The sequence below is a fragment of the Mustela lutreola genome, chromosome 6, assembly GCF_030435805.1.
Source record: "Mustela lutreola isolate mMusLut2 chromosome 6, mMusLut2.pri, whole genome shotgun sequence".
NCBI classification, from domain to species: domain Eukaryota; kingdom Metazoa; phylum Chordata; class Mammalia; order Carnivora; family Mustelidae; genus Mustela; species Mustela lutreola.
The window spans coordinates 96228362-96300450 of NC_081295.1; the positions used below are offsets into that span (position 1 = coordinate 96228362).

The following is a 72089-nucleotide window of genomic DNA, read 5'->3' on the forward strand; positions in this document are numbered from 1 at the left end:
TCTAATGACCTAAAGGATGGTTCATAATTCTTTGGAATTGGAGTCAGGATTTGCCTATGGGTAGAAATAACATTAGCTGTTACCATCATCAGCATCATTTTTACTATGTCTTCCAGAGAGTAATAAGCATATTTACATATTCATCACTTTGATGTTTTTTTCCCCTCATTTAAAATAAACATATCTGTAAAAAAAATATCTTCTACATTAGCAGTGCCTTAACATAAATAGTTTTATTAGATCCTTTTTTTTTTTTTTTTTTTTTTTTTTTTGTAAAGGAAAAGTTTTTGAATAGTATGATGTGGATAGGAATTTAAAGATGCTAGTGGAGGGTGGCGGGGACCCATGGCATAACCTTGTCTGTGGGTAGATAACCTAGAGCTATTTAACTACCTCCTCAGCTCTCGCCTCCATTGTATGAATCCTCACTCCCTGAAGTGGAAATCAGAGGAAGAAATCATCCCTGTTTCTTTTGTTGCTTTAACTCTTGTTCAGAAAGAATGTCTCTTCAAAGCTCTCCTTAACTTCCTATACTATGATCATATTAATATAACACTGACATTTTCATTAAGTTGCAGGGAAAGGATTTTGATGTCTTCATAGTACCCTACAGACATCATACTAGTGTGCTTCCAAAGCCAGAAAAACTAGTGCTGACAGAAGGATCACTGGAAAACAAATCCCATGATTTTCCTTTCCTCATTTTGAGATTATGCCGGTATAACCAGTCTCAAAATCATTGCACATCAAAAACAGCCCACAAAAGAATAACCAAAATAGGTGAAGAGATATAGCAGATTCTACACAGTGAATACCCAAGGATCATGAGTGAGTTTTTTTTTTTTTTTTTTTTAAGATAAAAGACAGATTCTGACAATTCAATCTACCCAAAATAAGATCTTACCTCTCCATGTTTGTCATTTTTGAGCAGTACCTGAGCAGATAAGCTTAGATACTGAGAATATCTCTAATACATTATTCTAATGGTCTTCTCTCAGACTCTTGCCCCATTAAAAGGCATCTTCCACACAGCTGTTGTGCTAAACACAAATCTTTTCAGATTATTTCCATAGTGAAAACCCTTTATGATTCTGTCTTTATCTTTAGGATGAAGTCCAAATTCCTTAACTTGCCTCTAAACATAATCTGGCTCCTGCCTGCCTTCCCAGTTTCCTGCCTTAACACTCATTCTTTTTCAATAATAGTAATATAATAACAACATTATTAACATTTATAAAATAAATGCTACATGTCAAGACTGTCTAATGTGGTGAAAATCATGTAACATAAAATTTACCTTACTTACCATTTTTAAGTGTGCAGTTCTGCGGCTCAAAGTTCATTCATACTGCTGTACAACTATTACTACCATCCATCTCCAGAACTTTTCATCCTCCCCAACTGAAATTCTATAACCATTCAGTTCCTTAATTTCCCATTCCCTCTCCTCAGACCATGGCAACCACCATTCTACTTTTCTGTCTCTATGAATTTGACTATGCTAGGAATCTCATATAAATGAAATATTTTGTGACTGGCTGATTTCACTTAGCATGTTGTCTTCAAGTTTTACCTATGTTGTGCATGTATCAGAATTTCCTTCTTTTTAAAGGCTGATTAATATTCTAAGTATATACCACATTTCACCTATCCATTCATCTATCAAAGGAAACTTGGGTTGCTTCTATCTCTTGGCTATTGTGAATAAAGCTGCTATGAACATGGGTGCACAAATATCTATGTGAGATCCCACTTTCAGCTCTTTTGGATATATACCTAGGAGTGGAATTATTGGGCCATTTGGTAACTATTCAGTTTTTTTGAGGAATCGTATCATTTTCCCCAATGGTAGCAGCATTGTACATTCCTCCCAGCAACGTACAAGGGCTCTATGATAATTTTAAGTAATAGGTACCTATAATAGGTAGTCCACTTGACTGGCCATGGGATGTCTTGATTACATATTATTTTGGTGTGTGTATGTTCTGGTGTTTCTGGATGAGATTAGCATTTGAATCAGTGGATTTAGTAAATTGCCCGCTCCAGTGATGTGAGCATCACCCTATCTGTTGAGGGTCTCAGGGAAGTGAAAGGCAGAGGAGAGAGGAATCCACCCCTCCTATTTCCTGCCTCACTCATTGATCTGGGACATGTCATATCATCTTTTATAGGCCTTAGGGTATGATTTACACTACAGGCTCTCTTGATTCTCAGACCTTCAGAGTTGGATTGAGTTATACCACTAGCTTTTCCAGACATCATAGCCCTTCTACACTCCCAGCTTACACCATTATTCTGGAGAAAGCTATATTAATAACCTACACACTTTCATTTTAGGGACTATTCATAAACATTCAGTCTCCTGGGTCTTGGGATAAGCCCAGAAATAACAAAGTCATATGTTCATGCCCAGGAAGAAGGTAAAGTCATATTTAAAGAAATATTCTACCATTTCATCCTTATCTGATTTAATATTCTTATTGAAGTGATTGTAGTAGAATTTGGTTGAAGATTACAACCATAATATATTTCTCTACGTAAATACTCTTCCTTATTTTTTCTAAGATAGGTGTAATTATTTTGTTCTTTTATGGATTTTGTTTTTGGTGTTCAAGTCAATATAATACTAACTTGAAGAATGGGACTAGTTAGATTTTTTTTAGGTAAGGTTTAATTTTTAAAATAGAAAGAAATAGTTTTATAAGAAATACTTCAAATAAATACCATGACTTTTTAAAATCATACCTTTGTCTAGAGTTTCTGATAAAGTATTAAACATGTAGAGCTTTTAAGGGTATATATATAAATATTTTTTTTTAAATTTTTAAAGTGAAACTGTATATACACAATTAGAACATCACAAAATTTTTATAAATCAGGTATTTTAATGTAAAGCTTTCAAGACAGCACAAATCAAGTGTTGAATTAAACTGAAGACATGGTTTTACTCTCTGATCATCATTGAAAGACTATTTTAGAAAAAAGCTAACACAGAAACAGGATATTACATAGATTGCTGCTTCTTTTCTAAACACTTCTCAATATCATTAAGCACTTGAACGGCAGCCTTTGGAATTCGAGTCCCAGGACCAAATACATTGGAAACTCCAACTTCAAACAGAAATTCATAATCCTGTTGAAAGAATTTGTTTAATTAATAGAAGAGACAATATTTTTAAGTTCAAGGAAATGACACCAGGACAATGAAAGCTGTCCTTTCTTCTTTGTCGCCAATGCCCCCAGCTTTCTCAACTGGTATACCATTTGCATTTGGAGCTGAAAAATTCTTGCTTCCCCAGGACTGCTAATAATAACCCATCTATCACACATTTTCCAAATTACCCCAGTGTGTGACATGTAGTACGAAGCAGTATGACCCACTGACCAAGAACTTCTAAGACCAAAACCATGTAATTTTCTCTTGCCTAAATTTTCACTACTTGTGACTATTTGTGTTAAATTTAGTATCACATTATAGGCTTGAGTTTACTAGGCTATTTATGACCTCTAAGATGTTTTGTCTGCGGTTGGTGAATGGTGATACTTTGAGGGGAGGGGTGTTGTGTTAAATTTTTTTATTTGAATATAGTTGACACAAGGTTACATGGTTTCAGGTTACAACACAGTGATTCAAGTTTATATATTATGCTGTGTGTATGCATAAGTGTTGACTGCAATTATAAAGGATACTCATATTAACACACATGTGTGTCATTACAGAAAATAATCTTTAGTCTTTAAACTCATAGGGAAAAAGGTATGGAAGACATCAAGGATGTTTTGAGTAATTCAAATATCCAGAGGGTTAATACAACTTTTGTGAAATATATTTCTTAAAAATGTGAGCTTACTTAGATAACAGGCCTGTGTTTTTTCTCAACTCATATTTCAATTCTGATATTTTGTGAAGCCTAATTATTTTGGCTCTTAAATTTAACATCACATCTAAGAGCTTATATATTACAGACTCTAAAACTGCAATACAGATAAAAGTTTCCAAGACAGACAATAAAGAATAAACACCCTTTATATAGTAAACTATATTTGCAAAAATAATAGGCAAGTATGTTAACAAAAGCAGTTTTGTGTTGACTATAACACCTTAAGTACTGTGTTGTTAGAAAGAATAAATAATATATAGTTTGCTTGCTAGATCTGCATGATTATCAACCTCACAATTTCATATATATATATATATATATAGTCTAATCTCATAAGTGGTAAATAAGTCACTATTTTATATTCTGACCAGTATGCAGGAAAAAATTATAGATCTTGACATAAGATCACACTTCACTGATAGACTCCTGCTCTCGTGGAGGGGTCTTTGTAGCATCTATCAATTATTTACTTAGAACAATCTCATACACACTTCTATTTTTTCCCATTCTCAATAAAAAAAGAAAACTTGATATAATTAAAAACTGGATTGGAGAGGGTGGTTGGCTTATGGACATTAGGGAGGGTATGTGCTATGGTGAGTGCTGTTAAGTGTGTAAGCCTGACGATTCAAAGACCTGTACCCCTGGGGCAAATATACATTATATGTTAATTTAAAAAAAACTGGATTGGAAGCAAACCAAATTTATATTTTAACTAATTATTTTAACTGACAGGTAAGATAATACGTGGAAGGTATCCTCCCACCCCATTAATAAATTAACTGACATCACTGATTGTTACCTAGCATTTATTTCTCCTTTTCTAAGATGATCCATATTTTTGTTCAAGAATCCAACTGTTCCCCAATCAGGGGAAATTCAAATTATTGAATTTCCAGAACAAGCTGATTCCATTTATTTCTGATTTAGGATATTTTTGGCTCTAAGAAAACTATGCCCCAATAAAATTAGCTTTAATGAAAAAGAGGTTTTACAAGACCATGTAATTGAAACAACTCTGAGTTAAGACACCATCCACGGATGGAAACAAGAACTGAACAAGGTAGTTACTCTGAAACAACAAAAACAAGTGATGCTGACTGGTTATCAAAGAACTCACTTCACTACCATGACAAACAGTGGACACTGTCTGTGTCTAGGGGTTGATAGATGCAACATGTTCACCATTCTTCTCTAGTCTAGCTGTGAGATTTTATTACTTTTATCCTGTTCCTTTTCCATCATTCTTTACTGACTATGAATAAAGTAGATCTCTATCTAGGTTATTAGTTTGCAAGGAGGTAATTCCCTCACAGAAGCTTTGTAAATTGTTAAATCACACAAAGTGAATTACAATATAGCTTGAATAGAAAACAACACTGCCCACTTTTTAAGTAAGATTTACTTAATCAAATCACCAGGAAATAATTGAGATCAACATCTAAACCAAATTTTTTCTTTAGTAAATGTATACAGTAAGTGGGAACTACATATAAACTAACATTACTCAGGATTCCCATCATAGTACTAGAAAAATATAGGAAATGAACAATACCTGTGGTGGTATCACCCCTCCACACATGACAAGAATATCTGGCCGTCCCAGGGAGTTGAGCTCTTTGATGAGCTCAGGAACTAGGGTTTTATGACCAGCAGCAAGTGTGCTCACACCCACAGCGTGCACATCTGCATCCACAGCCTGCTGGGCCACTTCACGGGGAGTCTAAGCAATCAGAAAGTGAAGAAACAAATCATCATATTTTCCAAAGAGTATTTTAAAACTGTTATCTACTTAACTGGCATTCCATGGTTTTTCTCATTAAAAATCTTGAAGTGAGTATAACTTCATTATTTCATCATTCTCAAATCATAAATCTCAACTCATCCTTGATAAAAAAGACACCATTACTGTCTTTGCTTCTAGCCCTAGAATTTATCGATTAGATTTAAGTTACACCAAATATAGCTCCCCCAAAAAACCTTTAGGATAAGGAATTATCCTTAGGCAAAATATATTATCTCTTCACATTACAGTTTTTGTAAAATACATCTGTTGTCTTATCAACATTTATTGAGTGGTTGAGCAGTACAAGACAACATATCATAGTATCTATGACGAATTAAAAGACTAAACATAAAATTCAATGTGAAAAGTGAATTTTAGGTTTTAAAATAAAATGGGTGGAAAAGAGCGACGTTAGTAAGAGAGTACACTAGGAAGCTCAGGACCTCAGTCTCCCATGAAGACATTGAATTGACAGCAACGTATGAATCAAAATAACATGAGACTCTAGAAACCAGTTAAGGGGCTAGCTACAAAACCCTGGCAAATACATAAATAAGAGAAGGGATGGTACCAAGAAGGCTGTTCTTCATTATTAAATGGATTTAACCAGTATGCTATACAGAATTATAAAGGATATTTTCAAGTATTCAATTATGAATTGAGTTACCCAAGATCATATTCATTTTCTGCAATGAGTGACATTTGCTTTGATAATTGTCATGTATTTAAATAACTTCATATAAAGGAGATCTACAAGCTTCTCATTGTAAATATAATGCAAATTGAGAAATTTGGGGAGGATAAAGTTATCTCAGAAACTGCTGAACAATTATAAGCTCAAAAAAACTATTATCTGAAAATTTCCTAGTTCGGCAATACTTTAGGGCTCATTTCAGTGTGAAAACAAAAGATCCTACGCATCTTGGGAATGAAGCCAAGTTCAAGAAGATCTCTAAGTAAATCACACAGCATACTGCTAAAAAAAAATCAGTCTGTGAAAAATATAACTGATGAAATTAAAACATTTAAGAAAATGTGCATATTCTTGGTATTGATGCATTAACAGATTTAATTGACTTATGCCTGACTGGTCATTCATATCATCCTTGTTACCAAAATTCATTAGATTAAAATTCCATTTAAACAATTCAATTCCATGCTTTATGTTTACACACAAAAAATTGTATTTTATGTTATCAAATACTGAGCATTCTAAAACTTCAAATCTAATTTTTCCTAAATCAAGACACAGAACTGAAGGAAAGTACCTTCATCTACAGGTAAGTGTTTTTTTTTTTTTTAATGACAAAGTATTATGTTAACAAAGTTGGTGATATTAAAAGGTATACTATATGTTTATAGACGGCATGTAAAGGAGAAATGAACTTGCAGTTCATTGAAAAATTCTTTTAAGTGCCAAAGAATGACATCAATTGTTTTTAATTACTTTCATTTTATAAAAAAAATATTTCCTGAAAGCTAATTACTAAATATCAGGAATGTATTATATTTGGTCATTATTTAAAACAAACAAAGGGGCACCTGAGAGGCCCAGTCAGTTAAATGTTGGACTCTTGATTTCAGCTCAGATCATGATCTCAGGGTCCTGGGATCAAGGCCCGCATCAGGCTCCCCGCTTAGCAGGACACCTGCTTGGCTCTCTCTCCACCTGTCCCTCCCTCCTTTCTCTTTCTCCCCCTCTTGAAAACAAACAAACAAAAATCTAAAGTAAAAGCATAGTAGAATATAAGTAAAAAACTAGAATGGGAAAGTATTCAACTCAAAGGATGAAAGCAATCTAAATATATGTATTTATTTAATCTAAAATATATTTGAGGTTCTTAACAAAACCTAGCTTAAATGTATTTATGAATCTACCTACCAACACAGTTCAAAGATGTTATCTCCAGAAGTTCAGGCTAGTGCTTCATAGTGAAAACTTCTTCTAGACTTTCTATAGTAATATTTAAAAATTCATCATTGAACACTACATCAAAAACTAATGATTTTTTTTTTTTATGTTTGCTAACATAAATAAATAAATAAATAAATAAATTCAAAAAGGGAAAATCTTACAGATTCTACAGAGTATGGGCCTCTTCAGAAAGGCTTACGTCTTTGCTGGTAAAAACGCAATGAATACTCTTCAGGCTTCACCTTAGTCGACCCATCCGCAGTGTGGAGCAACAGTACTTCCTTTTCCCTGAAACTCTCCTTCTTCCTCAGTTTTTAGCTCACTCCACACCCCATTCCCTTTCCCTCCTCTGCTATGTCCTCCCCTTTTCCCTTTTGGTGTTCAAGTTCTTATCTTGTGATATACATTTCTGATGGGAAGTTACACCAGTTTTCATGGTTTTAAGTACCATTTACACATTGTAAGTCTCAAAATCTTATTTATAATGGAGACCTCTCTTCTATGCTCCAGACATGCATATCCAACCTATATGGTCATCTTTATCTGAATGTTCCATAAGCTGGTTCTCTCCTGCCTGCCTCCTTATCTGTAAATAGCCCCTTCTTTAAATTTTCTTCACAATCCTAGCTAACTTCCACTAAGACCCTGATACTGCCTTGGTTAAGGCCTGCCTTGCTTCTCACTCCGATTTACTGAATATCTTAACTGGACTCCTTGCATTTAGTCACGGCTCCTCTCAATCCACTTCAGAAAGTGATTTTCCTGGAAAGTGAGCTTTCTAAAGTATACATTTGATTGTCACTCTGCCTAAACACCTTTGGGATATGTTCTAACTTCTTAGAATGGCACATATAAGGCTATTCATCATAATCTACATACCATCCCATGCTCTGTATTCTAATTGCACTGAACTTCTTACAGTCACTTGAAGGCATCATGTCTTCATGACTCTGTACCACTGTACCTCTGTCCCTCTGCCCAAGCCAACCTTTCTTAGCATGCCCTTCCCTGCCTTGCTTTCCAGGCTTCCAGAAGGCACAGCTCAACCATAAGTTCCTAGAATATTTGGACAAGTTCCTTGTTCAAACCTTAATTACATTATTATTCTGCTGTGATTACTGGTAAGTAAATCTCTTTCTGTTAGGAGTCTGCAAGACTTCAGGGAGCTGAAGACAAAAATTATATCTTACTCAACTGAGAACATAGCATTTGGTAGATGATCAAGAAGTATATAGTAGATAAAGCTTTTAATATGAAACTTATTACAATGTACTCAACCAAAGATATAAAGGGAATGATTATTATACTACTCTATAGAGAATTTCAGTTTCATTTACTTCCAACAAATTATTACTCTGCTGGACTAAATATTCTGTGATTAAGTAAAATACTACTAGAGAGTAATAAGAAGAGAAAATCTAATTATGAACTGACCCTCTCACTCTAATGCTTGATTTCTCTTTCAAAACACTTCCCACCAATCCATTGTGGGTTATGTTTCCCTCAAATTATTAGTCAAATCTCAAAAGAATAAGATTTTTCAAAGTAACCTTCAGTCTCAGACACCTAACAATTTTAGTTACTAATTTTTACAAAGTCAAGTCTGAGATACAAGTACATTAACATAAATTACATTACTTTCCTATTTCTGTCATAATTAACTGGATTATATGCATTCAAAAATAAATCTGGGAATCTGCTGAACTCATTTTCTTCTTTAACAACTTAAAAAACATCATCATGGTTTATCATCTTATCATTATTTTTTTCTAAATATGTGATTTATGACATTCTTTTGAAATTCTCCCAGCAATTTTCAGTACCTGAAAAAGAGGACCTATGTCCACATCAAAACCAAGATCAGCAAATCCTGTAGCGATAACTTTTGCACCTCTGTCATGTCCATCTTGTCCCATTTTAGCCACAAGAAGACGAGGTCTGCGACCTTCACGATCCTTGAATTTATTTATCCTAAGAACATTTCAAAATACAGCAGTTATTAAAAGTAATAATAAAATAAATTTATATATTGTTAATTGTCCAAAGATAAGATATAAGAACTATAATTTATTCACAGCAAATCCTTCAAGTTTATTTAAAAATTTTTTTTTGAATCTGTTTACTCATATTTTGTGAAGATCTCTATTTTAAATTGAGAATTCCATTAAAGCTTGGGTATGCTTAACACATTTCCCTTAGAGGAAAATCTGCAAGATGGCACAACCAATAAGCCCGTAACACCTGAGAACATCACAGTGAAGCAAGATGAGGAAACGACAACTTTTCACCTTCGTAAGCCAGTCTCCAGAGTATAATATGCATAAATATTTAAATATAACCTAACAGGTAGCTTTCAGAGATTTTTATACAAATGTGACTCACTGGTTGCTTTGAACTGTCTGTATCTCACCTACTCATCACAAGTATGAACTTCTCCAAGCTGACTGCAATGTGGTACTTTCAAATGACATATAATCAAAATATCTGTCTGCTTAAATCAATAAATTCATACCCCATATGAAAAAGTACTACATTTGTTTTTATTAAAAGAAAAAAAGTTTCATTTTGATGACTTTCACCTTAGATGTTTTGATATTTATCTCATAACTAGTGATACAAAAAGAGGGAAACTACAAAGGTTGAGAAAAAAATCAGGAAGCTACATTTACACCTTGGAACTATGACCAATTTCTATTAATTTATATTTCCTAATCATGTTTGACAGTACTATTTACTGACAGTTCAGAGAGTTTGATTTTAATTTATGCATAGATGGCAACCAAATACTTATTTTCAAATAGGAAATTATTTTATAATTATTTAAACAATTAAACAGTTTGAATGAACTTAGGAAAATATGAAAGTATACTATAATAAGGAGACTGAAATATAACCACCAGGGGATATGAAGCAGTATCAATGCTAGTTAAAAAAAACATTTGATTTAAACGAGAAACTCCTAATGGGAACTATGATGAAAATTTAAAATATTATATTAGTAAAACTACAGACTAATAGGAAAGTCAGTTCAAATATTTTCCAAATGGTATGTGACAAAAATAGGTCCAAATTTGATTTATAAGGATTATGTTAACAGAAAAGACATTCTGGTGAAAGAAATCTCACATATTACCTCTTGACAGCATATGATATCTCTTTACTTTCTCCAAATTCCTGGCGATAGGCTCCACTCACCATACGATCATTAGCTTTATGTTCACCAAACACCTTTTTCATAGCATCTGTGATTTCTCCAACTGTACATCTAAAATATTAAAATAATAAAATAGAGGTTTTATTAACATCATCATTTGAGATAAAAATATTTACTTAAGCCCCCATGTTGCATCACCACTTCCTCATATTAGGGAGATCATATGATAGTTGTCTTTCTCTGCTTGACTTATTTCACTAAGCATGATACGCTCTAGTTCCATCCATGTTGTCGCAAATGGGAAGATTTCATTTCTTTTGATGGCTGCATAGTATTCCATTGTGTATATATACCACATCTTCTTGATCCATTCATCTGTTGATGGACATCTAGGTTCTTTCCATAGTTTGGCTATTGGGGGGAGAGGGTTTGGGAGAAGGGGGTGGGATTATGGACATTGGGGAGGGTATGTGCTTTGGTGAGTGCTGTGAAGTGTGTAAACCTGGTGATTCACAGACCTGTACCCCTGGGGATAAAAATATATGTTTTTAAAAAAAAAACCCTGAAAAAAAATATTTACTTAAATATTCAATATAATTAGACATACATTATTACCTAAGTAAAATATATGCTACCAAAAATCTTACGGTATTCATCTTTCTCTGACCGACTTATTTTACTTGGAGTATTTTTTTACTGCATTGATGAAAGCATCTTTCCTCAGAATACCAATGAAAAATGATTCAGGATGCCTTTATACACAATACTCTTTTTAACATTTGTTAACTAAAAAATAACGGAATGACTTAAAAAACTATAAGTAGATAAGCATGAATAATTTATCACCTAACAATACAAATAGGCAGAGGGAGCAAGATTCCCACTGATACTTTTTTCTTTCTTTTTTCTTTGAGAGAGAGCGAGCGAGCAAGCAAGCAAGGCCTAGGGCAGGGGGAGAGAGAGAATCTTATTTTTTTTTTTTTAAAGATTTATTTATTGGGGCGCCTGGGTGGCTCAGTGGGTTAAGCCGCTGCCTTCGGCTCGGGTCATGATCTCAGGGTCCTGGGATCGAGTCCCGCATCGGGCTCTCTGCTCAGCAGGGAGCCTGCTTCCTCCTCTCTCTCTCTCTGCCTGCCTCTCTGCCTACTTGTAATCTCTGTCAAATAAATAAATAAATCTTTAAAAAAAAAAAAAAAAAAAAAAAAAAAAAAAAAAAAGATTTATTTATTTATTTGACACACAGAAATCACAAGATCACAAGGAGGCAGAGAGGCAGGCAGAGAGAGGAGGAAGCAGGCTCCCCGCTGAATAGAGAGCCCGATGTGGGGCTCGATCCCAGGACCCTGGGATCATGACCTGAGCCAAAGGCAGAGGCTTTAACCCACTGAGCCACCCAGGCGCCCCGGGAGAGAGAGAATCTTAAGCAGGCTCCACATCCAGTGTGGAGCCCAATGCAGAGTCTAATCTCACAACCCTGACATCATGGCCTGAATTGAAATCAAGAGTCAGATGCTTAACTGCCCAGAGGTCCCCTCCTGCTGATACATTTTGATAGAAAGTAAGTCTTTTAGCATATTCCATCCATTGTTTACTAATTCATTCAACAATTACTGAGTGCCTAATATGGGAAAAACATGGTAAGTGCTAGACATATGATGATAAATAAGACTTGGAGGGGGAGATACTGCTCTTACAGAGCTTATCATCTAGTCAGGGGACACAAACAATACACATGCACACAAATGAATGAATAAGAATTTCATGTGATAATAAGCACTATGAACACACTGGAACAGGTGAAATGGGATCTCTGGGAAAGCTAAAGATACTGAAGACATGAATATTTAACTTTACAACTAAGACCTAAATGATGAGAAGGAGAAACTCAAGGGAGCATAAGGGGGAAAACCGTTTGAAAAAGAAAGTACTAAATGCAGAGGTTCTGAGAGTTAGAAAAACATGCTCTTTGTTCTAAAACTAGAACAAGGACACTGGGGACACAGCCTAATGAAGGAAGTAGAATAAGGTGAGGCCAAGGAAATATGCCAGATTCGTATCTTACACAATCTTGGAGGCCATGGTAAGATTGGGTTTTAATTTAAAAGGCATGGGAGACCATTAGAGGACTGTAAGCAGGTAAGTTTTTTTTTTTATTTCTTATAAGAAATAAAAACTGTAAAACAAATAAACAAATCCAACCCACATACTATTTATTCTACCCCTTAAGCACTTAAAACAACATATTAAAAAGAAAAGGTTATTGTATTAAGCAATAAATAACAAAAGCAAAAATAATTCACTTAGTGACATTATGTATTGGGAGAAAATTTTCTGTGGCTTATTTGCTTTTCTGCATGTCCTATGAGACAAAGCACTGATTGCCCTTTATTTTTGACTGTCTTTTCAAAGTTAACTACACAGTGAATAGCTTTGGAAGACAGAGAAGCCTTGTCAACCTCTGAACAAAGAGTAGGTTTGTTTACTGTCAAAAATAAAGATGTTTCCCTATATTTGAAAGTACATTAAACTTCTCAATCTACAAATAAGTGACATGGGTTCATTACAATAGCTTAAAATGTCCCAAGCCATAGGGAAATTAAAGTATTAATATACTTTATTAATACACTAATATAATATATAATGTAATAATAATATAAATATTAATAATAAATAAATATAAAATATATTTAAATATATAATATATAAGTACATAAATATATAAAAATAAACATATAAATACATACAATATATTTAAATATATACAATAAAAAATAATAAATATAAAATAATATAATATAATAATAATATGCTAATAAAGTTTTAACATACTCTCCACCCACCCTAGTGGGAGTGGTGAAGGAGGCTTAATGAGTTTTTCCTCTGAAGGGCTTCAGCAAGTTTTTCTGTAATTTCTTACTGCAAATCTTGAAAGGCTGGCTCATCTTTTCTCATCTATAATTCTTCTGACCCTTTCCCAAACCTTGTTAGAAAGATGTAATAACCAGTGTAAACAGAAATTTCAGCCAGCTGCATGGATGCATTAATGAACTCTAATATAGGACCTATTCAATGATTTTTAATACATCTTTAAGAGCTCCACATGCCTACAGGACAGTGGCACTTAGAGTATCATGAATAGCACTCTATCTGCTCAAACCCTGGTGATATCCAAATACTGTACATGAATGAAATGTCTTCGGGAACCCCACTGTTTGGCTAGCCGCTGCCTGGCTGCACTATGTCCTGCACCACACTGTGGAGCATGGGTTCCTAGGGCTCTCAGCATGCCACCTTTCACCTAGAGAGGGAAAGGGGAGAGCTTAAGCATGTTTCCTGCTCAGAAAGGTTTCATGATGCCCTAGGTGAAGAACATATGTAGGTCATTTATAATTCATTACCATATAGCTGCTAAAATAACAGACCTCCAGCTTTTCTCTGAAGATGGGAAATGAGCACATGTACCTGAACAGTTCTCACTACCTTATTTTGCTAGTAACAGAATTTGACAAAAATCAATCACTTTTGCTGTTTTGTTCATATATTTGCAGAAATACTTAGATCTACATTAGGTAGTTACTAGTGACCTGAGGGTATTTTCCCTTGTAAGATGGACTTTCTCAAAACAAGATGACTTCATACTTGATATATTTTAAAAGTTAATGTTTCATTTTTAAATTTTAAGGAGAGTAAAGCCTCTTAATGTTTACATGCTTAAAAAAAGACATGAATATTGTAAGTACGCTGATATTTAAGAAAAATAAAAACTAACTTCATTTGAGTTTCCAATATACTTGTTTAGGCTCACATGGTTTATACGATCAACCTTTCATTTAAGCACACTTTGAGTAGCAGGTCAACTTCTGGTATTTGGCAATCTCCAAACTTAAACACCCTCACCTTGCACGAGTTGCTTCCACGGCAAGAGCCAGAATATTCCCATCTCCACTGGCAGCACATTCAGTCAGTGCAGCAAGACACCGTTCAGCCAAATCTTGATCCCTGCTGGATTTGACCTTAATAAAAAGGTCAAGAAAAGGGACAATGTTCATGAATAGAGAAAAAAAGAGAGATCAGGAAATCAGACACTGATACTGCATCACACAGAAATTGTTCCATAATCCTAAACTCAAAAACAAAAGGAAAAAAAAGGAGAGAATAGTATGTATCCTAGGACTGATACTCATTCAATGTATTCATTCACTCATTCAATAAACATTTAAGGATTTCCTAAAATAAGACTGAATTCTGCATAATCCTGATAAATCAGAAACAAGTAGGGCAATAATAAATAATAGTGGTGACTCTACTTAGGCTCTACTTATGTAACAAGACATCAAAAACAAGTAGATGTTTTACATGCATAATTTCAAAGACACAATACAGAGTAAGAGTCACAAGGAAGAAAAAATGATAATAATAGATTACAACTTAAAGAATACTTCAGTTATATGTTGTTTTCCTTTGTTAATTAACAAATATATTGGTAATAATATGTATGTATATGGTTTTTCTTTACTTAAAAATAACCCAAAGAGGAGCGCCTAGGTGGCTCAGTCAGTTAAGCATCGGACTCTTGATCTCAGCTCAGATCTTAATCTCTGGGTTGTGAGTTTAAGTCCCAAGTTGGGCTTAAAAAATAAAAATTAAAATAATCCAAAAAGAGAGAAAAAAAAGACAAGAGACAGTGAGAAATACTGCAGGAGACAAAAAGACAATGAAAAGCATGGTAAAAAACTTTTCCTCTCAGGTCTTGCTCTACCTTGCTCTACCAACAACCTGCCTAAACAAAGTTATCTAAAATCCAATTTCTTACAAGATTACACCATCTATAAAAGAGTCTAAAATATGATACTGCTCAAGATGCTACTAAAATTATATAATATGTATAAGCAGAAGTGGACCAGAAATCTTACTAAGGGCAAGGAAAAAACCCAACTCCATTATCACTATTGAATTTCTCTCTTGCCTGAAATAAAGTTTAACATCATTTATGGCAAAATGAACTCCTCAAGCAGTGAGGTGCAGAGTTAATAAAAGCCTAAAGTATAAGAGAGGACAAAAGGAGTTTTCCAAATATAATAAAGGTTGAGATTTTTGTGATGACTGAAAATAACATGCTACACCCTAAACAGGACATTGTAAAAAGCATGACAAAAATGAGAGAAGAGTCCTTATCTTCTCATTAAGGGTGAAATGGAAATAATTTCATTAAACATCTGCCATTAAAAAAAGAAAAGAAAGGTGATGGTTGTGCATTCAGTCTAAGCAAACAAACTCTTAGACTCCTAAAGAACATCTAAACTGAGGGAAAAAAAAGTCAGATCTTAAACTACCACAGGGAAAGTAAACCAATGAAAACCATTAAAGATCGCTAAATAATGTCAAATTCCTTACCTTAGAAATAACAGTAATTATAAAAGCCAAAGATTAAGAGACCACAGTAGCTTCTCACAATAGAAATATATGTTACGACTATAAGAATATGTTTCATCTTAGCATTTCATATACTTTGATTCATCTTGGCAAGAAATCAGAAATAAAATTAATACTCTAGTGTCAATCAAAATAAATGTTTCATTTATAAACTGTATCCTACTAAAGCACTATTAAAATATATTTGAGTTAAAAAAAAAACAGAAAAAAAATGATACTTTCATAGTAGTATCAGAAACCATGGTCTGGTGGAAACAAATTACAGTGAAAAGTCCTGGGTTCAGATACTCGGAACTTAATTTTGTTTTTAACAGTGAGTGAGTATCATAATCATTTAAGCCTTTGTTTTAATCTGTAAATAATGGCAGGTATTATTATTAGAGTGATTTTTAATAACAATATGTAAGTTTCACAGATGCAGTTGTCATGATTTAAAACATGAATGTTTGGTGTCAACAGACAGATTTGAGTCTTGGCTGTTCAATTATTTACTCCTAGTAAGTTTCTTAATCTCCCTTATCTTTAATTTCCTTAACTTCAAAATGTTGGGATATAATACCCACCTCATGTGGTTGTTACAAGGATTAAGCAAGACAATGTAAGTGCTTACACAGTGCCCAGAAGACAGAAAGCACTCAAAAAATGATAGCTATTATTACCTTCTTGAGTTTTTCAATCTGTTTGTTACGCACTGAAGTATTATCAATCGCCAGAACTTCCACAGATTCTTCTTTTTCCAACTGGTACTTATTTACTCCAACAATTATTTCAGAACCTATTAATTTTCCAGAGGAAAATAACATATAGATTCTATTCATAAATAATTGCCTAATAGTAATGCTCTGATCATCACATACTTTTCTTATAAGCTTAATATTTTTAAGTAGTATTCTTAAATCTTTTTAAAATTTTATTCATTTATTTAAAAGAGAGAGTGAGTGAGAGAAGAGAATGAGCAGAGGGAAAGGGGAAAGCAGACTCTCCTGCTGAGCAGGGAGCCCTATGTGGGGCTCAATCCCAGGACCCTGGGATCATAACCTGAGCCAAAGGCAGTCACTTCACTGACTGAGCCACCCAGAAGAGTCAGTATTCTTAAATCTTAATGAAACTTCAATATACATCAGTAAAGCAAATCCCAATAAAACGGGGGTGAAAGGGGAAAGAACAGATAAGTAACAGAATCTCTGTAAGGAAGGACTTTTATTATGCTCCTACATTATATGCTTCCCCAGAGCTTCTGATAAACCCTCTTTTAACACTACAAAATTAAAATAATAATAGCAGCTACATCAAGATTTTTAAGGAAGAGGATTAACATTCAATAGCATTTCAAAGTTTTCTTGAATTCTTTACAGCCAATCACTTTTAACAAAAAGTACTTTTAAAATTTGTAAGTAATAAACCAGAATTAAAAAGATATTTCCTTAACACAGTAAAAAATATATTTAGCCTCAAACTATCAGATTATTACTGTATCTAAAGACATCCTGCCACCTACCCCGTCCTCATATTTCCTTTATAGAACTCACCACAATTTATAATTATCTTGTTTATTTGTTTACTTGTTCTTTTTCTCTCTTACTAGAATGTAAGCTCTGAGGGTGGAGAGAGCATTTTTGACCTATTCACAGTTGTAAGCACAGTGCCTCAAATGCTAAATACTAAAAGTGTTGACTGACTGAATGAGTAAATAAATACTACAATGCAAAGCACAATGACCAATAATAATACCATCTTTAAAATGCTGGAGATACCCACCTACACACGTCTATATACACAGTGGGCATACCTCCACACATACTCTACATATGCTTACCTGTGTGCACCCACGCATGCAAAAATACAAACAGGGAGAGAGATGGATGGATGGATGGATGGATAGAAAGACAGACTCAGATGAGTCTCAGATGAGAAACATTCTATCCAAGTTTCATTTTTCCATTATCTTTGTTTTATAACTCACATGTGTTTTCTTCAAATAGAAGTTAATATTTCTTTTTAAACATTGGATTTCACACATAAACGTTTTCATTTTATCTTACCAGAATCTATTCTCGCTTGCCTTCGGGCAGCACATTCTTCAATTCGAAGTTTAGGTATTCCTTCTGCTACAGCTTTGGCCATTCCACCCATCTCTTCAATTTCATCAATGAGCTAATAAGAAAAATAGATTAATAAAACTGGAAAAGAATATAAAGATATTTTTATAAACTATACAAATTAGTTATGTCACATAAATACTAATATTAATAAAGTAATAAGCTATTTTAGTGGCAAGTTTAATGCTTTGTAAGAAAAGAATCAAGTAGACTTCAAGAGCATTAATTAGAAATCCTACAACAGTTAGGGGTGCCTGGCTGGCTCAGTCGAGGAGAGCAGGCACCTCTTGATCTCAGGTTTGTGAGTTTAAGCCCCATGTTGGGTGTAGAGTTTTCTTAAATGAATAAATAAAAACTAAAAAAAAAAAAAAAAAAAAAAAAAAAGAAAAAGAAAGAAAGAAAAAGAAATTCTACAGAGTTAACAATACACTATTATGTATTTAAAAGTTGCTAAGAAAGATCTTTTTTTTTAAGACTTTATTTACTTATTTGACAGAGAGAGATCACAAGTAGGCAGAGAGGCAGGAAGAGAGAGAGGAGGAAGCAGGCTCCCTGCCAAGCAGACAGCCTGATGTGGGGCTCGATTCTAGGACCCCAGGATCATGACCTGAACTGAAAGCAGAGGCTTTAACCCATTGAGCCACCCAGGCGCCCCAAGAAAGCAGATCTTAAGAAGTCTTATCACAAGGAAAAAAAATTTGTAACAGGCATGGATACTAAATAAACTTATTCTGGTAATCATTTCACAATTCATACATATATCAAATCATCATGTTGTATATCTTAACCTAACACAATGTTATATGTCAGTTATATCTCAATTAAAAAAAGAAATTATGTACTTAAAGCTACTTGAAAAGAAAACAGAAAAACTAAGATGTAGATTCTGGAAAACAGAACCTCACTCAAGTCTTGGGAGAAAACTAAAAATAACAGCAATTCTCTCATCTTTATTTTTAGTCACATAAGTAAATAAATTCTTGGTCACATAAATAAGTATTCTTTAAAAAGTATATTTCAAAATGCAGTTTTATTTTTATTTGAGCAGCAGAATAATGATATAACTCCATCTTATTGATACCAGGGAAGATCTAAACTTTTAATTACAGCCTCATATATACATATATATGTATTTATGAGATGGTGGGAAAATGAATGGTGGAAGGGTATGTGACTTTGCAGAAAGGAACAAAGTTAATTTTTTTTTTTTTTTCTGAAGAAGTCAAGAAATAAGAATTCATGTTGGATATAAAAGAGGCCAAAGGTAAGATAGGAGGCTAAAAAGATGGGGGATTACTTTAGAATTTGCAACTACCTCTCTCCCATTCAGTCAAGAGACCCAAAGTTTAGTGCTTGAAGAATATGGACCAAAGTTTACTTCTGCAGAAACGCAATGGGCTATATCAAACACCAAGTACAGAAAGAGGCATGGGTAAGATGTCTTGTTGAAATAAAAACCTGCATTCTGAATAATAACACTAAAGACAAAGGCACACAGAGAAAATAGACAATATAGGATATAGAAGGAAACTTCAAAAAAGTAATTAATATCCTCAGAAATAATCAGATTCTGTATTAATGAAACAAGTAGTATAATATACAAGGAAGAAAACACAAAAACAAAAATGAGCTTTTGAAAATTACAAATATGATCTATGAATTTTAAAGTAAATAGAAATTTAAAGTTGATGACTCCTAGAAAACAAAACAGAATCTCATGGATAAGTTATAGAACAGAGAGGAACACTAGGGTACCTAAGGAAGTCCTTACCCAACAACTATGAGTTCTAGAAAGAGAAATCACAGAAAACTGGCAGGGGGGAAATTATCAAAAAAGTAATACAAGACAATTTCTTAGGGCTAAGATAACATGAAAAATGGGGGAGATAAAAAATGCCCACTGAAGATCTCGTGAAATGCAGAAAAAAATAAACACACCAAAGTCTAGCAACTCAAAAATAAAGAGATCCTGCAACTGTTAGAAAGTTCCTGAGAGTGAAAATAGCATCAGATTTCTAAACAGAAATAGTGGAAGCCAGAATAAAAAGCAAGGATAAAAAGCAGATCAATGTTTACACACTCACAAATGAAAATAATTTCAAAGTCAGACTATCCATCAAATACCAGAGTAGAATGAAGACATTTTCGAACACCCAAAGTTTCATATAAGTCATCTCCCACGTACCACTTTTAGAGGAGGTTCCTATGCGGTATGCTTCAAGACAACAAGGGATAAATCAATAGAGGTAGACAAAGGATTTGAGCTGCAGATTCAACATAGCAGACATAAAAAGAATTCCCAGGATAATGGCAAAGGAAAGTCAAAAGGCCACAACAGTCAGCACGTCTAAAGAGAAATCAGCTGAAATCAAATGAGAGCACTGGAGGACTTCAGAAAGATATCTACTATTGAGATATAATTTTATTGGTAGTAGTATCAGACAAGAGAAAGCAGAGGTAAGAATCAGCTAAAATACTAAACTACCATACTACAAAGCAATAGATAATGCCTAAAATTGATGGATAGACCTAGCATACATGTTTAATTCTAAAATATGGAGATAAAACAAACAAAAAAGATGTATTGATTCAAGGAAGTGGGAAAAAAAGCAAGTAGAAGATAAAGGACTGCTTTTTTATATTAATAGCCTTTGAACACTCAGTCTTTTTAACTCTTTGAAAAAAATATTTAAGGGACGCCTGGGTGGCTCAGTTGGTTAAGCAGCTGCCTTCGGCTCAGGTCATGATCCCAGCGTCCTGGGATCGAGTCCCACATCAGGCTCCTTGCTCGGCGGGGAGCCTGCTTCTCCCTCTGCCTCTGCCTGCCATTCTGTCTGCCTGTGCTTGCTCTCTCCCCTCTCTCTCTCTGATAAATAAATAAAATCTTTAAAAAAAAAAAAAAAAAAAAAAAGAAAAAAATATTTAATACAAATACAAGTATATTTTTAAATTATGTTTCTATTTGTATACTATTAAAGTTGAATCTTAAATTTCTTCTCATTTTATAAATCTTGATATAAATCTATAAATGATTTGATTTATAAATCAAAATATCTATAAAATCTTAATAAATCTGTGAATCTTAAAACCCAAGTTTTAAAGAAGAGAAACTGACCTTCAAGGCAGCCTCATAAACATCATTTGTGAGAGATTCCATCATATAGGAACCTCCCCAAGGATCAGCCACTTTGGGAATCCCAGATTCTTCTTGAATAATAATCTGTGTATTCCTGGCAATTCGAGCGCTTTTCACAGTTGGCAATCCCAAGGCTTCATCAAAAGAATTTGTGTGCAAAGACTGAGTACCTCCAAACACTGCTGCCATTGCTTCTACTGTAGTACGGATAATGTTATTGTAAGGATCCTAAAACATTCAGTGAAAAGCAAAAAGTCAAAACACGGCAACAGTTGATAAAAGATGCTACTATGGTTAAGCAGTGGCTCTTGCACACTTATTTTGCCATGTCTACATTAGGCTTCAGAATATCCAATAAATTTAGACAAATTAGTAAACAAGCCAGATTTAACAAGCACTCAACGAATGATTTATTAATAAGTGATCAGTGAAGAAGATGAACAATGTACTATGAGATAAAAAATCTGGAATTCATTCTCTTTCTGATTGTGATTTGGGCAAATCATTGGATCTTCTGAACTTTAGCTTCCTTAGCTATAAAAATGAGAAGGTTAAGCCAACAACTATTTCTGCCAACCTGAAACTGTATTTCTCCACTTATAAGTACCTAAAGTCATATTTAATGTGGATATATTAGTTTTTATTCACTTTTAAGTATATAAAAGCAATGTTAACTTTAAAGTTATGAATTATTTTTAATGTATCAAAATAATACGTAAAAAAAGACATGGAAAAAGATTATCACACAATCTTTTAATAGAATGATTTTAAATTACTCAAATGATTAGAGTCTTTAAATGGGTCTGTTTGCATGCACACTTAAAACATGTAACTAAAATAAATAATATATATATGCACAAAATTTTAATCAGGCAATTTTATATTAAGAATTTTAACTCTTAAAATCATTTAAGATAATATTAACTAAACTTGGGTTTTTACTTCCTCCTCATCATCACATTCTTTTTTTTTTTTCTTTCACTTTTAAAAAAGTAAAACAGCACTATAGTAAGCCAATTTATATGATTTCCATAGTTAACCACTGGAGGGAGCCAGTTTTATTTATTATAATACGTGTTAAAACACATAAATGTGCATTATGCTTCAGAATAATTATTCAAACATGAATAGATGGGTTCTTAAATCTACTTCCTGACTGTGCTATGTTGCTTGTAAGACAATATATGAATTTGCTAAACCTCTACACTTTAAATTATATATATACCTGCTCAGTAAGTGACCATCCTGATGTCTGACAATGAGCTCTCAGAAGAAGGGATTTAGAATTTTTAGGCTGAAACATTTTCTCTATTAAGTGAGCCCAGAGTTTTCTCCCAGCTCTCATTTTTGCTATTTCCATATAAAAGTTCATCCCAATTCCCCAGAAGAAAGACAACCTAAAATAGTAATGTTAAGTCCATTACTTGATTATACTTGGCAATGTAAAATGGAAAATAAAACTAATTGTATCACACACTGGATTTTAATTTTAAACAATTTAATTTAAACTAAAATCAAAGCATATACACTTAAGTAACTTTAAACCTAACAGATAAAAGTACAGTTTAAGGCACACAGAAGAAAGAGCTCTGATTATTTGCTTCAGGTGGGAATTATTCACTTTACAATTGGTTTTTCATTTTTTTGTTTGTTTGTTTGTTTGTTTTGTTCTTAGGAAAGAAGTTCCTCTTGTGCCCTCAAATAAAGAATGAATCACTATCCCAAAATAAAATACTTCAAGAATACCCAGTACATAAGTCAGGGGTCACCTATGAAGGGAATAAAACCACCAACTAATAATTTTAGTTAATAAACAACTAACAAATAATTTTCTTTGGATAGCAAGAAAGTTTTCCTGGTTTTTTTTTTTTATATATAGGCATATATTTCTCCAACTGCCCTTAAACTAATTCTTTTTATTTTATATCCTGCAACTGAGTTACACATTTAGTTTAGTTTACTTGCCTGTGCCTAGAGGCACAAAAGCTGTGTTTCTTTATATAAGAAGCGGTGAGCCTTAAAGTAAAGAAACGAAAGACTAATAAAAATTTGTGGTATGCCCTTGGACGCTCTTAACATTGTTGTTCTCAAATATTTGTCTCAGGATATTTTTTCATTCTTAAAAATTACTAAAGACCCCAAGTAATCTTTATTTGGATATTATCTATCAATATTTACATATTAATTCATTTAGAAACAACCAACATATAACATGTTAACATATGTAACATTTTTATGAAAAATAATTATACTTTGCTAAAATAAAATAATATTTAATAAAACAGTTACTATTTTACATTTTTGCAAAACTAATATGTGGCTTCAGGGAAGACAGGTGGAATCTATATCTGCTTCTATATTTAATCTGCTACAACATCACATATCATGTAGTATCTGGGAAACAGTACTATAGACTTTTGAAAGAATGGAGGTGCAAAAGGCAGATAAAGTCTTAATACAATCATGAGAACAATTTAACCTGAAAGACCCCAGGAAGGGTAGTGACCCTGAAGAGTCCTTGGACCACACTCTGAGAAATGCTGTCACATTATATATATAGCAGCCTCTGGTATAAAGAAGTATTCACCAATCTATAAACAATCTAAGGACAGAAGTCATGTTTTTCATAAGTTTGGTTTTTTTTTCCTCCAACATATAAACTGGTTCTCAGCCTAGAGTAAAACTTAGCAATTAATTGCTTAGCTGACCAATTTTTGATCACCAAATTTAAGTACTTCATAAACTTCAGTTAAGCTTTTCCATACTTCTTTTTTAAGACTTATTTATTTGAGAGAGGGAGAGAGCACGAGTTAGAAGGGGTTGAGGGAAAGGGAGAATCTCAAGCTGATTCCACGCTGAGCACAGAGCCCCACATGGGGCTGGATCTTAGGACCCCGAGATTACAACCTGAGCTGAAACTAAGAGTTAGATGCTCAACTGACTATACCACCCAGGCACCCCAAGCTTTTCTGTATTCTTCATACAACTTCATTAACAAGCTATTTTGAAACAGAAATGTTTTAAATAGCACTGTGCATTCCAAAACATTTATATTATGTAAGTGCAACAGAAAAAAAATGAAATTAGTGACTTAATTTTTAAAATGGAAAATTAAAAGAATAAAAGCTAATATGCCTGAAATAAGATGTTTATAATTTTAATTGTCAAAATATGTCAGGTAATTGTGTTTTCTGAACAGCTGGAAACAAGATTCCTCTAACTTACCAAGAAGTAGTAAAATTTAATTCTGATTTTTAATCATCAACAGTAATGGCTTATTCTCTCATTATTACTCCAATAAAACATTAAGAGGATCAAGGTATGATATTTAGAAATACAGATTTATTTTATCATTAAATTTACTGTACACTCATAAATTGGTCCTAAAAATTGTCTTATTATTAAGATAATCTCTGAGACAATTTACTCACCTTGGTGCAAATTCATCAATTGTCAGACCAGCTTGGAGTCCAGTTCTACAATATTCCAACCCATCAGCTATAGTATAGGCCAGTTCCAGAATGGCATCAGCCCCTGCCTCCTGCATATGGTATCCACTAATTGAAATTGAATTAAATTTTGGCATGTGCTACATAAAATATTAAAAAAAAAAAAACAGTGAATAAAAATTTTAAAAAGTTCTATTAAACCCATTTTCTAAAAGACCGTTATTTTAAAATGATGTTTAACTTAGATATACAAAGTAGTCTTTAATGTTAACTGAAAATATTTAATGCTTACTTTGTTACATTTAATTCACTCCTCAATTTAAGTAGTGATTCAATGAACCATCATAAAAATTGCACCTGTTTTAAAAGCGAAAATGAACTTTTGGGACTTCATCAAGATCAAAAGCTTCTGCACAGCAAAGAAATATTAACAAAACAAAGAGGCAACCCACGGAATGGGAGAAGATATTTGCCAATGACAGTACAGACAAAACATTGATATCCAGGATCCATAAAGAACTTCTCAAATTCAAAACACACAAAACAGACAATCATATCAAAAAATGGGCAGAAGATATGAACAGACACTTCTCCAATGAAGACATACAAATGGCTATCAGATACATGAAAAAATGTTCATCATCACTAGCCAGCAGGGAGATTCAAATTAAAACCACATTGAGATACCACTTTACACCAGTTAGAATGGCCAAAATTAGCAAGACAGGAAACAACATGTGTTGGAGAGGATGTGGAGAAAGGGGAACCCTCTTACACTGTTGGTGAGAATACAAGTTGGTGCAGCCTCTTTGGAGAACAGTGTGGAGATTCCTCAAGAAATTAAAAATAGAGCTTCCCTATGACTCTGCAACTGCACTACTGGGTATTTACCCCAAAAATACAGATGTAGTGAAAAGAAGGGCCATCTGTACCCCAATGCTTATAGCAGCAATGGCCACGGTTACCAAACTGTGGAAAGAACCAAGATGCCCTTCAACGGATGAATGGATAAGGAAGATATGGTCCATATACACTATGGAGTATTATGCCTCCATCAGAAAGGATGAATACCCAACTTTTGTAGCAACATGGACAGGACTGGAAGAGATTATGCTGAGCGAAATAAGTCAAGCAGAGAGAGTCAAGTATCATATGGTTTTACTTATTTGTGGAGCATAACAAATAACATGGAGGACATAGGGAGATGGATAGGAGAAGGGAGTTGAGGGAAATTGGAAGGGGAGGTGAACCATGAGAGACTATGGACTCTGAAAAACAATCTGAGGGTTTTGAAGCCAGGGGGTGGGAGGTTGGGGAAGCCAGGTGGAGGGTATTAAGGAGGGCACGTATCGCATGGAGCACTGGGTGTGGTACAAAAACAATAAATACTGTTATGCTGAAAAGAAATAAAAACAACAACAACAACAAAAACGTAAAATGTCACAGACTTCATAAAAATTTTGTATTTTCTAATAAACATAAATATCTGAACGCCAAAAAAAAAAAAAAAAAAAAAAAACACTTCACCTGTTTTATTTTTCTAGTGAAAAAGAATCTGCACTAACCATTCCTTAGAGTCAAAGTTTAAATTCTGAAATTAGTTAGCTGAGGTTAGGAATGCAACCTTTAGTCTGAGAACTGAGTAAAACATCTTTAATTCTAAACCAATGACTCCTCACAAGGTCCTAAGATCTCCTAACTTTGGGCTAATCTGATGAAGATATATAAATTTAAGTTTTATTTCCTTACTTGAATGAAGTCACTGAAGATGAATAAGTACATGGTGGGGGTGGTTGGGAAAAAGAAAATGATTCAATCCTTAGTACTATAGTTCTAAGGATTAGTACTAAGTACTATATATTGAAACAAAGCAGGATAAAATACATGGCTTAACAATTTGATTTACTGTGACATTTAAAAAAATTTATTTAAATTCAATTAACATATAATGTATTTGTTTCAGAGGTAGAGGTCAGTGATTCATCGGTCTTACATAATACCCAGTGCTCATTACATCACCGGCCTTCCTTAATGTCCATCCCCCAGTCACACCAGCCTCCTAACCCTCTCCTCTCCAGCAACCCTCAGTTTGTTTCCTATGCTTAAGAGTCTCTCACGGTTTGCCTCCCTCTCTGATTTCGTCATTTTATGTTTTCCTCTCTTCTCCTATGATCCTCTGCTTTGTTTCTTAAATTCTACATACCAGTAAGATCATATAACTGTCTTGCTCTGACTGACTTATTTTGCTTAAAATAAAAAATAAATTTATGACTTTTAATGCTAAGCCTATCCTGGACAGTTTTTTTCTACCAAAATCACTAAGCGAATGGTATTTCAGGGGGCACCTGGCTGGCTCAGTAGATGGCACATAAGACTCTTGATCTTGGGGTTGTGAGTTTGAGCCCCACATTGGGTACAGGATTACTTAGAAAAACAAAATAAAAGATTGAAAAAAAGAAGATGGTATTTTCACCATTCTCCTAAAACTTTTTATTAGGTAGGGTACATATCACATATATTATTATTTTTTTTATTTTTATAAATTATTAGCCTTCCCAAGAGCTGGCCAAACATCAAATAATAAAAACTAGTTCACCGAAATCAATATGGTATAAAAAACTTGGGCTCTAGAGTCAGAATGATCAAAGTCTAGCTGTGTCACTTAGCTAACCACATTTAGGCAAGTTTCTCACCCTTGTTATTTCTTGGTTTCCTAAAGTATAAAATAGAAGTAATAATTATGCCTTCCTCATGGAGTTTTGTAGGATTTAATGAAACGATTCACCTAAACCACTTAGCATTATGCCAGCATGTAATAAGTGTTACTTGTTGCTAATATATGTTATAGATCTATAATTTATATTTTGAATATTTTATTTATAATTAACCAAAAGCACCTAAAAAATGTTCCACAGCAAAAGCAATAAGGGGATTGAATTCCATGGAATTGAGAGACTACTTGAGTAGATGCAATTTATAAATAAGAAGCAATAAAACAAACAGGTGCTTCTCTATAGAGAAGAGTCCAGCAAAATGTCTTTAAAAATAATAGAAATACTGGAATATTGGAATATTATTCAGCCTTAAAAAGGAGGTTAATTCTGACACATACAATAACATGGATAAACCCTGAGGACACTATGCTAAATGAAATAAGCCAGTCACAAAAATACAAATATTGTATGATTCCACTTAATATTAGAGAGCTAGAGTAGTCAAATTCACAGAGCTAGGAAGTGGAAAAGATAGTTTCTAGGAGCTGAAGGGAGAGGAGGTGGGGGAGTTATTATTTAACAGGTACAGAGTTTCAGTTCTGCAAGATGCAAAGAATTCTGGAGATGGATGGTGGTGATGGCTGCACAACAGTATGACTGTATTTAATGCCACTGACCTGTACACTTCAAAACAGTGAAGATAGTAGATTTTATGTTATGTGTATTTTGATACAATTAAATTTAAAAAAATATATAAAGGTTGACAGTTCACAAAGCACAGTATAACATTATTAGATCAGTATATGAAACCAGCACTTTTATCACTTATGTGAAGGATTATATAAGGCAATTTTGAGCTTAAAGATGACATTAGGAGCTTTCAAAAGGTGAAATGCCAAAGTACGTAACAGCACAAACTGTATAAATTGCTACTAGTTACTCAATTCTCCACTCTTCTCCCGTAACATCTGAACCATAAATGCAGAGTGCCACTGTACAAGGACTGTGCTTACAATCTTCTCTCACTACTATGGGTGTCCACTGAAATACAACTGGGATTAGGGTTTCTTCCTTCTGGAAATTTACCTTAAATCAGAGGAGCTGGGTCCTTCTGCCACCCCAAACAAACACATCTAGCCCACCCACTTCCTCAACCCTAAGCTGGCATACTAACAACAAGGAGAGCTTGAGCCTTTGCCGTGAAATAATATAGTCTAACGTCAAGGTAAGTTAAGAAAAGGAGAGCATTGCCAGCAAGAAGCAAAATGTAAGTGATGGGGGAAAATACATAGTAATTACTCAGAGGGATTTCCCCATGGAGGGATTGCTATTAACATAGGAACACTTTAAGATCCTTCTTTTCCCACCTAATTCAGGGGTGAAATACCAGGGACCTCACTATAGATGGCAGATACAAGTGATATCTTACTAAGCTGATATTTTGATCCCCTACTGTCTGGCACCAATGCATACTTCATAACTGAGTATGAATTCTGGAAAGAAATAAAAAAGTGTAAATTATGAGTCCTCTTTCATTCTAACAATTATCAGAAGATAAAAATTTTAATAAAGAAAATACAGTAAATGTCTAATACCCAGATTCCTATAGATAACAACAAGAGTATAAAATGAGTACATTAAAAGGAAAAAAATACAAACTGACAACACACATACATATAAAACCTTCATACTAAAGTTTATACTAAAACTATGATTCAGACTCACTTATCAAATTCAAATTAGGTTATGATATTTTATAAAAAATTCCTACATCGAAAGAAGTAAAGCAAAACCCATAAGAAGCAGAAAATACCTGTGCTGTATATTGGAAGATGTCAGCAATAATTCTCATGGATGGTTCTGGAGGAAAAATGTAAGTATTTCTCACCATAAACTCCTTCAGTATATCATTCTGAATGGTACCAGTAAGTTTCTCTTTAGGTACACCTTGTTCTTCTCCAGTTACTATAAAAGTTGCAAGAACTGGAATAACTGCTCCATTCATGGTCATGGAAACTGACATTTTTTCTAAAGGAATTCCATCAAAAAGAACTTTGGTATCTTCCACGGTGTCAATAGCAACTCCAGCCATTCCAACATCACCACGAACTCGAGGGTTGTCTGAATCATATCCACGATGTGTTGCCAGATCAAAGGCAACTGATAACCCCTGCTGACCAGCTAAATACATAAAGAAAAACAATTAGGATTAAGGAGTGTGACATCAAAGCAAACTGATTTACATTAACACTACTAAAGTGTTGATTCATCTCATCATTGTATACTTTTTAAGAGACATTTTTATAGTCATACACATCAAAACAAATTAATGAAAGGTACTTCATTTCCTAAGCTATTTCCCATGTGGTAAAATGCACAAATTTAGTTGCAGAACAGAAAATATAAACCATCTCACTTTTCTCAGGTCTGAGGACTTTTTTAACTTAGCATTTTTTTTGAATAACTGAAAGTTTGTACCTCTTAATTACCTTCACCTACTTTGCCCTTATCTTAACAAATTCAGTTAGAAATATTTTTTAAGATTCTTGAAAAGATTTGACTGTTTACAAATACTTAACATAATTTGGTATGCTTATTTATTTTCATTTTTGTATTTAATATGGTAATAACAAGATGTCTTGGCTCTTCAAATATTTTGGGAAACAGAATTAGGAACACCATGCCAAAAACTAAAATAGTCTAGACTAAATATAAGATCAATACTCCATGTGCAATATAAATTTGTAAATCCTCAAATTTAGCATTCAAACAACATGATTTTAATACAGACCAGATAGAAGAAATAGTAGTTAAATATAATTTTCTGAGACAAGTATGCCAGACTGCACTAAATATATTTGTACATTATCATTTATTACTTTATTTGGGCATCTTTTAAGCCATTTCCCCCTTCAATTCCTATATTAACAATGTTAATTAAAAGCTTCTCAAAGAAAAAACCAAGGTCTGTTTTTATCATACAATTTCACCTAATTCCTTTTACATAATATACATTTTTAAAAGATCTATTTATTATTTATTTATTTAGTTGAGTAGGGGAGATGCTGCTAGTTTATACACTGATCTGACATTAGAGGTATATATTCCTGATACCCAGCACAGTGTTACACTAAGTGAGGCGGAGTCTTTTTTAAGTAGACTCCGTACTGAGTGCAAAATCCACCTGACACAGGGTTTGCTCTCAAGACCCTGAGATCATGAACTGAGACAAAACCAAGACTCGGATGCTCAACTGACTGTGCCACCCAGATGTCCCCATAACCTGCATGTTAATTGTTGGCATTTAAGAATTTAACAACTTAATCTGGCTCACCCATCCTTTTGACCACAGAAGTTGAAAAAGATTCATCTTTTTCCAAAGTACAGTCTTGACTACAAAATTAATGAAGTGACTATCTTTAAACAGATTAAACAGTCTCCCTTAAAAAGAAGCCAAGAACAGGAAATGATTATAAAATACTATGTGTTGCATTAAAATCTCACCCTTAATATTGTCTTTATAGAACTTATTGCTTTCTTCCACAGTACTAAAACCAGCATACTGGCGGATGGTCCAGGGCCTAAAGGTGTACATGGTGGGATATGGTCCACGTGTGAATGGCTTCACGCCTGGAAGTTCTTCAGGAAAGTCTTTGGTATCCCTGCTAGAATATAAAGGCTTTATGGAGATCCCTTCTGGAGTGTGCCATGTTAAGTCTTCTGGGTTTTTGCCTTTCAACTGCTGTTTAGCCAGGGCAGCCCATTCTGGATGAAGGGGTTGTCGCTGATGCAGAAGTCGCCACCACATAACCCTGGATCCTGGTGACTCTTTGAGCTGCTTCAGGTGATGTGGTGAAAGTAAAAGAAGCCGAGTCTTAGCCCTCAACATGATGGAGCATGAAAAACACTCAAAAGGAACAAGAACTGGCCTAGAAAAAGAAGCAGAGTATACATATATTTACGAAAGGCAAAATGGAACTACTGCTGAGAAGGGAAGAAAGGCGGTATTTTAGTATTATTTCATCCCTTCTCCTTTTCTGGTTTCTATACCTGATGTTTTAGAACTTTGGCCCCTCTTCCCCACAACCATTATCATTGTTCTAGTCTTCTTCCTCAATACTTTCTTGGCTGGTTTTACTGGATAGTCTTAGGCCCTCTAATCCATTCCACACACTGACACCAATGCAAATATGACCATGCCACACTTCACACTTCACATTTTAAAGGTTCTGCAGTATGTACAGGATAAAATACAGCCTCCTAATTTTTTCATTGAAAATATTTGTACACCTGTTTTATGACAGGCATTGTGTTTGGTGCTGGAGAAAAAAGTGATGAACAAGACAAACAGGCATTCAAGGCCTCTATGACCTGATCTCTGTGTACCTTTCAGACTCATAACTGCTTTTGTCCTCTATACATTTTGTTCTAGAAATACTGTATAACCTACAGCTCCCTGCATATATCAAAGTTCTGTGACTTGCTCTTTCATCTACCTAGAATGTTTTTCTTTGGCTAATGTGGCTAAGGCATCATCTCCAATACACAGGGTTGTCCATGTGCCCGGCACTGCTGTATGAACTGTACACAGAATAGCAATTTTAATCCTCACACCACTACCAAGACCAGTACTAATATTATCCCATTTTACAGATGAGGAAACTAAGACGCAGAAGAGTCAGCATTCAAGAGTCCTTGAATTTAAATAATATACTCACAGCTTCTCCCTGAATTCACAAAGAGGGCTAAATGGGTTCTTCAGTAATCTATACCCCAGCACTGTTTCTCTGTTTACACATCTGTCATCTCCCACACTACAATACATTAGAACATTGTTCTTTTATGTTTATATGAAATATATTTAAGATGCATTTCATATTTATACAAATATATGTATAAAATTTTATATAAATATGTATTTTTTTCTGCTAGTTTATACACTGATCTGACATTAGAAGTGTATATTCCTGATCACTAGCACAGCGTTACACTAAGTGACTAGGTCTGATTTCATAATTTTACAGATATAGAAATTAAGATCCAGAGAAATAAAGGAATAAAGAAACTTAAACAAAATTCCATTCTTCATCTGAATTACTAAATACATGTCAGAGTCATACAGCCTCAACATATAGAGTCTAGGATTTTAAAAGATTTTGAGATGCAAATTCTATCAATATATTCATCATGCCATATAATATATAAAGTTATAAGTAAAGTGAGCTTAAAATTGTATCTTCTTTACCATATCCTACCTATCAATTTAATGAAACTTAAAGAAACTTAAGAATACCCAACATTTGTTAGGGGATTATGAAACAAAAGACATAAACCATTGATGGGAATATTAACTGCCATTACTACTTTGGAAAGCAAATTGGTAGTATGTACAAAAAGTGTCAGAATGGATTATGCCCTTCCACTGAGGAACAACACTCCTGAGAAAGTTACTGTGTAAAAATAAATGTTTCCTATAGTTTTACTTGTAATAAAGAAAATTTAGAAACATCTTCAATGTCTAACAATGTAGGAGTAAGTGAATAGTCTATACAAGTGATAGAATTTTCATGTAGCTATTAAAATATATTTAGGAAATAGACAAAACTAATCTTTAATGGAAGAAGTCAGAAGAGTGGTTACTTATGGTGGCTAGTACAGAAAGGGAGTGAGAGGTGCTTTGGGGTGATAGTCTTCATCCAAATGGTAATTATAAAGATGTACTAAGTTTGTGGAAATTCATCAAAATGTACAATTGTGATATGTACACTTCTCTATAAATATATTATACCTAAGTCAAATTTAAAATATGTTCTGCATAGTTTAAAAAGGAGATAGGCTCAAAAAAGTATTCAGTAAAAGAATCAGGATAAAATACTGTAAATGCAGTATGTTCAACTGGGTAAAAAGTACACAGAACAAACTCTAAACAGAAATACAAGACAATTGCCATTACTCTTTTAAAGCTACTGTGATTTTTATTCTATCATAACCATGGGGTCCTTGTCATCCATCTTCTTGCAAGCATAAACTACATGTACTAGCTTAAAAAGTAGGTGAAAAAAATAATACATGATTGAACCATTACAGTGGTTTTGTTAGATTCGTAGACAGGACATACTACACTCATCTCCACAAAATACTGGTTCCCCAAATCTGGACAAATGATAGGAAAGCACCCTCTATTAGGTGACTTCCGGAAAATCACATGGCAAATTGGTAAAGGCCGAAAATAGCATTTTAGGTAAGAACACAACTACTGTTGGTAGCAACAGGACTTCTGAATTTTCTCGGAAGACCCATGAAAATGCTTCAACTATCCAAAGAAGCAAAATGTAAAAAAATACAGTTACCGACATTTAGAATGTGTTAAAGAATAATGATGAAGCTCACGCCCACAGTCCCCCCAAATATGGGTAAAATATCTACAGTTCTGAATCAAATAACCTTCCAAGTAATGTGGTTTCACATTAATACTGCAGGGAAGGTTAGCCACCTCCAATGTTCAGGCAGTGTGGGTTGGAGATGACATCATCTTGAGCTCTTTCAAGATCAAACAGAACAAGTTAGTAATTTAGTTTTATGTCAGTTTAGACCTGTCTTTCCTATTTTCACCTCTCACTCTTCACCTCTACCTGTATACTGAAAGTCACCTTCAGTCCTGCCACCTCTTACCAAAAAAACCCTCACAGTAACAAAAGCCGCAGCCTACAGCGGAGGCGGCTGCGGAGCCAGAGCACCCCTGTGTAATCTTGCAAGCCAGCCCACTCTGCCTAGCGGAACCTCGGGGTGTTGGGGTGACCAGGGAGGATGGCGACATGGCCTTTAGGCGAATCTTCTTTCCAGCAGTACTTCCCAATTCCCATACACCTCGCTAAAAGTGAGGGGTCCGTGGAGAATCTAAACCCAAGGAGAAGGCAGAGGAGGGGTGGGTGCCGTCACGGTGGGAAGCTAAATAAGGAAGTTGGGAAGAGAAAAAGGACAGGCTCAGAGGACAGGGTAAGTGGGGAGAGAGGAGCCAGAAGAATGGAGCGAACTGAAGGACTGACGTATACCGAGGTGCACAGTCTTACTCACTGGCCGACCTGTCTTGGCCGTCAGCTGTGGGAGAAAGCGGCTGGACTTCGAAGACCCTAACACTGCGAGGCAGAGGTCCACACAGCCCAGCTCCCCACTGAGCTTGCGCAGAAGCCAGCGCAGGAGTCAAGGGGCGTAGGCCGACACCGCCCTCCCCGCAGCCAATCTCATCGCGCTCCCATGGGCGCGCTTCTGATGACGTTAGGGCTGTACCGAGATGCCCGCCTCTCCCCACAGCTGCTTCCGGTTTCTACCCGCCCACTTCTGGTCTCCTTCGCTTTCAAAGCATTGGGCGGGAATTGCTCTGACAGTAGCTCCCTGGAGGATGGAAGAGGCGTCTTCGGTGAGTAGTGAAAGCTTTTAAACTGCTGGTGGGTCCAGCTTGCGGCATGGGTTTTGTGGCCAACGCGGTTGTGGCCGACTCCCCGGCTTGTATCTCAGAAGGGTGAGATGATTTTCCAGATCTGCCCTTCGGGACCAAGGATTGAAGTATTTGATTTTCGCGAGGAGGCAGTGAAGTCCCGCACCTGGTTCCTGGGGTCTTCCCTCCTTTCCCCAGATCATCCTCATCCCGGTTCTTTTTTCCTTAATCTCCCCCGGCGGCCCGTAGGGAGGCCAAGTGCGGCCTTAGAGGTTAGTGTCACGGGCATTGACGTGATTGCGGTCGGCAGCGTCGCTAGCCCGAGGCAGGTAAACATCGCGTTATTTGTGTTTTGCCAAACTTGGTGCTCGCTCCCTGTGCTTACACTGAGGCCTCGGTTGAGCGACTTGGTTTCCCTTTATTTCAGTAAACCGATAAGAAAATTAAGAGAATTTAGGATGCCTCCCTTTTTCTTACAGACTCAGGAGTAAATTCTTTGCTGTAGTATATATAGTCTGGCCTCAAACTACCATTCCAGTCTTGTTTCTGTCGGTTACTCCCATACACGTTCAAGTCGTTGAATTTTCCCTGTGCCCGAACAGAACAGTTTCTTTCCAACTGTTCTGCCATCAGGCTTTTGCTACTTTCTCTTAAATACTTCATTCTTGGTCCTTCTGGCTAAATATTTAAAAATGTAATTCCGTGTTACTTTTTTTTTTTCCCCCTGAGTACCATATATCATTACCCCCCCACACACACACACGTACAAATCAATTTGAGATAGTCATTCACTCATCTTTTATAACTTGTGTCACATGATATATAACTTTATATAGTAATTGTTTTCATATCTGTCTCTACCCACTGTCACCGGGTTGTGGTTTCCCGTGGATCTAAAGCAGGGCAAAATGTCTATCCCTTTTACATTTGCATTAAAATTTCTATTTTGGTTCCTTTACAACTGTCCAGGTAGTGATAGAAAATTTTGACTCCTATTTATTGAATTCTTACCTTGTTCTAAGTGTTGTTCTAGGCACTTTATGTATTCTGTACAAAATTTTAGCTTCACAAAAGCCTTTAATGTTGGTGCTTTTAACTTTAACCCCTTTTACCAGTGAGGAAATTGAACAGATTTACTTGCCTAAGGTAGTACATCAGAGCCAGAATTTGGAATCAAGCCATTTGTCCTTGTCCCTGACTTGCTCTTGGCAGTGGTTCTCAATCTGAGGTGCTTTAAGACCAGGAGACATTTAATAATGTTTGGGTTGTCACACCTTGGGGAAGGGAGGGTACTGGCAACTGGAGAACAGAAGTGCTGTAGAACACCTTACAGTTCTACACAGGCTGTGGGACAGCCTCCACAACAAAGAGTTATCCCATCCAAAATGTTGATAGTATCAAGCTTTAGAAAAGTTTTGTGCTATGGTTTATTGCCTCAAGTAGGTATGAATGAAAATGCTGCATTTTGTATTGCCGATAGTAAAGGACCAACCTTTTTTTTTTTTTAATTTTTAATCAGCCACAACTGATTCTTTTGTACAATTCAACCAAAAGTAATTGCTAATCAAACCCATAGAGTATATAACACCAAGAATGAAGCCTTATTTTAAGTTATAGACTTTGGGCGGTAGGCTATGTCAGTGGAACTTCATGAATTATGTACCACTGTGGTGTGGGAGGTTGGTAGTGGAGAAAGCTGGGATAATGAGGGGGTTCAGGGGATAGATGAGAACTCTATATACTTGCTGCTTAATTTTGATGTGAATGTAAAACATTAAAAAAAAAAAGTGGTGAGTTGTTTGTTTTGCTTTGTTTTAATGAATTCCTGGGGGTTGGGGCACCTGGGTGGCTCAGTTGGTTAAGCGACTGCTTGGGCTGCGGTCATGATCCTGGAGTCCCGGATGGAGTCCGGCATTGGGCTCCCAGCTCCACTGGAATGCTGCTTCTCCCTCTGATATTCTCCCCTCTCATTCTCTCTCTCACTATCTCTTTCTCAAATAAATAAATAAAATCTTAAAAAAAATTACTGGGAAAATGACATTTAAAAAGAAAAAAAAACAATTATTTTATAATAAGATGCAACATACATAAAATTGTTGCCAAATTACGATAAAAATTTCTAAATGAATACTGTCAGTTTCTATGTTTAAAAGGACAATAGTAGTTTGTGAGTCATATTTAGAGTAGCACTAAATTACAGGTTATTGAATAAAGAGTATCAAGAAAAACTGATTAATAGAACCAAACTATAAATAAGTGCCAGGTGAGAGTTAGACACCAGAAGCACCCACAGACTTTTAGAGTAGAGTGGAGTGGTTAGGAGGCATGGAGAGTGGGCCACTCATGCTCTGAGAGGGTGGGCAGAGACAGGAAAGGAGAGCAGTTCAGGTAGAGGGCATAGTGTATGCATTACTCAACGTGTGTTTGGAGAATCATCAAATCTAGCTAGAGAGAGAGAGAGAGTCTCATAAGGAGTAGTGGGAGAGAAGTATGGAACACCAGGCAGAGCTAGATTGTTAAGAACTGTAAATGGCATGGTAAAGAGTTGGATGCTGTATGGTAGGTATTGGGAAAGGATTTTTATTATTTTTTTAATTAAAAAAACGTCATTTATTTTGTTCCAGAATTTGGAATCAGAAACAACTGTGGTTGTTTGGTAGGGCTGACTCATGTCTTTTCCATGCAAGGTCAGCTGACGCATACTGGCTCAGGTATATGTACCAGGCTGGCAAGTTGGTACTAGCTATTGGCTGGGAGTTCAGCTGGAGCTCTTGCTGGGGCTTTCAGTTCCTCTCCATATTGGCCTTCGTCATAGCATGGTAGCTGGGTTCCAAGAGCAAATACTCCAAACATGAGCGTGTTGCAGCTGCTGGTCTCTTCATGTTTAGGCCAGTAAACTGGTCCAGAATCATTTTCACCATATTCTACTGCTCAAACAGCTACAGAGTCTGCCAAGATTTAAGATAAAAGGACATAGTCTCCATCTCTCAATAAGAGGAATAAAAAGGAATTTGCAGCATTTTTAATCTACCAAATGGAGTTAGGACTAAATTTCAGCCCTCACTTGCTCCTTCACCTTCTTCATTGAATAACCTGTACAGCTATATGTATGGTAGCCCTTCAAGAGCTGTTATGTGGATTGGTTTTTAAGTCAGGGAAGAATAAGGGCATGGATGCCACGTTGAAAGAATTAGGCATTTTGGGAATATAACACAAGCTGGGTGTAAAGTACCACATTGTTCAAGACCGAGGTAAAGTGTAATTTACCAGGGCTTTTTGTAACTGATCTTACATGTAGTCCCCAAGTATAGTTGGTGATCTTTCAATTAATTATTTACCACTATTTTCGTTAATGTTACTTAAAAAAAAAAAAAGCTTGAAACTTTATCTTTCAAAATTTGAAGAAATAGATTTATCCAAAGTATCTCCTTTATTGTTTCTCAATCTGCATATATAAATTATTAATCTAATTATTTGAACTTTTAGAAAAGGAATGGTGACTGGTATGTATCTAGTTGTATATGCCTAGAAAACGTGTGTGTGTGTATAAAATGTATATACTACATATATGTATGTGTGTGTGTACAGGCATACCTCATTTTATCACACTTAACAGATACTTTGATTCTTATAAATTGAAGGTTTGTGGCAATTCTACATCAGCAAGTCTTTTGACTCCATGTTTCCAACAGCATTTGCTGACTTCTGTCTGTTACATTTCAGGAATTCTTGCAAGATTTTAGAATCTTCCATTATTATTATATTTGTTATAGTGATCTGTGTTCAGTGACTGACTTTCTGAAAGCTCAGATGATAGCATTTTTCAGCTTTATGTATATTTTTTAGACATAATACTATTGCACACTTAGTAGACTACTGTATAATGTAAGCATAACTTTTACACGCAAATCAAACCAAAAATTTCATTTGACTCACTTTATTGCAATATTCGCTTTATTGTTGTCATCTAGAACAGAACCTGCAATATCTCTGAGGTATGCCTGTACATATATGCACACATGTGCATGCACACACATGCACACACACACACACACACCCCCCTCCATGTATACTGTACCTAACTTCTAAGCTTTCGATTCCTTAAGGTCTAATGCAAGAATAAACTATTCTGTTCCTTTAAACAATAATGAATTTGGTGATAAAGGACTATTAGATATGGAAAAGGAGTCATTTTAAATGTTGTCATTGACAACATTCACACTTCTGTGCCTGTTTTGTAATTTGTGGAAGGACAGAATAATCAGTATAATTTTTCTGTGCTTTTTAAAAATGTAATGGCAGAGTTTTAGCTTAAATTCTTATGAGTGACTTTTCCACTTGAATATCCATAGCATAGATTCGTAGTGTGGATCCTTAAGATTATCTCCTTTCATCTTTGGCATAAGTCGAATGAGAAATCTATTAGGCTTAAAATAAAAAGACCTGAGTATTAATCTTCAAGTTAATATTATATGTGACCAGAGTAAAACAATTCAATATTTTATATTTCCATTTTTTTATCGAAACATGGAGATAATGTTATTGTATGGGGTAGTATAAAGTAAGAGATGCAAAAGAACTTACACATGATTTTTTTAAAGCCATAAAAATAGAAGAAATTTCTAGGAATGAAACTGAATTAGATACACTTTCTTTAATAATAAGCAATGATACTTGTTTTAAAATATGTTTAAATGTTCTAAAAACAATACTTCCCCAAAACTTTCATTATGATTTTTTTAAAGAATATTTGGAACATTTATAGGTAGTTCTTTTTTTTTCTTCTTTTTTTCTTTTTTTTCATCAGAGAGAGAGGGAGCACAAGCAGAGGAAATGGCAGGCAGAGAGAGAAGCAGGCTCCCCACTGAGCAAGGAGGGCCTGAAGTGGCACTAGATACCAGGAACCAATGATCACGACCTGAGCTGAAGACAGCCACTTAACTGGCTGAGCCACCCAGGCGTCTCTATACATAGTTCTTTTTAACAAAATATTCGGCAAGCTTAAACTTATTTTTGTGTCCTTTTTATCTTCACAGATTTTTTGAAGCACTATTATAATTGTTCTGTTTAGATCAAGATGTCTAGCAAAACAAGTTCTTCCAAGAAAAGGTCTCAACAGTTAAAAAGAAACCCAAAAAGAAAAATTAATGATGAGGAAGTGGAGTTACCAGGGAAAAAGGTAATGAAAATACCGAGTTTATCTTTCAGAACTTTTTGATTAAAAATGTCATTTGAGGAATATGTGAAGACTAAAGGTCAGTTTGAGTACAAATTATAATAATTCATATCATTATGTGGGAGCTATTGCAACATAATTTATAAAAATTCTTAGATGAAAATTGTTTATTTCAATTTCTAAAGATACTGATTATAGAATTCTTTGTTGAGGAGAGGGTGATGGGACATTGCTAAGGTGTTTGAATGTGAAGACTAGGAGTAAAGTGTGTATACTTTACTTGAAATCTGTCAATTGGTGGAAGAGGTTTTTATTAACAGAAAAATTACCTTGGGAGGAATGAGCTGCTTTCTGCCATAATTTTGCCTCTCTCACAAAAGAATATTTAAAATGTAAAAAATTTTGTTGTGATTTATCCTATATTAGGCACTGCCTGTGTTTTTTGCAGGTAAAGTATATAACACTATTTCATAGGCAAAATGACTGAAGATTTCTTCAACATATTCTTAGACACAGGGCACCTAGATGTCTTGTTCAATTAAGCATTCCACTCTTGATTTTGGCTCAGGTCATGGTTTCCTGGGTAGTGGAATCAAGACCTGAGTAGGGCTCTGCACTCAGCAGGGAGTCTGCTAGAACGATTCTCTATCTCTGCTCCTACCCCCAATTGTGAGCTCTCTTACTCTATCTAAAATAAATAAAAATAAATCTTAAAAAGAAAATTATTGGAATTTTCTTGTGTTTTATTACCATTGTCCAGAAATTGTTTTAGTATATCCCCTGCCTGTGAAATCATAGAGCTCTCTTACTCTATCTAAAATAAATAAAAATAAATCTTAAAAAGAAAATTATTGGAATTCTCTTGTGCTTTATTACCATTGTCCAGAAATTGTTTTAGTATATCCCCTGCCTATGAAATCACACCCTTTCTTTGTAAAAGTGGCAATATACTTTTTCTGTCTAGCCAGAAGATATATGAATACTCTTCAACATACATGACAAATATATTGCAAAAGCAGTATCTTTTTATCTGATGTTTAATTATGTGTGCATGTTCTTTTCTCTAGGTTAGAAACACAGCAAAGAATAAAAATCCAAAGCATCTGCTTACTGAAGGTATTTATTTTCCATATCTTATTTAATTTGTCTGTCTCAAGCTGTCTATATTCATGAAAAAAATCTCAGCTTCTTGTTTATTAGTTGTACAAAAGCAAAAGATAGTAGGGGCTCCTGGGTGGCATAGTCAGTTGAGTGTCTGACTCTTCAGTTTGGCTCAGATTGTGATCTCAGGGTCATGAAATCAGAGCCCCATGTGGACTCTGCTCTCAGTGAGGAGTGTGCGAGTGTGCTTGGGACTTTCTCCCTCTCCCTTCCCACCCCGCCCCACCCCACCACACATGTGTTCTCTTTGTCTCAAATAAATAAATAAATTTTTTTTTTTTTAATCAAAAGATAGTAATAAAGCTATATTCTCATTTTTGCAAGTATAAGTAATACTGGTTAGACAGTAATTTTGGTCAGCTGCAATTTTACTTAACCGCCTCAAGCAAAATATTGAGTAAGGTTCTAAATTGATAAGAACTAGAGAAAATCAAAGTGTCCCACAATCTGAATTATTACTGATCTGTGATATATAGACACACCTACTGATTTCTCTTTAAAACAGATATACTTCTGTCCTACCACTATTGCATAGATTAGTTTGGGGCTACTGTCTACTTTTGTTTGCAGTAAATTAATTTGGAGTGGTCATCTTTCCTTAGGCATCACTTTATTGAGGAATTCCCTCTCTCTCCTCAGCAACACCAAGCTAGGAAGCTATACTTCCATAGTTCACAGTGTACTTTTTCTTTTGTAATGCTTTGAATACCTGTAATGATAATTATTTAGTTTCCCTTCTCTCTAAAACTAATCGTAATATGAGCCAATAGTGTATCTCCTTTGTTTATCCCTTAAAAGTAGAACAATACCAATAACCAAGTAGACCCTGAATATTTTGTTCCAGTTGCCATTCAGCATTTGGTAGAAATAGCTTTCTAGTCTTCTTAGTGAAGCTCTTTAATTTAGGTCATTTCTGGGAATCAGACTTTTATATTGAATCCTAATAATTGTAGCCTGCTTCTTCATTTAGAATTGCCTTGAGTTTGTATATGCAGTATCAGTTAGTAGTATTTTAGTTAACATAATATTAGACAGCATAATCATGCTCAACACCTGGCATATTATGTCTATGCAATAAAAAGGAAATTCAGCAGTTTGTGCAGTTTCATAATATTTTGGTTCTCATACTTCTATTAGCTTTTTAAAATAAATTTATACTTGAATCACTTTTTAAGTAGAAACATAAAACTTCAAGATTGACCTAGTCTCTTCTTTTACCAGTAACAAGACAAACAGAGCATACTGATCTAAAACAGGTTCGGATAACATCCAACAAGAGAAAAACCTGGCAGCCTCTTTCAGAGAGTAGTAGAGAGCATTTGCAAACTATGATGGATTCAGTAATAATGTAAGTATGAAAGGTTTCCATTTCGCCCTTGATCTCTACTTATATGTTTCCCATAGAAACATATTTCCTTAGAAACATTTCTTTATAAATGTCATTTATTTTACGGTCATAAGATGTTTTTCTGAAGAATATAATGTCTTTTGATGCTGTTAGCCTTACGCAGGAAGTCATTGTTAATTTCAGAAGCTTAGGATTCCATCAGTAAAAGAAAAGTGAAGTCTGTGTTGCATGACCTGCTACCTGTAAACTTTAAACTTGTTCTGTCACTAGGGCTACTTTAAGAAGTTGAGTTCCAGTTGACACTTAATATGTAAGCTACCATAGTGGGGATCAAAGAAAGTAAGACAGGATTCTGCCATCAAGAAGCTGAACTCATCTAAATTAATTATAATTATAGAATGTAATAAAAACTTTGATTGTACCTTTGCTTAAAATTGTATTTCAATAAATAAATGTGTGAAACAAAAATAAATAAAATAGTAGCAAGCTATTTTCATTACATAAAATTATAATCCTGATATCAAAACCTGAAAAAATAGAATATATGTACAAATACATACCCTGAAAACTGTTAAACTCCTTTCACTAATAATATAGATGTAGAATTACTAAACTAGAAATAGAATCCAAATGTATATCTAAAGAATAATTAACACTAAACAAATAAAATTTAGTTTAGGAACCCAAAGATTACTTTAGGAAAGCTATCAAAACAGCATAACAGATTAAACTAGGAAAACATAATGTGATATTTTAATATCTGTTCTAAACCATTTGCTGGATTCAATACTAATTCCTTATTTAAGAATAAAACAAAACAAAACAAAAAAAACTCTTTAAAGAACAAGAATGTAAGGATGCTTCCTTAACATGACAAAGATTGTCTATCTGGAGCCTACAGCAAGTATTCTACATAATGACAAAATCCTAGAGGCTTTCTCAGTAAAATCAGGAATAAAACTTGGGGAGGAAAGTGTATTTGATATAAAATAAAAAGTGGTTAATTCTGCCTGGCTAGCAAGGAGGGGCACTTGAAAGAAATCAGGGGGAAAAGTAAACACATTATATTCACTGTGTTTCAAACTAGTATTCATTCATCTTTTTTTTTTCTTTTCTAGAGCAATTTTGAGTAATAATGTTAGAGAAAATGAACGAGTTCAGTATCATCTTAACTATCTGAAGAAAAGGTAATGTTATGCAATAGTTTTTTTATAAAATATAAAAATATACTTTTAAAATAAAATTAGTGAGAGTCTGATCTGTTCTATGTTACCAGAACAGACATTTGTGGGATATAAATTTTTTCTTTCATGTTGGGTTTTTTTTTTTTGTTTTTGTTGTTGTTTTAAGAAGGTGAATGACTTGGAAATATATACTCTAAACTGCTGCTGCATGCAGTTATGAAATAAGTTAAGAGAATTTATTAAAAAAATGAGTCTGAAAATCACAAATACCTACTTTTACAGTTCATTTTTTTGTATTGGGATTTGAAAAGATATTATGTCAACTTTAACTCCGTCTTCATTTTTAGCAATTTGAAGTTAATGGTTTACCATTCTTATCTGAGATTTACTCCATTACTATTTTTTCACTTCAGATATTATATTAGATTATTTTCATAAGCAGCAAGTGTAATTTTCCAGGGTATTACTTATCTTCATCTTGTGGCAATTCACAAATGGAAGTTTCTTTTCAAGTGCTTTTAAAGTCACACTGCTGCCAAAGATATCAGTGACTACTATTTGCATAACTTTTCCCTCTTTTTTTTTCCTTTCTTTTCTTTTCTTCTCTTCTCTTCTCTTTCCTTTTCTTCTCTTTTCTTTTTCTTCTTTTCTCTTTTCTTTTTAAGATTTTTATTTATTTACTAGAGAGAGAGAGACAGAGAGAATGAGTGGGGAAAGAGGCAGTGGGAGAGGGATAAGCAAGCTCCCCACTGAGTGGATCCCAGGACCCTGAGATCATGACTCAAGCCAAAAGCAAAGCTGCTTAACTGACTGAGCCACCCAGGCACCCAACTTTTTCTTTTCATATCTTAGTTTCAGGTTTGCCTGAAAATAGTAGACTAGTTTCTAGTCTAGTCTAGTTTACTAGTTTCTAGTCTAGTCTAGACTAATTTCTAATCTAGTAAACTAGAGCTAGTAGACTTCTTGGGAAGTCTCAGCAAAAATTCTCCTTACTTTAAGTATAATTTCAACAGTAACAAAACAGAAAGGGTGGATGGGAAGGGGAGTTTGTATAGAGATTGAAGAGATTGAAGAAGGACTGCTAGAAGCGAACCTGCAACCTGCTTATGGGAATGATAGTCTAATATTAAAAGGGAAGGAGTGTACTAAAAACCCAGTGTATAAGCTAATACATAATAAAAGTGTAGCTATTTATTGCCTTTTAATAGAGAACAAATGTCATATTTGGTGTGTAAATGAGAATATTTTAGTACAATTAGATTTGCAGGATTCTTAAAAAATCTTATTAAAATAGAAGTGTAACATGAATACACCCTACTATGTCAACAACACCTAATCATCTTTCATAACATTTTTCTATAGAGCAGACTTTCTTAAAATATGTTTCTCTAAAAACCGTAGTGTCTAACCCATTCAGTTTGACTAGCAGCCCTGTTTTGTTTGTTTGATCATGAGTCTGCCCAATAGAAAAATGTTATGAATGATGATTAGGTGTAGTTGATGTATTCATGTAACACTTTTATTTTAATAAGATTTTTTAAGATTTCTGCAAATATAACCTCTGTTTACAACATGTAGAATAGTGAGTGACCCTTTCACAGAATTAACTTGATAAACTTGTAGAAGAAATTGTTCATAAATGGATCATTATTTTAGTTTAGAAATCAAGAACTTATGCCTCTTAGGAATGGTTATAGACACACATTTTTATTATTATTATTATTATTATTACTTTGTAAAGATTTATTTTAGGGGGAGAGAGGTGAAGAGTAAGTGAGGACATGGGCAGAGGGAGAGAAACCCAAGCAGACTCCATGTTGAGTGCAGAGTCATATGTAGGGGCTTGATCCCAGGACCCTGAGATTATGACCTAAACGGATATCCAGAGCTGGGCGCTTCAGAGACTGAGCCACCCAGGTGCCCTACAGGTTTTTATTCTTAAATGTGATGCCCTTCCTAATGATTGGATAACTGAGGTTTGTCCCAACAGTTTGATGAAAATTCTGATTGGTGCAGCTTTATATTACCTGCTTCTTTCTTTTTTCTTTACAAAAAATATTTTGAGTAAGATCCTAGAAAGATGAGTTTTGCTTTCCACTATTTATACCTGCAAATCTTAAATAGTAGGGTTTTTGAGAACTCCAAAATGTTGCTATTAAGAAGAAGCAACCAAATTTAGATTTTCCTCCTTAATCTCTTCCTCCTGGAATCTAAGAATTCAAGCTTTTAGGAAAGCTGTATTGCTTCCTGCTACCAGTGAGGGTAGTGATAGGTTAGTTTCCATTGGCAATCTAACCAACCCAGTTTGAAGGAAGATTTTATAACCTTGCTATATTTTGTTAACTTTTTTGTTTTTAATTTGGTTTTTAAAATTTTCTTTTTATTTTTTCTTCTATTCTTTCCTTTATTTACATATTTAGAGAGGATTCCTTAACTTTAATACTGCACAGTATTCATGTTGATTGTCCTTTTTTGTTTTAGTTTGACTAATATGCAGTTTTCTTTTTTTAAAAAATTACATATAATGTATTATTTGTTTCAGGAGTACAGGAATGTGATTCATCAGTCTTACACAATACACAGCCCTCACCAAAACACATACCCTCCCCATCACCCAGCCACCCTAACCCCCCCACCTCCCTCCCCTCCTAACCCTCTGTTTGTTTCCTAATATTAAGTCTCTTATGATTTGCCTCCCTCTCTGGTTTCATCTTGTTTCATTTTCTCCTCTCTATGCCAGCTATCCTCTGCCTTGTTTCCTAAATTCTGCATATCAGTGAGACCATATGATAGTCTTTTTCTGATTGACTTACTTTGCTTAGCATAATACCCTCTAGTTCCATCCATGTCTTTGCAAATGGCAAGATTTCAATTTTTTGATGACTGCATGATATTCCATTGTGTTATCCATTCATCTGTCAATGGACATCTGGACTTTTTCCCTAGTTTGGCTATTGTGGACATTGCTGCTATAAACATTGGTGTGCAGGTACCCCTTCGGATCACTATATTTGTATCTTTGGGGTAAATATCCAGTAGTGTAATTGCTGGGTCATAGACATGTTGATTATACTTTTAAACAAAGCACTTTAATCTTAACATTTTATTTGCCTTAAACTCTGTAGGACTCACTTATCTTTTAAAATCATTGTTAGAGTAACTAATACAGAGTTCTTTTCATTGGTCGTATTATCTAAGACAACTGAAATACAGAGTTCAGTGTCATAATTATGACTTACAGAGTAGTGTTTCATCTCTTAACCAGCTATTCACAATCAGTGATAGAATTATGTGCTATACTAGTCTAGGAAATATATTCAGAAGATACAAGGAATGTTTTATTTTAAAATATATTTAAATGAGGGTGCCTGGGTGGCTCAGTTGGTTAAGCAACTGCTTTTGGTTCAGGTCATGATCCTGGAGTCCCCGGATCAAGTCCCACCTTGGACTCCCTGCTCAGCACGGAGTCTGCTTCTCCCGCTGACCTCTCTCATGTTTTCTCTCTCTCTCTCTCTCTCAAATAAATAAATAAATATATTTAAAATATGTTTAAATGAAATTATATAAAAATGAAATTATATAAATATATATAATAAAATTGATTAGTGTGTAAAACAGAAATTTCTCCTTTCATGAAACAACTTAAGTGCTACATGATTTGAAGTAAATCTTAATAACTCAAAAGGCTAAAAGATAATGTGTCACGGCTTTTTAATGGGTGAGTCACTGCTAATGTTAGCTACTGTTAATAAAAGAATATGATAGCCCTTGAGAATATGAGGACAGAAAAAAGATAGCAGCAATCACAATTCAAAACACAACAAAACAAAATAAAAATAGTACTTAAAAAAGTAAACGTAATTTTTTTTTATTATTCCTAAGATTGCTACAACTATGTGAAACCCTTAAAGTCCCTCCCAAAAAGCTGAAAGATTTAACTAACGTGTCAAATCTACTGAAAATGGAAAGAGCACAGCACAGAGCTAATGAAGAAGGTCTGGCATTATTGCAGGTATGAAATTTGAACAGGGAGTCCATAATTAGAGAGTTAGGAGAAAGAGGAAGAGAATAAGAAATTTTTTTAACTATCATGATATTCTCTGAATAATAAATACTAGATCTTAGAACAGGGTTTTCATTAAATTCTTCTTTTATACTAATTGTTATTATTGTATGGCTAACATGTAACTAGGGCTTTCTGTGTTCTAGGCACTGCTCTAGGCACTTGTAGTTATATCCCTTAATTCTCAAAACAACTTCAAGATGTGTGTGCTATATGATTTTATTATACAAATGTGAAAAAGAGACCTATTTTTAGCTGAACCTTAGACAAACTGCTTAAAGTTAATGATGCACATCTTAGTCCAACTGCTGATTCTGATTCTCAATCATTATCTTGCAGAAGATAATGGGAGATAACATTAGGTATTATGACTAACTTCAGGCTTTTAGTTAGTGGATACTTGAACAGTTAAGAGAAACAAACGTACAGGGCTTATTAAGTAGTTATTAAGACTAAAGTTGATTAGACCATATATCCCTTATATCCCATATATCCCATTTCAAAGTAGTTTGTAGATGATGGCCCTTGGGTCTTTGTTAGCAATTTAGAAAATGCAGGATTGATAGTTATGCAAGGAATGCATCCCCCAGGGATTTCTAATAATTCAAAAATCACAATTTATTCCAGTTTTTCCATATGATTGAGAATAACATTGGATGCATTAGACTCTGAGCAACGAATTTACATATATTATAAATTAATTATATATATTATAACTTATGTGTATTATAAATTAATAAATTGCATATATTATAAATAGAAACTCACTTTCTTCTTAGTGTTAGGTTATATTGAATTTTTTTCCTGTTACTACTTTTCAAGAGGATATTTGCAGCACTGACACTAGTTCCACCATGTAATAAACAGTTGGATATCATTGACATAGTTTTTTTTTTTTATTTCAACTTTATTGGGCTAAAATTATAATTTGAAGTATACATTGTAGCGATTTGATATATGTACACATTGTGAAGGACTCCCTCATCTGGTAAATTAACACATCCTTCACCTCACATTATTTATTTTTTATTTTGTGTGTGTTAAGAACACTTAAGTTCTCTCTCATCAAATTTTTAAGTATACAGTACAGTATTATCAGTTATGATCACCTTGTTTTTCACATTAGATCATCACACCTCCTTCATCTTATAGCTGAACATTTATACCTTTTACTAACCTCTCCTTATTTTCTCCACTCCCAGCCCCTGGTAATCATGTTCTTACTCTTTTTTTGTGAATTTGGTTTTTTAAAGGTGATTTTAAAGGTTTTAAAGTGTAATCATGGCAGTTATCTTAATATTTAATACTTGAGTAAGTCACTTGAAAGTGGTCAGAGATAGTAAATGATAGTGTGATCTTCTGTAATACGAGGGGCATTTGTTTTCTAGAAAAAAGCATAAATACAGTTAAATGAAAAAAACTTTATTCAATCCTCAACACTTCTGACACCAAATATGTGGATTTTCCACATATAAATCAGGTGTTGCCATTACCCGTTCCTCATGTTCAATGATTTGCTAGCCTCCCAGGGTGTTCCACTAACCTGAAAGCTCTCTGAATCCAGTGCGTAGAATTTTCATGAAAGCTTCATCACGTAGGCAGAATTGATTATTAACTAAATCTCCCCTTCCCAAGAGACCAAGGAGTGGGGCTGAAAGTCCCAACCCTGTAATCACTTGGTTGCTTGCTCTGGCAACCAGCCTTCATCCTCTCTGAATCACTCATTAGCATAAACTCTCAGGTAAGGTTGAAAGAGGCTTATTATGACTAGCAAAGGATGCCACTGTGTCACCCCAATCACTCAACAGATTACAAGGATTTTAGAAGCTCTCTGTCAGAAACCAGGGATGAAAACCAAATACATATTTCTTATATCACAGCATTACAAGAGTCGGGTTTGCTTGCTTGATGGCCAGTTACTCAGTGGAAGCACTGTTTGCATTTTGGGCACAAGAGTCTTCACTGGCCTAACAAAACCGTTGAACTAGGAGTTTTTAGGTCTTGTCTGTATCCATCAGTTTTCTGTCATGTGCCTTACTTACAACCACTACCTTTTCCCACAGTAGCCTAGAGCTATTCTTTGGGGTGACTTCAAAAACCTCTATCAGCTAATAATGGAAGTTGTATTCATTGAGCTCTCTCATTCACTGATGGTGCTACAGAAAAGACAGTGGTGAGCGCTGTCTCTGAGACTGAGAAGATGGTATGGGAACTGCAAGGGCTCAGGTTTTTGATCTATATGGACCTCCGCATACGAACAGAGCCATAGGGGCGCCTGGGTGGCTCAGCGGATTAAGCCGCTGCCTTCAGCTCAGGTCATGATCTCAGGGTCCTGGGATTGAGCCCCACATCAGTCTCCCTGCTCAGCGGGGAGCCTGCCTCCTCCTCTCTCTCTGCCTGTCTCTGCCTGCTTGTCATCTCTGTCTGTCAAATAAATAAAATCTTAAAAAAAAAAAAAAAAAAAAAAAGAACAGAGCCATAGGATTTGACAACCAGAGTTAGCATAAGAACATATAAAAATAAGGACAAAAAATAGCAATCCACAGATAACAAAAGCATGCTAAAAGCGTGTGTTCACAAAACAGATGAACACTACCCTAATTCTTAAGCAAACTGAAAGAAATTCAGAAAAACAATAGAGGGTATGGAAAAAATCATAAATCGGCATTAGACATACTAAAAACTGAAGCCACAGAATTTAGGGAAAAATTACAAGTAAAGAAAAAGCTTTTCAGATTCTACGTTAGAAGAATTAAAGCAAATGTAACAAATAAATGCTAAAATAATAGTAAGGAGAAAATTTTAAGAATCAAAAAGAAACATTTTTTTTTTGAAGTTGAGAAAAACTGACAAAGTAAAAGCTCAGCATAGAAGATATGGCATAGGAATAGTAGGGCTACCAAAAGAAGATAACTAAAGCAATAGACCAATATATATATATTTTTAACCACAATGGAAATTTTTAGTCCTTATTATATTAACTTTTCTTTATTCATTGTTGTTATTCATTCCCTCTATAGTGGGTTGAATGGTGTCCCCCAAAATGATATGCCCAAGTCCTAGCCCTGGAACATATAATGTGTCCTTATTTGGAAAGAGAGTCTTCCCAGATATAATTAAAGATCTCAAGATGAGATCATCCTGGATTATCTTGGGTAGGTCCTAAATACAAAGACTAAAGTCCTTAAAGAGACAAACATGTCCTTAATAAGAGAAGGAGACATGGGAGAAAAGGCTGTGTGAAAAATGCAGAAATTGGAGCAAGCAGCCACAAGGAAGTCTGGGAGAGGCTGGAAGAGGCAAGAGAGGATTCTCCCTCAGAGATTTCAGGGGGAGCACTATCCTGCCCACACCTTGCTTTGGACATCTGCTCTCCAGGGCTGTGAGAGAATAAATTTCTGATTTCAGACACCAAGGGCGTGGCAGTTTTTTGGGCAGGCACAGTAAACTAATACATGTGGTAACACACATTGGTACTGGACAGGACTCTCTAAAATCCAAAAACCAAGTCACAGGAAGTTCAGGACCGAGGAACAGGTTAAACCTGACCCACAAATTCTGCAAAGCAAACTATCTAGTTTCCTGTACAAATCAATAGGAAAGAACAAAAAAAAAAAAAATGGACTGGAAAACTATACATGAAAGGAGACTTTATATGCACTTCCTAGAATTAGAATGGCCAAAATCTAGAACGTGGACAACAACAAAGGCAGATGAGGATGTGGAGCAATAGGAATTCTCATAGCTGGTGGGAAATGCTAAATGACACAACCAGTTTAGAATACAGTTTCTTACAAAATGAAACCTCTTACACATGATACAGCCATCATACGCCTTGGTATATTGTCATGAATGTTGGTATATTATACATGGATGTTTGAATATTGCACATGGATATTTGTGGCGGCTGTATTCATAATTGCCAAAAGTTGGAATACCAAGATGTCCTTCATTAGGTGATTGGATAAATAAATGTGGGATATCAGACAATGGAATATTATTCACCACTAAAAAAGAAATAAGCTATTGGGTCCTAAAGAGACATGGAGGAACCTTAAGTGCATATTATAAATCACAAGTGGAAGAAGCAAAACTGAAAAGGCTCCATACTGTATGACTGCCACTATGTGATGAGTTAGAAAACGCAGAACCGGAGAATAAAAAGATGAGTGGTTGCCAGGGGTGTGTTGTGGCTTAGAGATGGATAGGCACAGCACAGCAAATTTTTAGGCCATCAGTCCTTGGGCTCTGCTGTATTCACACAGGTCTACCAGGATCTCTGACTGTAGCAGTTTTGCTGAATTATGCAGGAAATATTCTTGTACATGGGTTGAATCTCCTTGTTCCATGGAAATTAAATCTCCATGTAATGAATTAGTATGTTGATAAATTACTTTCTCGGAAGTTTGTTTTGCAAAAGGAAAATAATTTACCAGTTTTTTCTAAAAATTTTTCAGTATATCTGGTATTTAAGAAATATGTATATTAATACCTATTTGGGTTTTATTTAATACTGTATTTAATTTAAAACATTAACTTTCTGATCTCTTACTCAGGAAGAAATAGATAAAATAGTCGAAACCATAGAGTCAACAACTGGGAATATTCAGAGCCTAAAGAACAAAATTCAGGTTCTGACAAGTGAAGTGGAAGAAGAGGAGGAGAAAGTAAAACAGGTAATTGTTTAATGATGCATATCTTGAGTCTGGATAAGTTTTTTAATGCTTATCTCTCAGCAAGACAACTTTTGAATGTAAGAAGAGAGGAATCAGCCTTTTGAAATAATCTGTAGCTTTCTTTTTCTACTTCAGATGTTTCAAATAGATAGTGGGATACTCTGTCTTCCAGAACTTTCTCAGAAGAGTCTCAAAGCAGCCACACTTCAGGTAAATGCTAATTTGCCATATCAGCTGTATCATCAGTTGTGACTTGCATATATAAAACCATAATATCCTTTTCCTTTTTTTAAAGACAAATGATATCTATGATACGTTTGTAGGCACATTATTTTTCTGACTTGACAGAATAGTTTGAACATCTTATTTTGTGAGCATCTTTCATGTGGATCTCTCATTCTTGTCAATAACTGTATAACATTGCATTTTACCATACTATAATTTGTGAATTACTGGTGGAAATAAATGATTTTGCAGTTACAAATAATACTCAGTATTGCTTGTATATATATCTTTAGATATTTGTGTAGTTGTAACTGCAAGGTAGATTTCTGGAAGTAAATTCCAATAGTTGAGTTTGTTTATGCTTCTAATAATGGCCTATAACTCTTCATGAAATAATGTTGTGTTATTTGTAGCAGACTATATACTGGGCTCTGTTTTCACAGGTTCCCAGTAGCTATTATGGTATAAATGTTTATGGTGGTAGAAATTCTACAAGTTTCTCAAAAATAACTTAAAATAGTCCTATCTGTAATCCATTTAGAGTGAAAGGAAAGGGAATAGACAGAGGTAAAACAGAATAATACAAATTTGAAAGAATAGGAATATGGTGTTATATGTCAATTATATCTCAGTTTTTTAAAAATTTTAAACTAATTGTGCTATTATACCTACAGAAAGAAATTTTGACATCAATTCCAAACCATGAAGCTCTTCTGAGAGACGTAGATATTCTCCATAACTCATCCCAGATGAAGAATATGTTAACTTTCATCGAAGAAGCCTATAAGAGACTGGATGCCCTTTAAGAGATTTTTAGTCTGTTCTATATTAATTTAAAGTTTATGAGTTTGTAAAACTTAGCCTATGATGATACCTCTGAAGCTGAGGCTTCTTTGGAATTTATTTTCAACATACACTTAAAATTAGCCTCTGTAGATCTATTAGCATCTAATGTAGTTCTAAACACTGTTTTTAATTGGTGTCAAATCTAGCAACTCACATTTCTGTTGCTGTTTATCCAGTGGTTTTCCTGAGCTGCTCTCTAATGATTTACAAAGGCTGAATGGAGTTCTTTTATTGATTAGTGCCGAGGAACTGTGATACTATAATGCAATATGTGGAAAGTGTGTAGAGTGCCTAGCACATAAAAACACAATTGTTTGCAATCATTATTATTTAGTTCATAACTTGTATTTTCTGTCTGGTCATCTGGAACTTGAGAAATCCCCAAATGCTTTTATTCTTTTACATGACCCTCTAGACCTTTTGTGACATAATTAAGATTTCCTAGGTGTCTTTACCTTTGGGAGTAGCATGAACATTTTATTTCTTTGGTTGGATTATTGACTAGATGATGAATATTTTCCACTGTCATCAAAGCATAATTTCATTTAAAAGGAACCTAAACACATTTATTCCCTTAAAAGAAAAACCAAACAAAAAACCCCTTTTTGCAAACCTTTTCTCATTGTAATAATAATGTTAGGAATTAGTTGGACAGTTAGGTGGTCTGGACCAGGGTCCCCAACAAGAAAACATGGAAATAGGACAGCTAAGACAAAACAGTACAAACATCCTATTTTGTACTAGCATTTTGTTTTTCAGCCTTTATAGAAATGACTTCTGCAAGATGTTTTAAAATGAAACAAAGCATCTGTCACTATCACGAACTGGGGCAGTGAAGACATAATTCCCCATATGTTACCCAAAAAGGCCATCATCACATAAACATTAACCTAATAGGTAGACAGATGCATGATCAAAGCCCTGATCAGCATGCCTTAGAACACTTTGGTTGCTTAAAATAGTTCTCCAAAAGTGCTCATAAAAACCCCTAGACTTAGAAACTCCAGTGCAACCCTCTTGGGTCCCCTCCCTCTTTGGGAGTTTTGTACTATCGCTCAATAAACTCTGCTTTGCTGGTTACCAGTCTTCGTCTGGTCTACCTCTTCATTCTTCATAGTGGCATGACCAAGAACCTTGGGCATTAAAGAAAAAGATATTCCGAAATATTTTCTTGGGAGTTCATCCAGGATCTCCACCAGCATAAAGGACATCTAACTGTGTATAGCAGAAAGCGTCTCTCTCTCCATTTTGTTAAAACAGTGGACACCCATCAGTCACATAAGAGCGGATTAGCATGCCTGCCATTCTCAAATCTCTGGTGACAGGCTCTCTGGGCTCCTTTCTGATTGATCCCCCAACATAAGTTCTGAGGACTCAGAACTCATTTCAGGCGATCACTGGATGTGGGGGACCTAGAGAAAACTGATAGACCGAGACTATCCTTTGGTGGACACCCAAAGGCTCTCTGAGGGACCTGGCTCCTTACATGCCTATCCAGGTATTGAGAGAAAAAACCCTTTACTGCTCTTTTCTCAGACATCCAATGGTTCAGGTGGCCTTCAAGGGATCACACACACAGTTCCCTGTCAACAGCCTTCCTCCTCTGCCATGTGCCCTGTGGTGGCATCTCTGACTCATACTCCTTACCCCGGCTCCCGGGTCAGGTGGAAGCATGTATTACTATACTTACCAGAAGGGCTGGCAACCAAGGCTTCCTCAGGGTCCAGGCCCATGCTGTGCATCAGGAAGCACCCCCCACCCGCACTGCTTTAATCCCTATATTAGATCACTGGCATCATCTGCTCTGTGCATAGATGGAGAAGAAATGTGGGTGCTCTTTCTGCACAAATGATGGATAGAATCCAACCCCCATAAGCCTAGGCCTGAAGGAGTACTCACACATGGTGGCAGGTGCCATTTTACTACACCTGACAAATTGTTAATTCCCCTATCTATACTTTAAGATAGACACCCCCCCCCCCCATATTGGCTTCATCACCTATAGGAAGGAATGGCAAAACAGGGCTGGTAAACTAATGTCTACCCAGGCAGCTTCCATCTCCCCAAGTTCCTTCATCATACCCCTCCAAAAGGTGGCCTTTACTAACCTCTTCTTGTGGCTATGCCAGACGGGACAATTCTGTTATGCCATCATGCCAACTTTCAACGAGTCAAAAGAAGTCTAGCATTTCCATCAACTACTCAGGGAGACTTAATAGGTCATGACTGGTACCCCTCAAGTCCCATGGATAGGAAACGGGACAAAAAAGAAAAAAAAGATTAGGGCAAGGGTCACTCTCTACAGGTAGGGTCAAGCCTGGGTAAGCACAACTACTCCCGGCCCCTCACAGAATTGATAGGGTCCTTGGTCGTCAGTCACATAAATGGGCCAGGCCATCAGGTCAGGAAAGGTCTTCCTGATCTATTATAAGGAACTGACTTAAGGGATGCCTTTTCCTCTCTTCCTGTAGATGGGCAACTGTAATTCCCTGCCCAACACTAGTACTCCTTTAAGATGCATCCTGAATATCTGGAAACATTTTGACCTGCAAACCTTGAAGAAAAGGCAGCTTACTTTCTTTTGTTCCAAGGCATGACCACAATACAAATTGGAGGAGGCGACATGGCCACTTGTGGGAGGTATCAATTATAATACAAGGCATCAATTTTACAATTAGACTTGTTTTGCAAACGTGAGGGAAAACGGACAGAATAACCCTATGTACAACGTTTCTGGCCCTTAAAGGAAAATAAGGGCCTGTGCCAGCAGTGTAGGATTGATTCCAGCTTCCTGGCTGCTCTCTCCTGCGGCCGGCCACTAGAGGGGGACAAAGGACTACCACACCCACACTGAAGGTACATAGGCAAATGGCCTCAAGGTGGTTATTGGGGTCTTAGGTCAGTTCCCTCTATCTGGAACCCGTACTGGTGCTTGGGGGCTCTATCCCTTCCAAGAACATGTACCTGGAGAAGGACCAAGGGAAGGAGATGCTGCTATGGCTAGGGTATAGGAGCTCTTTTCATTGCAAGACTTAAAACAAAGGGGAACCTTGGAAAATTTTCCAACAACCCAGACAAATATATTGAAGCCTTCCAAAATCTCACATGTTTGAATTAACATGGAAGGATGTAGAGCTCTCATTAAATCAAACCCTCTCCAAGGCAGAGAAATGTGGGTTTCTGGCCACCAGTGAAAAATAGGGAGACAAACAGCAACTTCATTACCAGGGCATTACCATTGGTGGCTTCCAGTTCCCAAATGGAGCCCACGCTGTCCCTCCCCAGTATTCCAATTGGTACCTAATGATCCCCTCAAAAACTGGTACCAAGCTCACTTCCAGGCTTGCATCCTTGAGGGATTAAGAAGATCAAAGGTTAATTAAGCCTCTGAATTATGCCAAGTTGCCTATCATCACCCAAATTCAAGAGGAAAACCCAACAGCCTTCTTAGGTTGAGAGAGGCTCTCATTAAATACGGCTATCTCCCCCAGTTCTCCCGAGGCAGAGATCATTCTCAAAGACAAATCTCTGAACCAGTCAGCCCCAGATACTCAATAAAAGTTGGTTGTTAGACAAGAGGGGACCCTAAAAGGGCACTTATGCACTGCTAACCAGATCTTTTACAACCAGGCCCAAAAGGAGAGTAAGAAACAAGAAAAGTGACTAAGAAAGAAGTCCAAGACCCTAGTTCCAGCCTTATATACGTTTACCAACTTGGCCCCTCAAGGCTCTGCTACTAAATGCCACTGAAGTGGCTGCCCACGACACTGAAAGTGAGAATGCTCTCAAAAGCAAAAATCAAAGCCCTGCAACCCATGTCCTACATGTAGAGGAGGACACTGGGAATCTGAATGCCCTTGGGGATCTCAATCTGCAAGGGCTCAGACAACCAGCACTCCCAACAGGGACTGGTGGGGCCCAGGGTCCTTCACGGTGACTCCCCAACAATAGATTACCAATGGAAACCCAGAGCCTCAGGTAGTTCTGGAGATAGAAAGCCAGTCAATTTCCTTCTTGATACTACTTTCACTCCAGGCCAACTGTCTAACAACAGCATTGTTGTTAAGGGTGTCACTGGACAGCCCATAACCAGATTTTTTTTAGCCCGTTGGGATGCATTTGGGGAAATCCAATTTTCTCACTCACCTTCTTAATAATGCCTGAGCGCCCCACACATACATAATATCTCTATAGAGATATTATGTCCAGTCTGGAAACTCTCATACTGATACCCACTGGACAGGCTAGCAATTGCTTACCCTTAATAGAGGCTGATATATAGATATAGATATATAGATATAGGTACAGAAATATATAGATGCCATTTATTAATTTTTATTAACATGTAATGTATTATTAGCCCCAGGGGTACAGGTCTGTGAATCACCAGGTTTATACCTTTCACAGCACTCACCATAGCACATACCCTCCCCAATGTCCATAACCCAACCATCCTCTCCCTACCCCCATCTCCCAGCAAATCTGTTTGATTTATGAGATTAAGAGTCTCTTATGGCTTGTCTCCCTCCTGATCCCCTCTTGTTTCATTTTTTCCTTCCCTACCGCCCAAGCCCCCCATATTGCCTATTAAATTCTTCTATCAGGAAGATCATATGATAATTGTCTTTCTCTGATTGACTTATTTCACTCAGCATAATACACTCTAGTTCCATCCATGTCACTACAAATGGCAAGATTTCATTTCTTTTGATGGCTGCATAGTATTACAATTACATAGTATTACCATATATATATATATATATATATATATATATATATATATATATGAAGAATATATATATTCTTTATCCATTTATCTGTTGATGGACATCTAGGTTCTTTCCATAGTTTGGCTGTTGTGGACATTGCTACTACAAACATTCGGGTGCAATAGTGCGATTGCTGGGTCATAGGGTAGCTCTATTTTCAACATTTTAAGGAGCCTTAATGCTATTTTCCAGAATTGTTGCAGCAGCTTCCATTCCCACCAATAATGTAGGAGGGTTCCCCTTTCTCTGCATCCTCACCAGCATCTGACTTGTTAAATTTTAGCTATTCTGACTGATGTGAGGTGGTATCTCATTGTGGTTTTGATTTGTATTTCCCTGATGCCAATGGATGTTGAACAATTTTTCATGTGTCTGTAGCCATCTGGATGTCTTCTTTGCAGAAATGTCTGTTCATGTCTTCTGCCCATTTCTTTATTGGATTATTTGTTCTTTGGGTGTTGAGTTTGATAAGTTCTTCATAGATTTTGGAAACTGGCCCTTTATCGATATGTTGTTTGCAAATATCTTCTCCCATTCTGTCAGTTGTCTTTTGGTTTTGTTGGCTAATTCCTTTGCTGTGCAAAAGATTTTGATCTTGATGAAGTTCCAGTAGTTCATTTTTGCCCTTGCTTCCCTTGCCTTTGCTGATGTTTCCAGGAAGAAATTGCTGTGGCTGAGGTCGAAGAGGTTGCTGATTTTGTTCTCATCAAGGATTTTGATAAATTTCTTTCTCACATTGGTACTTCATCCATTTTAAGTGTATTTTTGTGTGTGGTGTAAGGAAATGGTCCAGTTTCATTTTTCTGCAGGTGGCTGTCCAATTTCCCAATACCGTTTGTTGAAGAGACAAATGTAGGACATTCTTTCCTGCTTTGTCAAAGACCAGTTGACCATAGAGTTGACGGACTATTTCTGGGCTTTCTATTCTGTTCCATTGATCTATGTGTCTGTTTTTGTGCCAGTACCATACTGTCTTGAAGATGACAACTTTGTAATAGAGCTTGAAGTCTGGAATTGTGATGTCACCAACTTTGGCTTTCTTTTTCAACCTTTCTCTGGCTATCCGAGGTCTTTTCTGGTTCCATATAAATTTTAGGATTATTTGTTTCATTTGAAAAAAATGAATGGTATTTTGATAGGGATTGCATTAAAGGTGTAGATTGCTTTAGGTAGCATAGATATTTGTTCTTCCAATCCATGAGTATGTTCTTTGTATCTTCCTCAATTTCTTTCATGAGTTTTATGAGTATAGATTCTTTGCCTCTTTTGTTAGGTTTATTCCGAGGTACCTTATGGTTTTGGGTGCAATTGTATATGGGATTGACTCCTTAATCTCTCTTTCCTCTGTCTTGTTGTTGGTGTAGAGAAATGCAACTGATTTCTGTGCATTGATTTTATATCTTGACACTTTACTGAATTCCTGTACAAGTTCTAGCAAATTTGGAGTGGAGTCTTTTGGGTTTCCCCATATAAAGTATTATATCATCTGCAAAGAATGATATTTTGACTTCTTCTTTGCCGATTTGGATGCCTTTAATTTCTTTTCATTGTCTGATTGCTGAGGCTAGGACTTCTAGTACTATGTTGAAAAGCAGTGATGATAATGGACATCCCTACCATGTTCCTGACCTTAATGAAAAAGCTCTCAGTTTTTCTCCATTGAGAATGATATTCGCTGTGGGTTTTTCATAGATGACTTTGATGATATTGAGGTATGTACCCTCTATCCCTACACTTTGAAGAGTTTTGATCAAGAAAGGATGCTGTACTTTTGTCAAATGCTTTTTCAGTGTCTATTGAGACTATCATATGGTTCTTGTTCTTTCTTTTATTAATGTATTATATCACATTGATTGATTTACAGATGTTGAACCAACCTTGCAACCCTGGAATAAATCCCACTTGGTCGTGGTGAATAATCCTTTTAATGCACCATTGGATCCTATTGGCAGGTACTTTGGTGAGAATTTTCACGTCTGTTTTCATTAAGAATATTGGTCTGTTATCCCCTTTTTTGTTGGTGTCTTTATCTGGTTTTGGAATCAAGGTAATGCTGGCTTCATTAAATGAGTTTGGAAGATTTCCTTCCATTTCTATTTTTTAGAACAGTTTCAGGAGAATAGGAATTAATTCTTCTTTAAATGCTTGGTAGAATTCCCCTGGGAAGTCATCTCGCCCGGTGCTCTTATTTGTTGGGAGATTTTTGATGATTGCTTCAATCTCCTTACTGGTTATGGGTCTGTTCAGGTTTCTTCCTGGTTCAGTTGTGGTACTTTATATATCTCTAGGAATGTATCCATTTCTTCCAGATTGTCAAATTTGCTGGCGTATAGTTGCTCATAATATGTTCTTATACTTGTTTGTATTTCTTTGGTGTTGGTTGTGATCTCTCCTCTTTCATTCATGATTTTATTTATTTGGGTCCTTTCTCTTTTCTTTTTGATAAGTCTGGCCAGGGGTTTATCAATCTTGTTAATTCTTTCAAAGAACCACCTCCTAGTTTTGTTGATTTATTCATTTATTTATTTATTTATTTATTTATTTATTTGGTTTCTATTTCATTGATTTCTGCTCTGATCTTTATGATTTCTCTTCTCCTGCTGGGTTTAGGCTTTCTTTGTTGTTCTTTCTCCAGCTCCTTTAGGTGTAGGGTTAGGTTGTGTATTTGAGACCTTCCTTGTTTTTTAAGAAAGGCTTGTATTGCTGTATATTTTCCTCTCAGGACTGTCTTTGTTGTGTCCCACAGATTTTGAACCATTATATTTTCATTATCATTTGTTTCCATGATTTTTTTCAATTCTTCTTTAATTTTCTGGCTGACCCATTCATTCTTTAGAAGGATGCTCCGTAGCCTCCATGTATTTGGGTTCTTTCCAAATTTCCTCTTGTGATTGAGTTCTAGCTTCGAGCATTGTGATCTGAAAATATGCAGGAAATTATCCCAATCTTTTGGTACCAGTTGAAATCTGTTTTGTGACCCCGGATGTGATCTATCCCAGTGAATGTCCCATGTGCACTAGAGAAGAATATATATTCTTTTGCTTTGGGATGAAATGTTTGGAATATATCTGTGATGTTCATCTGGTCCAGTGCGTCACTTAAGGCCTTTATTTCCTTGTTGATCTTTTGCTTGGATAATCTGTTCATTTCAGTGGGGGGGGGGGTAAGTCCCCTACTATTATTGTATTATTGTCAATGTGTTTCTTTGATTTTGTTATTAATTGGTTTATATAGTTGGCTGCTCCCATGTTAGGGGCATAGATATTTAAAATTGTTAGATATTCTTGTTGCACAGACCCTTTGAGTATGATAGAGTGTCCTCCCTCAACTTTTATTATAGTCTTTGGCTTAAAATCCAATTCATCTCATATAAAGATTGTCACCTCAGCTTTCTTTTGATGTCCATTAGCATGGTAAATTGTATTCCACTCCCTTACTTTAAATTTGGAGATGTCTTTGGGTCTAAAATGAGTTTCTTGTAGACAGCATATTGATGGGGTTTGGTTTTTTTTTTTTTTTTAATCCATTCTGATACCCTGTGTCTTTTGATTGGGGCATTTAGCCCATTTACATTCAGGGTAGCTATTGAGAGATATGAATTCAGTGCCATTATATTGCCTGTGAGGTGACTGTTAGTGTATATTGTCTCTGTTCCTTTCTGGTTTACTACTTTTAGGCTCTCTCTTTGCTTAGAGGACCCCTTTCAATATGTCCTGTAGGGCTGGTTTGGTGTTTATAGATTCTTTTAGTTTTTGTTTGTCCTGGAAGCTTTTAATCTCTCCTTCTATTTTCAGTGATAGCCTAACTGGATATAGTATTCTTGGCTGCATGTTTTTCTCATTTAGTGCTCTGAGTATATCAGGCCAGTTCTTTCTGGCCTGCCAGGTCTCTGTGGATAAGTCTCCTGCCAATCTAATATTTTTTACCATTGTATGTTACAGACTTCTTGTCCTGAGCTGCTTTCAGCAATTTGTCACTAAGACTAAGATCTAATAGTTTTACTATTAGATCACGGGGTGTGGACCTATTCTTAATGATTTTGATGGGGGTTCTCTGTGCCTCCTGGATTTTGATGCTTGTTCCCTTTGCCGTATTAGGGAAATTCTCTACAATAATTCTCTCCAATATACCTTCTTCTCCCCTCTCTCTTTCTTCTTCTTCTGGAATACCAATTATTCTAATGTTGTGTCATCTTATGGTGTCACTTATCTCTTGAATTCTCCCCTTGTGGTCCAGTAGTTGTTTGTCTCTCTTTTGTTCAGCTTCTTTATTCTCCATCATTTGGTCTTCTATATCACTAATTCTTTCTTCTGCCTCATTTATCCTAGCAGTAAGAGCCTCCATTTTTAATTGCACCTCATAAATAGCTTTAATGATTTCAGCTTGGTTAGATTTTAGTTTTTTTCTTTCTCCAGAGAGAGCTTTTATTTCTCCAGACAGGGTTTCTCTAATATCTTCCATGCCTTTATCGAGCCCAGCTAGCACCTTGAGAATAGTCATTCTGAACTCTAGATCCGACACATATTGTCCATATTGATTAGGTCCCTAGCCTTTGGTACTGCTTCTTGTTCTTTTTTTTTTGTGGTGAGTTTCTAAGCCTTTTTTTTTTTTTTTTTAAATCTAGATAAGAGTATATGAACAAGAGAATAAAATACTAAAAGGGTGGCAAAGACCCTAGAAAAATGTGCATTAACCAAATAAGAAGAGATACCAAATTGTGGGAGAACAAAGGGGGTAAAAAGAAGTTAAAAAATTTTTAATTAATATATATATATAAATATATATAAACATATATTATATATATTATATTGTATTGTTAAATATATATATATTTACACAGACATATATTAGACTGGTGAATAGAACAGAGCAACCCACTTGATTTGGGGTGTATTTTGGTCTCTTAGAAGAAACTACCTCCAAAATTTTATAGAAAGAAAATATGTAGATAGATAGATATAGGTAGATAGATAGATATACAAAAATAAGGGTAAACACAATGAAGGGATGGAATATAACTTTAAAGATAAAAATTGTAAAAAGAATTATAAAAAGGGAGTTGTTAAGATAAGTTGGTTGGGAAAAGAAAGAAAAAGAAAATGGAGAGAATTTGCTCGGGCTGAAGACTGGAACAAAGTCCTGTGCTAGATTTGAGGTATGTTTTGGTCTATTAGAAGAAGTTGTATCCCAAAAATTTTTAGAAGAAAAAATCCTGTATGTATACAAAATATAAAGTTAGATATAATGAAGAATAAAATATCACTATAATAATGAAGATTTAAAAAGATTTTTTTAAAGAAATGTGTTGTAAGATAAACTAGTTAAAAGATGTTAAAACAGGAGTCAAAGTTAAAAAAATTAGTGTAAGAAAATAATTTTTTAATTTAATTAACTTTGCAAGACTAAAGAATCATAGGGAGAAAGCCATGAATTCCATGCTTTGCTTCCCCCCCCCCCCTTTGGAATTCTGCTTTTCTTGATCAGTGAGCTTGGTCTTGGCTGGATGTTCTTGCTGATCTTCTGGGGGAGTGGCCTGTTGTAGTGATTCTCACGTGTCTTTGCCCGAGGCTAATTGCTCTGCCCTTGCCAGGGGCCAGGCTAAGTAATCAGCTCAGGTTTGTTCTCAGGAGCTTTTGTTCCCTGAAGGCTTTCCATAGAGCTCTGGAGGATGGGAATGAAAACAGCGGCCTCCCAATTTCCAGTCCAGAGAAGCAGAGAACTCGGAGCCGCACTCCTCGGTGCACACTTGGAGAAAAGACCTCAATTACTCCTGTCTCCCTGGTCTCTGGCCATGTTCTGAGCTCACCCGACTTGCCACTGAGCATTTCTGTCTCTGGCACACAGTACCATTTGGAGTCTCCAAACCCAGCAGATTCCTGCTGCTCTGCTCTTCCAGGGGGATTTGCCCAGATCTGCCACTTGTGGAGTCTCTGCTCAAAGAGCAAGTGGACTGACGGTGCCATGGATCACAATATAAGGTAACTCCCGAGCTGAGAGCTCACTCCTTGGCTCTGTCTCTGTAGCCACCTTCCCCACTCTAATACCTGTGAGTTCTGCTACACTCAGACATCCCTGATCCTTCAGTGACCCCACGGGACCTGAGACCATGATGTCCCCACGAGGGCTCCACCCCTGCTTAGCCTCTAGAGTGATGTCCTAAGTGGAGCAGACATTTTAAAGTTCCAATTTTGTGCTTTGTCGCTTCCTGGGAGCTGCCCTCCCCTCACAGTCTACCTTCCCCTCACTTCTGCACATGTCCTACCTTTCAGAAAGTGGTCAATTTTCTGTTTCTAGAATTGCTGCTCTTCTTCTCTTCGATCTCCTGTTGGATTTGTAGGTGTTCAGAATGGTTTGATAACTATCTAACTGATCTCTGATCTTCTGCTACCTGATGTCATCTCAGCCTGCTATTCCTCCACCATCTTGACTCCTCCTGTAGAGGCTGATATTTATCCTCAGGTCTGGGCAACTCAGGGAGAAGTGGGCTTGGTCTAAATTGCAGTGTCTGGCCACATACACCTTAAAGACCTCATAACTTTCCCTGTTGGAAACAATACCCTCTAAAACCAGAAGCAAGGGATGGCCTAATAAAAATCATAAATAATCTAAAGCAGCAGGGGCTCTTAAAACAATGCAACAGTCATGTAACACCCCAATTTTGGGGGTAAAGAAACCTAATGAGGGGCACTGGGTGGCTCAGTTGGTTGAGGGTCTGCTTTAGGTTTGGGTCATGATCCCAGATCCCTGGGATGTAGTCCTGCATCGGGGTCCCCCCTCAGTGGGAAGTCTGCTTCTCCCTCTGTCCCTGCCCAACTCATGCGCACATGCGCACTCTCTCTCTTAAGTAAATAAAATCTTTTAAAAAAAGAAAGAAAGAGAGAGAGAGAGAGAAAGATAGAAAGGAAGAGTGAGAGAGAAACCTAGTGGGGATGGAGATGAATATAAGACATTGGCATTATTAATGAGGCTGTGGATACAATTCATACTGTGCTTATAAACCTTCATGCCCTACTGGCTCAAATCCCCTTAAACAGCTGTAGACTTAAAAGATGCCTTCTATTGCATTACACTTCATCCAAATTCTCATTTCCTGTTTGCATTCAAGGAGCCCGCTAATCCGACCACTCAACTAACATAGACAGTTTTACCCCAGGGGTTCCAAGATAGTCCCCATTTATTTGGACAAGCTCTGTCCCAAGATCTCTCAGATTTTTCAGCTGAAAACTGCATCCTACTATATAGTATGTAGATAATCTCCCCTTATGTGTCTCCTTTGAGCAAAGCATTCAAACTGGCACCCAAAAACTTCTCACTTCCTGGATAGAAAAAGATATAAGGTTTATCAGTGCAAGGTCCAATTATGTAAGACATTTGTCAAGTATGTGGGCATGGTCCTCACAGAGGAGACAAGGAGACTGGTAGAAGATAGGGTTTATTACCTATCTTCTATTACTTCCTACCATCCCCCTAATATTAAAACAAGTAAAGGGGTGTGGGGGCGTAACTGGATGCTGCCACTTGTGGATACCAGGGTATGGAGAAATAACACATGCTGTTGATCAGTTGTTGAAGGACACTCAGACAGCCGGTTCCCACCTATTAATGTGAACTCAAGTCATAAAAAGCTTTTAAAAGCCTCAGAGGGGCCTTGCTCAGTGCCACAGCTTTAAGTCTTCTTTCTGGGAGGGCTATCAACACATATGTGACAAAAAGAAAAGGAATGGCATTGGGTGTCCTAATCCAGGCAATGGTGGCAGCCACCAGATGCTACCAAACTAACTTTGGAACAGGATCTAACCATACACAACCCCCATAATATTCAAGGTCTCCTGTCAACCAATGGCAGTCACTGGCTCAGACAGCTTCCTCCTGTGGTACCAGCCACTACTGGAGGGTCCAATCATGCAAATAAAAACCTACCACCTCCTATCAAGAACACTTAGACCTCTGGGAATGGAACCCTGACTGCTGTTTTTCAACAGCACCCTGGTCCAGCAAGAAACAGTTAGATGGGTCATCGCTCCCTTTCCGTGACGGCAGTTAGGGTCACTTCTTCAGATGGGGGCATGTTAGGAGTTAGTTGGACAGTTAGGTAGTCTGGGCCAGGGTCCCCAGCAACAAAACATGGAATCAGGGCAGCTAAAACAAAACAGTGCTAACATCCTATTTTGCACCTTTGACAAAACTACACTAGCATTTTATTTTGCAGCCTTTTCAAGAAATAACTTCTGTAAAATGTCCTAAAATGAAACAATTAACTACAAAACATTTGTCACTATCACAAACTAAGGCACTTAAGGCATAAATCCTCACATCAGCCCCAAAAGACCATCAGCACATAATGACCAAAGCCCTGATGTAGCACGCCTGAGGACACCCTGGTTGCTTAACATATTTCTGGGAAAGAGCTCTTAAAACCCACTGGGCTTAGAAACTCCAAGGTGAGTCCCCTTGAAGGTCCCCTCCCTCTCTGGGAGTTTTGTACTATTGCTCAATAAACTCTGCTTTGCTGCCCACCATTCTTCGTCTGGTCTGCCTCTTCTTTCTTCAAAGCGGCATGCCCAAGATCCATGGGCATTAAAGGAGAAGAAATTCTGAAATGATAGTAAGTATATACATGTGAATAAATCACCACTTAAATATATGAAAAACCTTTTCTAGTCACTAGAGTATTTTTTCTGATTTGCTTTTATTCTTGTAAAATAAAATATCTGCAATTTCTAATTATTTTCTTTCTAGCCTAGAGTATCTTGTCACTTAGGGTAGAAGGTACCACAATTCTGTTGATACCCTCCAGGCAGAAATGGCCAACACCTCAGCTTTAGCTAAACAAATTCAGTGTAATGCTCATCACAGTGAGGGAGACCACATTTTCATGTGGAACCCTGGGGAGCTTAATAAAAGAGTCAAAAACAATATCCTCTTAGGAAATAATAGTTGGGGAGAACATTAGTGGGTTTTAGAGGTAAAGTCTTCAAGAAAGGAGACCTGTAGTGCAGCATTTGAAGAAAATATGTTTGTGTCCTTTGGACCCGCTATATGCCAGGCAAAGCCACTAAAAGAGAATACAAAATCTCCATAAAACCCCTCACTTGGAAACTTAGAACTTCTTGTTTTTAGAGTGATGAATAGAGCCCCAACTCACTGATTTTTTATCATTAATCATGATGTTTATTACGGCTTTCATTGGGGAGGGAGAAGTTAGATTAAAGTCTGTTGTTTCTCTCAGAACATCCTCTCAACAGTGACTACTTAGCTGGGATTCTAACTCACCACTTTTGCTGAGTGATATTTTTCACCATGCACAGACTGGTCAAATAACCCTCTTACAGCTTTTAGAGGTATGTGATCTGATTTTGATGGATCTACGGTATCTTCTGGCAGAGAGCAGGCAATCCAAAACGTACATGATATTTTATTTAAAGGCTATATTTGGGTGTGCCCTTTGTGAAGAATTAAAGAGTTAACTACAGACCCAAATACAGTTAAAATTCAACTGCACGTGATCCCAGTCATTCAGATGGTGGTCCTCCTTTGTAGCATCTTCACTTACCTAAGCTCTCACACGCACAAGTCATGACAACAGTACATCTCCTCTCCACAACACTTGTCACAGGCTTTCAAGTATAAAACACACATATTTTGGGATGGAAGACATACAATATAAATACACAGTGTCAGAGAAGGAAGGTAAATTGTGATTTGGGAGACAAATGGGTATCCTGTACAGATATGTAGCAGACCTTCATACACTGTCAGTTGTTTAAAATTCTCATTTTTTGGGAACCCTTCCATTTTCCCCAACTTTAAGTTGGGCATATGTTTAACAAACAGGTTTTTGCTTAAATATTAGACACCTGAACTGGAACCTGAAATTAAGGGATATATCTTCCTTTATTTGGTTGGATAGAATTTCCTGACATTCTCAACCCAAACTAAATGCAGGTGCGCCTGTCAAACTTAGTACGTAAGTCATTCAGGTTGGCTTCATTTCCAAACACAAGTCTTCTAAATCCTCTCATGTTTCATTCATTGTCAACAAATACTCAGCTTTGAGGAGAGGAGAAGAAAGAAGGAAAGCAAGAGTATAGAAAAGTTCAGATTTCCCATTTGGACTTTATCATGTATAAAGTAACCAAGCCATTTTTTTTGTATTCCCACTAGCGTTTCTTAAGAGTTGCTGCCACTGAATGTATTTCGCTACCATATAAAAGCAGAGATCTTATATTTTATTTATTTATAAGAACGGTCTTTCAGGCCAGAGTTACGCTTTCATTGATTAATGTTAATAACATATTTTAAGTGCTTGTTATGTGCTGATAAACTTTTCAGTGCCACAAAGAATCTTCAGCTCTTAAAACTAGAATGACTATAATTAATTGCATTCCTTGAAAAAGATTTCAGTTAGTGAGTCTGTTGTTGGTAACAGTTCAGCCAGAGGAATTACAAATCTTTACCTTCCAATTCTAGAACACATGCGATTTCATGAAATGCAGACAGCGTCTGCCATCTGCTTGGTGCCTAGCGGAGAGTCCGCTTCAAGATTCTTTCCTTATACTGCCCCTCCTCTCACTCGCCCTCTTTCTCTCTCTCAAATAAATAAATTTTTAAAAATTTATCAATATACACAGATAAAAAAAGACAGTCTGCCTTTCATATCCAGTAATTGTCATCTAATACAATTTCTCTAGTTACTTTAATCTCTAGTCACAGCTACCCATTGTGTTACTTAACAAGCATCTTCAAGTACAGAATGCCCCAGGGACATTTGGGTGACACATTTTTGAAGCATCTGACTCTCGATTTCAGCTCAGGTCATAATCTCAGGGTCATGAGTTCAAGCTCAGGTTGGGGATCTCCATTCAGCAGGGTGTCTGCTTGAGATTCTCTCCCACTCCCTCCCCCTCTGCCTTTCTCCTTCATTCTCTTTCTCTTTCCCTCCCTCTCTCCCTCTCTCTCTGAAAATAAATGAATAAATCTTTAAAAAGAAAAGAAAAAAAGATACCTGAGTGCCTCAGTTGGTTAAGTGCCTGCTTTTGGCTAAGGTCATGATCCCAGCGGCTTGGGATAGAGTCCCTCATTGGGCTTCCTGCTCAGTGGGAAACCTGTTTCTCCCTCTGCTTGCCCCTCCCCCTGCTTGTTCTCTCTCTCTCTCTCTCTCTCTCTTTCTCTCTGTCTCTCTGACAAATAAATACAATAAATTAAAAAAAAAAAGAATTCCCTGACTTTCCCCATCATTTGATATTGACTTACAAAACATAAAGATGATAAATAGTATCCTCATATCCTCCCATGTGACCACATTCAAATTGAAGGACTATACTAATGCCATTGAAATATTCATACTGTTAATTATCTCAAAGCTCAGGTATTGCATTGTGGGCCAAGATGCCCATACAACTGTTCACATGTCACTTGAAATTGCAGCCATTTGAGGAAAGCAAGTAAACTCTTTTCATTTAAAAGTATAGGGCAAGAGAATTAAAATTATCAAAAACACTCTCAATTCCACAAGTATATGCTTTAGAGATTATCCCTTGGTCAGCATTGGAAGTTTAGAGTAGCAAAATCATTTCTTCCAAATAGATGAAAATATAGGGGCACCTGGGTGACTCAGTCTGTTATGCGTCTGCCACTGGTTGAGTTGATGATCTCAGGGTCCTGGGATCAAGTCCCAAATCCAACTCCCTGCTCAGTGGGAAGTCTGCTTCTCCCTTTGCCTCTGCCTCTGCCTCTGCCCCCTGCTCATGCACTTTCCCTGTGTCTTGCTCTCTCTTTCAAGTAAATACATAAAATCTTTAAAAAAAATAGGTGAAAATATATAAGAGGGCAATACCTCTTTGTCAATTTCTATGGTACTCCCTTCACCTGGGTCTTATTCCTTTTTATTTTTTCATGAGATCTTAGCAGACAGTTGGTTTGGGATCTAGAAAATGTCCATCTTTAAATCAAGATTAGTATTCACTGTATTTTACACTGTAAGTCTAAATCTGAGAGAAAGGAAGGGGTGGGGTGAAAATACTCATGCTGTATGCATGAGGCTTTTCACCTGACACCATTATCTCCTCCCTATTAACAGGTGTGGGCACTTTTTTGTTTTTCTCTCCCTTCTCTTTCCACTAAGGACTAATTAGGGAAGTAGGCTTGACGAATAAACTCACCATTTATGAAGAAGGAACCACTGACCTGATAGAAACTGAACTCTCAACACCAGGTAAGCATTCCTTCCTTAAAATAATAAATTTCAAATCATTAATTAAACTTGCAAGAAGAAATGGGAGAAATAGGGAGGAGAGATGAATTTCAGCATTATACAGGAAGGGTAAATCATAATTAGGTTTATGGGGAAAGATGTTTGCTTTTTGTTTTTGTTTTTCTATTTCAAATCTTGATTTGGGGAAAATAAGCATTACAAAATATAACATCATTTGCACTGATGGGGCACAACTAGAGAAACAGGTAAGAGAGGCATCTCTGAAAGGAAAGCCCATCATCTGAAAAATAATTACAAGCACCAGATCACAAGAGCTTTAAAAAAATTCCGTGTCTCACTAAAAGATGTCCTCTTCCCCACAGATGTCATGTAAGTGCTATGTTACCTTATAAAAGCAGAGACCTTATATTTTATTTATTTATAAGAAAGGTCTTTCAGGCCAGTGTTATGCTTTCATGGATTAATGTTGATAACATATTTTAAGTGCTTGTTGTGTGCTGATAAACTCTTCAGTGCCCCCCAAAGAATCTTGGGCTCTTAAAACTTGAATGACGATAATTAATTACATTCCTTGACAAAGATTTCAGTTAGTGAGTCTGTTGTTGGTAACAGTTCAGCCAGAGGAATTACAAATCTTTACCTTCCAATTCTAGAACACATGTGAATTATGGGGAATTTATAATTTATTGGTGAGATTATGATACTCTGATCTTGTAGTTCTCAGAATTAATGGTTGTCATTATGACTTTCTAATATAAATCAAAAATCTGTAAAATATATTTCCTGCATCCATGAGAATTTCTTCATTCTGCTGTGCCCTTAAAACTATCTTTGTATTTCATAAGAGAAAGGTCCTCAGGAAATTCATCACTGTTTACTGAAAGAACATTGTCCACTGGTGTACATTAATTATAGTGTCTTCCCTCTGTGAACCCATGGGAGAAATGTCTCTCTGATTTTTATGTCACCAATATTTGTCACCCAGCACAGTTTGTGAATAGAAAAGTATACTGAAGCCAGATCAAGGAGGCTTTTGATTATTTAGAAGTTAGAGAATTTCATTTAGAGATAATACAAGTGAAAAGTCAAGCAAATGCTATGATAAAGAGCATAGGAATAATTTTTTTAAAAGATTTATTTATTTTAGAGACAGAAAATGAGAGTGAGCAAGAGAGTATGAACAGGGGCAGAGGCAGAGAGAGAGGAAGAGAAGTCCTCAAACAGATTCCCCACGGAGCACAGAGCCTGACGTGGGGCTGGATCCCAGGACCCTGAGATCATGACCTGAGCCAAAATCAAGAGCTGATGCCCAACCCTCCGAGCCACCTGGGTGCCCCAAGAGTGTGAGAATAATTTTATGGACAAACTGAATCGCGTAACTAATCATTTTTGTTTCTCTTATGTTGGCTGCCAGGAAGCTTACAG

The 72089-nt window shown here is 35.9% G+C and overlaps 2 protein-coding genes across 3 annotated transcripts; one reads left to right on the plus strand and one right to left on the minus strand.

Moving 5' to 3' along the window:
* Nucleotides 1-2865: 2865 nt before the first annotated feature.
* Nucleotides 2866-34794, minus strand: MMUT (methylmalonyl-CoA mutase). 2 transcript variants are annotated; one of them, XM_059178204.1, is made up of 13 exons: nucleotides 34642-34794; nucleotides 31072-31496; nucleotides 29381-29748; nucleotides 24836-24993; nucleotides 22630-22801; nucleotides 21384-21632; nucleotides 18212-18323; nucleotides 16829-16944; nucleotides 14634-14749; nucleotides 10716-10847; nucleotides 9406-9553; nucleotides 5437-5604; nucleotides 2866-3133 (listed from the first exon to the last, which is right to left on the minus strand). In XM_059178204.1, exons 2-13 carry the CDS (start codon nucleotides 31454-31456, stop codon nucleotides 3005-3007), a joined length of 2253 nt encoding a protein of 750 aa, XP_059034187.1. In that variant the 5' UTR covers nucleotides 31457-31496; nucleotides 34642-34794; the 3' UTR covers nucleotides 2866-3004. The 2 variants fall into 2 exon arrangements, with proteins under 2 accessions (XP_059034187.1, XP_059034188.1); XM_059178205.1 differs by having other exon boundaries at nucleotides 34650-34779.
* Nucleotides 34795-34853: 59 nt separating this feature from the next.
* Nucleotides 34854-54761, plus strand: CENPQ (centromere protein Q). The gene is made up of 9 exons (XM_059178206.1): nucleotides 34854-34984; nucleotides 40039-40181; nucleotides 41246-41294; nucleotides 42561-42687; nucleotides 43806-43874; nucleotides 47754-47883; nucleotides 52491-52610; nucleotides 52746-52820; nucleotides 53510-54761. Exons 2-9 carry the CDS (start codon nucleotides 40080-40082, stop codon nucleotides 53639-53641), a joined length of 804 nt encoding a protein of 267 aa, XP_059034189.1. The 5' UTR covers nucleotides 34854-34984; nucleotides 40039-40079; the 3' UTR covers nucleotides 53642-54761.
* The last annotated feature ends 17328 nt before the right edge of the window (nucleotides 54762-72089 follow it).

Coding starts and splice junctions, on each gene's coding strand:
- MMUT (XM_059178204.1), bottom strand. CDS start 31,456: ATGTTGAGGGCTAAGACTCGGCTTCTTTTACTTTCACCACATCACCTG. Junction 24,994..29,380: donor TCTTCCAATATACAGCACAG/GTATTTTCTGCT, acceptor TATTTTATGTAG/CACATGCCAAAATTTAATTC. Junction 21,633..22,629: donor GATGGTCACTTACTGAGCAG/GTATATATATAA, acceptor TGAATGTTTTAG/GATCCTTACAATAACATTAT.
- CENPQ (XM_059178206.1), top strand. CDS start 40,080: ATGTCTAGCAAAACAAGTTCTTCCAAGAAAAGGTCTCAACAGTTAAAA. Junction 41,295..42,560: donor AAAGCATCTGCTTACTGAAG/GTATTTATTTTC, acceptor TTCTTTTACCAG/TAACAAGACAAACAGAGCAT. Junction 47,884..52,490: donor AAGGTCTGGCATTATTGCAG/GTATGAAATTTG, acceptor TCTCTTACTCAG/GAAGAAATAGATAAAATAGT.